This window comes from Morus notabilis, unplaced genomic scaffold (genome assembly GCF_000414095.1).
Source record: "Morus notabilis unplaced genomic scaffold, ASM41409v2 Scaffold611, whole genome shotgun sequence".
NCBI classification, from domain to species: Eukaryota; Viridiplantae; Streptophyta; class Magnoliopsida; order Rosales; family Moraceae; genus Morus; species Morus notabilis.
In genome coordinates this window covers 29-71,548 of record NW_010359585.1, presented here as the reverse complement: position 1 = coordinate 71,548, position 71,520 = coordinate 29, and the positions used below count along the sequence as shown (strand labels likewise).

The following is a 71,520-nucleotide window of genomic DNA, read 5'->3' as shown; positions in this document are numbered from 1 at the left end:
TTGCCCCTCATGTGTTGCAACAGAATTTGACAAATCTTGAGAAGAAAACATAACAAAAAAAATCATTAAAATCAAGTTTAGAACAACAAAATAAACAACAAGGAGATGAAATAAAATTAAAAAAAAATAAGTAAAACGTAAAAAGATTACATGATTCAATATCTTCATATTCATTAAATTTTTCCAAGTCAATAAGGTTGATGTGCTCACGACTACGCAGCCAATTTTGTGTACAAATCAATGCCTCCACCATCTTAGGGCTCAATGAACTCCTAAAGGGATCGAGGATGCGGCCTCCGGTATTCTTTCACCATTCTAAAACATCAAAATTAGACCGAGTTGGATCCTCCATAGGGTCTGTTAAGTATTTGTCCACATCATTTTTGTACTCATTCACATTCTTCTCCTTCATTTTCCTTACAAACTTGCTCCACAAACGCCCTTTTTCTTTTGGAGTCGTTTTTGCCTCTGTTGTACTTGTTGTTGCCGCCTCCCCACTACTTGCATTGGCCACAGATTCACCTTTGTCCCCACTATAAACCTCATGCAGCCGGTACATAGTATCCTTCACATTCTTTGCTAATGTTTCAGAAGTGGAAGAATCATACACTACAGAGAAACAATATGTCAAAGAATCCATTTTGTACCTAGGATCAAGTACAACAACCACAAAGAGAAGACAATTTATATTCTCAACACTCCCCCAATACTTGTTATACTTCTTTTTCATACTCATAGCCATGGATGAAAGCATTGAATCATCTTGTTTGCTTAATTCAGATAGCTGGTTTTGCATCTCACACAGCTCATGAAAGTAAGAATTTGAAGTGACATTCAAAGTGGCACTAAACTTCAAAGTTATACCATAAAAAGTCTTAAAAAATTTCACAAACACCTTAACATTCTGCCAATCATCATCAAGTGGCGGGCCAATCTTCTGTTTCCCCCCTGATCTTCCCAAAAATAAGACACAAACTTGTCATCTTCCTCTTCATATCTTTCAAAAGCTTTTTGAAACTTAATGGCTGCATCTAACATCATATAGGTGGAGTTCCATCTAGTAGGGACATCTAAGCATACGAGACCTTTGTATTCAATCTTCTCTCGCTCCACACATGACTTGAATTTCAGCAACCTAGCCAGAGAAGACCTCACATACCTCACAGCGTTACGAACGACAGCTATGGAATCATGTAGGTCTTTTAAACTTTCATTGACAATCAGGTTCACTATATGGGCACAACACCTAACATGAAGAAATTCCCCACCTAAAACAACCCCTTTCCACCCCTTAATCTTCCTTCTTAAGTAGGTAATCATGGAGTCATTTGAGGAGGCATTATCAACAGTCATAGTGAAGACTCTCTCAATACCCCAAGCATGCAAACATGACTCAATGACTTTACCAACACTCTCTCCCTTGTGACTTGAAATTTGACAAAAGTTTATAATCCTTTTTTGCAAAGTCCACTCACTATCAACGTAGTGTGCAGTTAGACACAAATAATTAATATTTTACACGGATGTCCAACAATCAGTTGTTAGGCAAATCCTTTGACTGCCCTTACTAAATTCAGCCCTTAGTTTCTTCCTCTCTTCCAAAAAAAGTTGGTAAATGTCCTTAGCAATCGTAACACGGGAGGGGATAGAGAACCTAGGCTGCATCACTTGACAAAAATTCTTAAATCCTTCACCTTCAACAAACCTAAATGAAAGCTCATCTACAATCACCATTTTTACTAACGCTTTTCTGCAATGCTCCTTGTTAAAGCCTATAGCAACAAGACTACTCCCAGTTTCAGTGTTTGTTTGGAAACTCAGAGTTTTTTGCCTTTTATCTTGGTTCCTATATGGGTATTTCTTGCATTGCTTTTCTATGTGAACCTTCATACTACTAGTACCGTGTCTCCTACTATCACACGCATATGTTGCCCCATAATAAATACACTTACACCTAGGCTCATTTGGATCCCCACTCTCTATGATTTTGAACTGATCCCAAACAGGAGACTTTTTTTGTGACTTCTTCCTCTTTTTACTGTCTCCCTCTTCTTTTTCATTTTCAATTTTAGTGCCCAAATTAGGTATAGGGGTAGGGCTGGGTGTGGGAGTGGGCAATGTAATGGGCTCGTTAGGCATAGAGACACTTTCTGTTTCAGCAGAGGACTTGCAAGTGTTTTCAGAAATTTTTGTCGGGTGGATGATATAAATTTTTCCATCTAGCACGCAAATTAACCTAAAAAACAAATAACATATGATTGAGACTAAGCGTAGAGATTACTAACATAGTAGTATGTATGTCTTATAGTAGTATGATTTAGTAGATGCCTTATTATGACAGTAGTATGATTTAGTAGATGCCTTATTATGATATATCATCATAATAAGGCATCACAAACCTTAAGGCTCTAGGTAAATACTAAATAAGTACAACATGAATAAGTTAAATCAATCATATGTTAAATCAACATGAATAAGTTATAACTTTTGAAAGAGTAAACTCTAAGATTTATTGGATTTCAAGCATTTGATTCTGAATAAGTTAAAGAGGAATAAGTATTTGCCACTCATAAATTACTTATTATTTCATTAGTAATAATGTGCCTATAAATATCATAAACGAAGTGCATTTTCCTCCACCTACTACGCCTAAAACGAAATGGATCCAAATTGACAAACTAGAATTTATCCAAAGAAAAAAGCACGATAAAGAATAAATTCCTCCTTTTAACGGAAAATATTTTGTACTTGCATAAATTTATGCCCTGCTAAAAAATTCTCAATCCTAGTCTCCTAGATTCCTATCACACTTGCAACTCAGCTATACATGGAAAATATCACTTTCTTTCTAAGATAAATTTGTTACTTGTAGTCTTATTCAATTATGTGTATTTGCTTGATGTGATGATGGGATGCGTTATCACTTTACAGAACAAACTTAAGCATAAAGAATTATTTGAAATATATTTTTCCTCAAACAAATTCCCCTTTTTTTCTTTTTAATTATAACCCTACAAAACGTGGAGTTGACTTAAATGACTACAATTTTCCTACCAAACACCAATTCAACATCTGCATTGAAACATCAAGGCTAGAACTTACCAAGAGGCAGCAGCTCCTCCTCAAATGAACTTTCAAAAGAAAATGAGAGAGTAAGATTGCTAAATTGAACAAGAGGCAGCAGCTCCTCAGTCCTGCCCTGCGTCAAAATTCAACATGCTTTTATTTCTTTCTCTGTTTCTCATGCTAAAAACGACAACAAAATGGCAGAAACATCGCAACAAAACAACATTCACTGAGTTATTTCAGTTTGGACGCTGCTGATTAACCCAACATTTTAATATAATTAGTTTTTCCATTACATTGGGGGTTCTTAGTTTAAACCTCTTATTTAAGATGAATCTAAGATAAAGGCATCTGGGATTTACAATGTGAGATTTCTTACGGCCAAATAAGAGTTCTATCACGGCAGGGGACTGGGATAAGTTGATAATCCGGTGATAATCCGGTGATGAGTTGATAGCACACATCAATCAAGAAAAAAAACACTTGTGGTGAAAAAAAGTGGAAGATTGAGGCGACTCAGGCTTCGGAGGCGAGCGAGGGAAGCTTGAAGTGAAACCGGAGTGGACTCACAGCAGGGGACTGGGAGTCAGCGGTGCGTGCGAAGGCTGGGACTAGCGGCGGCCGGCGAGTGGCGACTGGGTGGGTGGGAGGAAGGAAAAATGAAAACTGAAAGTGAATGAACTTTCTCTGTCTCACTCACACATTACACGGGTTTGGGGGATTAGGGTTACTGAAAGTGAATGAACGGCCGGGTCGGGGTAACTTGGGTGAAAAGTTGCCCCACCCGCGGCCCAACCCGCAAATTGCGGGTTAGGCTTATTATAATCCGAAAATTAAAAAAAAAAAAATTTAACCCAACATTTTCGGGTAGGTTCGGGTAAGGTCGGGCGGGTTTGTCAGGTTCGGGTTTAATTCTTACACCCCTACCTTTAAGGCACTTTATTTATTATTCTTTTTTAATGTAGAGGTGTCATTTTAATATTATAAAAAATAATAGTTAAATTTATTAGAGGTTCTCAAACTTTTTTCTTTTTTTTATAATTGGTCTCTGTACTATTTCAACTTAAACTCTTTGCATTAATCTGTTAAATTTTGGATGAAAATTGTTAGACATATTGGTAGTTAAGTTATAAACAATTGAGTAAATACTATTTCCCTACTATTTCCCTCCATTTCTTGCAAAAAGAAACATTGAAACTCCAATCCATCTGATAAAAACTTCATACAATGAAATTAATCAATAAAAGTCCATAATCACAAAAAGAGTATACACAACAAACTTATTACTATTTTGAGTTCAGTGTAAACAAAAAAGAAAAAAAAAGTCCCTAGTACACAGAGCATAAACAATAGCCAACAGCAAATTTATTCTTATTTTGATATAAGTGTAAAAAGAAAAAGAAAAACACGCTAGTAATAAATCACTAGGAACACCATTGATTTATGAAGAGACGATTGAGAAAATTTACCGACATTATTGCAACACCAGCAAAGTATACTCAAATCTATCCACTACGAAATCAGATGTGTGACCCCATGAATTAGTGCAACACTATGAAGATTAAAATCATCCAAAACTAACCCAAAAACTGACTTTACCAAAATCAGCGGGTTTCATCAACAAAGCAAGAAATTTATCTTTGAAAATCGGCCAATGTGAATTTTCTTTCCCCATAGTTGATTAGTTTCATCAGAGGTGTTTTGTTAGTTTACCAAGCCATCCCAAAAGCTTAAGCTATTAGGAGGTGGGCCAACAATAGTTTTATACTTTAACACTCCTCCTCACGTGTGGGCTAGACAATGGGCAGTCGTGTTGGTAAATTAATTAGAAAGCTCAACACGTGAATATTTAAGTCAGCTTTTGGGATGGATTAGTAAACTACCATAGTATCAGAGCGGGAGGTCCTGAGTTCAAACCCCCGTAATTGCACTCTTTATCCCCATTTAAAATTATCATGTGTTGGGTCTTTAATATATCTCGGGCTTAAATATTCACGTGTTGGGCTTTCCAATTAATTTACCCACACGATTGCCCATTGTCTAGCTCACACATGAGGGGGAGTGTTAAAGTATAAAATTATTGTTGGCCCACCTCCTAACAGCTTAAGCTTTTGAGATGGATTGGTAAACTAACAGTTTTGTCTCTGCCTTTCTTTTCTTTTTCACAATAAAAGGGGCTTCAGGCTTTGAACACGACTCAATTAGTTTTATGTTTTGTTTAATTTATTTTAAAATTATAAGACTACCCATCTTTTGATGCGAAATTACAAAATTATCTAACATTTTCCATCCAAAATTTAATAGTTAGGGACCAAATTTGAGACAGTAAAAGAGTTTAAAGTTTAAATTGTAACATCTTTTAGTTCATGGACTATTATAAAAGAAAAGAGTTCAAGGACTTCTGATAAATTTAACTCAAAAAACAAAGTATCGAGAACATGTTTCAATATAACATTCGGTATTAAAATGATTTTATCCCTTTTTCTAAAACGAAATAATAGTAAATTTTTCTGAACAATATTTACAAATAATGAAATTCCTTATTGAATTAAAAAAACGCTCTATGCTTAAAGTTTCAAAAAAATAAAAAAATAAAAAAATAAAAGATAATACAAGTAATAATAAATTAATTTATATGGAGTACGTAGTCAAAAGGATTATGTGGAGAGTAAAGAGGTGGATGTGGAGAGAAAAGAGGAGGGTGTATTAATTTTATGAAAATAGTTGGGGATAATTTTGGAATAATAGGAGTAGAAAGAAAATTTAGGGGATGTTTATTTCACAACTCAAATTAAGAATTTGAGTTGTGTAAGTGAGAGAAAAATACTGTAGTAAAAAAGTTAAATTAAAATTTTTGTGAGAGAAAACACTACAGTAATAAAACTTGAGTTGTAAAAAGAACAAGGCTTAGTCAATTGAAAATTATGTCAAGTAGGTAGTTAAAAGAAGAGCGTAGAAAGTAAAAAGGAGATGTGAATAAAACCACCTAAAAAGTAAAATAAAAAATGGACAACAACACAAAAGAAGAACACATATATGGCCAAATAATTAGATATTCTTTCAAAAGAAAAAAGATATGGTTTTGTTTTTTTGTTTTTTTTTCTCTTAGATTTGATTTGGAAATCACTTTTGGCACATGGATGTCACGACCTTAAGGATAGGGCCGTGATTATTATGATATAATTAAAGAAAATTAACTTAATTAAACTGGATTAATTAAGAAAAATTCATGAAAATAAAATAAAATATATAAATACCAAAATAAATATTAAAACATATTGCTCCGGAGTCTTTCTTTTACAAACAATATTTAAAACAGTCCATAATATCCAAGGAAAATAGTACAACTCTAGGACAATGTCAACCAATACAATTTATATACAGAAATACAGTACATCTCAGAATTAAAAACTGTAAATTTGAAACAAACTATCCAGTTCGAATCTCGCGCCTTCAATCCATTAGCATCCACTTGTCATGCTATAAATCTAAACCGCAACAGAAAAAAATTGAGCGGAAGGCCCAGTAGGATATAATTCTATAAAAATTTAATAATTAAAGTACTCACGGTCTGAAGACATACACCCAGAACCGATCATCCTTTAAAGAAAGGAAATACTCACATAATAGTAGTAAAATATCTGGATAATCAAAATATACAAAGCCATAATATCACCATTGAGCAAGAAGTGGCCAGTATGGGTTTCGAGACCTGCCCCCAAGGATAGGATTCCCATATCCCGATCTGTGTGGCCATAATGTGTTTTATCATTTCTTAAAATATCTCTTTTTAACAAAGAAAACTCTTTAAAATCTTATTTCCAAATTATTGAAAACTCAATAGCATTATTCATGCTATTTCCTTAAAAGCATTTCTTTCTTTAAACATGTTTTGTTTTTAAAAACACTTTCATAGACCAAAATCATTTAAATCATGGCTATCAAGGATATGGATAAGAATATCCTACCCCTCGGATACCAAACCTGGGCTAGCCTTTCGTTATCCTAGCCTCCGCTTTCCTCAAAGCTTTTAATCTGATCCTTCAACTAACATTGTCATTAAACAAAGTTTTAGGACACACTCCTCATTCGCAAAACAAATCAAGTTCAATTATGTCTAATTGTTTCCTATTAGTGTGTCTTGGCTCAAATCTGAGTTTCACAAATGACTTTATAATTCAGTTTGGGGGTTCTTTAAAATTGAAATCCAATTCATTGGTTTAGTTTCCCATTAAATTTCAACTTAAAAAAATATTTTTAAAGAAATTTCGGCAGCATGCCGACATAAATAGGGAAAATGTCAAACCTACAATTCAAGTTCAATTTAAAAATAAATTCTCCATAAATCATCAAAACCAGTTTCTAATCAATTCAACAAGCCTAATAACTGAAAATCCCCAAATTTAATTCAATTCTAACAACAATTGTTCAAATCCAAACCCTAATTCAAAATTATTCAAATCCAACCAAAATTACAAATTCTCAAGTCCATACCTCAAATTCAAGTATGAGTTTTCAAGAAATCTTTACCTCGAAGTGATTAAAGCTCATTTCCCTCTATTTATCTTGTTTTTGTTTTGTTTTTTTTCTTTCCTATTTCGGTAGGGACTTCAAGAGAGATAAAGGTGGCCGGAGAGAGGGAGGGAGTGGTGGCCAGCGATGAAGGAAGAAAGAGAGAGAGGGAGTTGGCGTGGAGAACCAGAGAAGAGAGAGAATCAAATGAAAGAAAGAAAGAAAGAGAGAGAAAGGGAGTGGTCTGGGCAGCCACAGGAAGGAAGGGAAGGGAAAAAGAAAAAGAAAAGAAAGAAAAGAAAACGAAAAAGAAAAGAAAAAGAAAAGAAATAGGGAAAAATAAAAGAAAATACATTGAAATTAAGTATATTTTTAAAAACTTTTGGGGTGAAATCATAAATACTGAAAATAATTTAAAGTTTCTTAATTAATTAGAAAAATCAAATTAGGCATACTAATAACTCACAATTTAACATAATTAAACGTGTTTAATTCTGAAGGGCGTTACAGCTCTACCCCCTTTAAAGAATTTCATCCTCAAAATTTAAGCTTACCTTGGGATATGAACAAGTATGGATATCGCTTTTGCATCGTTGCTTCTAGTTCCCACTTTGCTTCATTAATACCATGGTGTTGCCACAACACTTTCACTAATATTATCTCACGACGGCGTAAACTATTCATCTTTCAATCGAGAATCTGAACTGGTGCTTCCTCCTAAGTCGTGTTATACTGGATCGGCACGTCGTACCATTGCACAATAGCTTTCGAATCGGGTTTACACTCACGAAGCATAGAAACATGGAACACATTGTGTATGTGAGATAACTCAGGAGATAAGGCGAGGAGATAAACAACGACACCGACTCATTGCACGATTTGGAATGGTCCAATGTATCTTGGCACAAGTTTCCCTTTCACACCAAAAGACAAAGTCGCATTCTATCAACATAGCTCTTCATTTAATCAAACATGGATTATCTAAAAGGATTCCTTCAACTTGGTCAGTCCTTTAATCTCATACTTGGACTGATTTAATGTCAGTTACAGAAACACGTACAAACCGTATTGCGTGTCACCAGAGGGTAGAAAACTGGTTTTTAATGAAAATAGACATCTAGGTCTTTCTAACGAGCTATCACATGCCCCATTTAAAAAAATTTAAGCCTTTCAAACACACCTTATAAGAAATTGAAATTATGAAACCTCAACTTTTCAAGGCATTTTGACAAGTTTCTAAGCAAAACTTCAACTACGCACATCTCGGCGTACAAAACTCCAAACAGAGTGATTCTAAGTACTACACATCACTAATGATGCACACTAAATGGTAGGCTAGGTGTTTTAAGTACAGTAATCTCAGTTCTAGAAGTTAGGGTTCAAATTCACACTTTTTGCGTTATGCCAAGAACGCAATTTTGACCTTTCCGACTACGATGATCATAAAACATTCCGCATAACTCTAAAGGATATAATTCTAGTTTCTAAATAAGGTAGACACCTAAAGATTTGAAATGAGATATCATATGCCCAGATCTGAGCTCTCTAAGTACTTCAAAAATAGTTCCTAAGAAATCAAAATTCTATTATTTCCTGGTGTTGACAGTTTTTGAGAAATTTTTGCATGAAACTTTCAATGCGCACAACTCGGGTTACAAAACTCTAAATGACGTTATTTCAACTCCCACACGTCACTAATAGCATATTCTAAATGGTAGTAATGATGGTTTAGGTGCAACAATGCCATTTCAAAAGGTAATGGTCTCAGTTCTTTATTTGATCAATTCTTAGAAAAAAATAGCTTTGACGGATGTTACGGGAATAATTATAAAATATTCTACACAATCTCAAAAGTTACAAAATTAGTGTCTAATCGAAGTAGACATCTGGAGCTTTCCAAAGAGCTATCATAAGCTTAGTTTTGGGTCTATTAATATCTCCAAAAACAAATTATATCAGATCAAAACGTGATTGTTTTTCTGAAAATTTCAAAAACTATGTTTAATTTCAAAAATGCATAACTTGAGCTACAGTTGTCCGTTTGAGGTGATTCTTGCAGCTATAGGAAGCTTAAGATATCTAGTTTCTAATTATATAACCCATTCATTCAAATTCATATCCAAGGATTCCCAGAATTCAACAGTATCGAACCTGTCCAGGTTTGGTTCCTTGACACTTTTTCCAACAAATTGAAAAATTCATAACTTAAGCTACAAAACTCCTTTTTGGGTGATTCAAATCTCCTATCAAAACTTAAAAAGTCTATTTTAAGGTTCTAACATAGCTAATATTAAAATTTATTAAGAATAATTAAGTCCTAAGCTTTTCCTTGGGCTGCTCTTAGAATCCCCCCCAAAATCATGTGGATCAAGTGGGGATAGTATGATTAAAGTCTAAAATAATAACATTCAAGAGAGAAATTCTAAAGAAACTCATACTTAATGTTAAACAACCACAAAGGTTCCAACTACCAATCATTCAGTCATAAATCAGTTTCTAACTCGAATCTATGTTCTTCATAAATCCTGTAAAATGACAGATTCGTCGACCTTGACGGGAATATACATAAATTATTATCTAAGTCTCTAAAAATTCCAAAATGAACTCCATAAGAAAGTAGACATGTAGATCTTTGATTTGGTATGTTACACACAAGGTTTGGAAACCGATAAGGCCCTCAAAAATAAGTTACAGAAAAATCAAAACGGTCTATCTAGGGAAATTCTTATAGTTGCATGAAATCCATCACGTGGACTAAATGAAAAGGTTGATTTTAATGCAACATCTACGGCTTGACACAGATTTATAAAACGTCCAAAGTGTTGTTCATACTTATCGTTGAAACTACCCGTTCTAATTTCACATGAAATTGACAAGACATCTCCCTAGGATGGTCGAACCCAACAACTTCAGCCCGAGGGAACTCAATCTCAACTGCTAAAGAAGTTCTTCCATTCAAGACATCACTTTGAAATATAAATCAAAGGTAAGAATGCCATTCACATGGTGAAAAAGAGGCAAATATGACAAGTCGCTAGGATAGTCGTCTTGGAACCTATGAACTAGGACTTTTTACGCCTTTTCTGTGGATTCCTACGTGTCAAATGATGGAAAGGAACATCCATCTTGCGACACTGCTGGCAGTATCATGACATTTGTTGTCACAATCAACCATTCTATCATGGAGAAAGAAACGAAATTCTAATTTCAATAAAATAGGACCACTCGCCTCATTCGAGTCTTTATCAGTTTCAGACTTATGAAATGAGACATGAGGATGTCTTCTCATTCACAAATCTCATATCCAAAATAACATCAATTCCAGCTAAAAGTCAATGAAGAACATAGACTTTCAACCACTGGAATAGTGACACCTAATTCTCGGGATGATCGAACACAAGAATATCAATCATCGACTTAGAATCTAGAAAATCGAAGAAATTCTCATAGTCAAATTTGACACTAAAAGAAGAACCAATAGGAATTTAATATTGAATAGATTTGAAATCAAATAACAGTTGAATCTCCAAGACCCGGTGACTGAATGGGGATTTTTGAAGTCAAAATTGGCTACAAATCCCACAGCAAATGAAAACCATTCACTAGAAAGGAAATAAGTGATATGATCAACTCTAAAAGTACATATGACTTAACATCGAATCCCAAAAGTGAAATGGCAGATAATGGTATAGGATTAATACCCATAGTCAATGTCTTACAATGACATGGTTCAAGTTAACGAGCAAATCACCGAGACTAACACTCGAGACAAGAAAGAATTTTGATTCCTAAATAACGTAGGATTGTGATGGAAAGATAGCACAATTCGATACACAAATGATAACGAAGAGACCAACTCCCGGTCACAACAGATTAAGAAAAGAATTCGAACTTGGAATCCTGGAACCTGTGGGTTATGACCTACCACGCTTCCAAACGAGGTCAAATACAATAAATATCAGAGATACACGTCAATATCTTGATAGGGTCGATAGCCACCATTGTCACCAATCAAAAAAAGAACGATGTCTCATCAACACAAGAACCCATGAAGTAAACACTCTTAAACAAAACACTCTCAAGAGATAAAAGAATGTATTAGTAAATTAAACTAAAAGTTAGGATACAAAGCTAGATTGCAAGACTAAGCTTGCGCATCGATCAAATCAAGAAAGGCAAAACATAGAGGGAGGAAACTTTAATGATAAAGGCTGCTCAATTTCAAGGCATCGCTCTCCATCGACTTGAATCTTTACGTTAAGCGGGTCGAGAGGTGGAAAAGACCAATATCGATATTCAAACTCAATGAAAGTCAAAACGAATATCGTTTCCTGAACCGAAATTCTCGTAAAAAAAATTTTCAAAGTCAACATTGACTTTGAATTTTTAAAACTAACAAGAGTCAAGAGCACTTATGAAAACAAATCAATAACAATCGGGTCGAAATCAATACTTCCCGAAAACTCCAAAGTCAACTTTAACCTCAATCTTCATATCGATAAACATCGATAATAGAAATATGGATTCCATCCATCAAAGTGCTCTAGCAAAATGAAACGGACTCTATCGTCAAATTCTCAAGTGCAACTGTATCATGTATTAACTAGTATTGTACGGCATGTCCTAACACAAAACTGTTAAAATAACAACAAAACTCAGTAAAAACTCACACAGGCTCGATTTCCCATGCAATTCGAAGCTGTGCTCTGATACTAAAAACTGTCACGACCCCAAGGATAAGACCGTGATTATTGGGATATAATAAAAGAAAATTAACTTAATTAAACTGGATTAATTAAGGAAAATTCATGAAAATAAAATAAAATATACAAATACCAAAATAGATATTAAAATATATTACTCCGGAGTCTTTCTTTTACAAACAATATTTAAAACAGTCCATAAAATCTAAGGAAAATAGTACAACTCTGAAACAATGTCAACCAATACAGTTTATATACAGAAATACAGTACATCACAGAATTAAAAACTGTAAATTCAAAACAAACTAACCACTTCAAATCTCACACCTTCAATCCATTAGCATCCACTCGCCATGCTGTAAATCTAAATCACTAACTCTGGAGGGGGTTTAAAACATTCAAAACAGAAAGAAAAAAAAAATGAGCGGAAGGCCCAGTAGGATATAATTCTATAAAAATTTAATAATTAGAGTACTCACGGTCCGCAAACATACACCCAGAACCGATCATCCTCTAAAGTAAGGAAATACTCATGTAATAGTAGCAAAATATCTGGATAATGAAAATATGCAAAGCCATAATATCACCACTGAGCAAGAAATGGCCCGTACGAGTTTTGCGACCTGCCCCCAAGGATACAATTCTCATATCCCGATCTTTGTGGCCATCATACGTTTTATCATTTCTTAAAATATCTCTTTTTAACAAAGAAAACTATTTAAAATCTTATTTCTAAATTATTGGAAACTCAATAACATTATTCATGCTATTTCCTTTAAAATCATTTCTTTCTTTAAACATGTTTTGTTTTTCAAAACATTTTCACAGGCCAAAATCATTTAAATCATGGCTATCAAGGATATGGACACGAATATCCTACCTCTCAGATATCAAACCTGGGCTAGCCTTTTGTTATCCTAGCCTCCGTTTTCCTCAAAGCTTTTAATCTGATCCTTCAACTAACATTGTCACAAAATAAAGTTTTAGGACACAATCCTCATTTCTAAAACAAATCAAGTTCTATTATATCTAATTGTTTCCTATTAGTGTGCATTGGCTTAAATCTGAGTTTCACAAATGACTTTATAATTCAGTTTGAGGATTCTTAAAAATTGAAATCCAATTCACTAGTTTGGTTTCCCATTGAATTTCGACTTAAAAAAATAAGTTTTTAAAGAAATTTTGGCAACATGCCGGCATAAATAGGAAAAATGCCAAATCTGCAATTTAATACAATTTCAAAATAAATTCTCTAGAAATCATCAAAGCTAGTTTCCAATCAATTCAACAAGTCCAATATCTGAAAATCCCCAAATTTAATTCAATTCTAACAACAATTGTTCAAATCCAAACCCTAATTCAAAATTATACAAATCCAATCAAAATTACAAATTCTCAAGCCAATAACTCAAATTCAAGTATGGGTTTCTAAGAAATCTTTACCTCGAAGTGATTGAAGCTCGTTTCTCTTTATTTCTCTCGTTTTTGTGTTTTTCTTCCCTGTTTCGGCAAGCACTTCAAGAGAGAGAGAGAGAGAGACACACACACTTTAAGAGAGAGAGGTGGCCGGAGAGAGGGAGGGAGTGGTGGCCGGCGGTGAAGGAAAAAAGAGAGAGAGAGGAAGTTGCCGTGGAGAACCAGAGGAGAGAGGGAGAGAGAATAAAATGAAAGAAAGAAAGAAAGAAAGAGAGAGGGGGAGTGGTCTGGGCAGCCACGGGAAGGAAGGGAATGGAAAAAGAAAAAGAAAAGAAAGAAAAGAAAAGGAAAGGAAAAAGAAAGAAAAAAGGACAAAGAAAAGAAAAAGAAAAGAAATAGGAAAAAATAAAAGAAAATACATTAAAATTTAGTGTATTTTCAAAAACTTTTGGGGTGAAATCATAAATACTGAAAATAATTTAAAGTTCCTTAATTAATTGAAAAAATCAAATTAGGCACTCAAATAACTCACAATTTAGCATAATTAAACATGTTTAATTCTGAATGACGTTACAATAGCAAAATCTGAAACTCTATATTTGTAGTACAAAAATTTAGTTACAAATGTTTAAGATCGGTTTTACTAAACATTTTTAGTACTTAAAATTTTATTTTAAATTTGTTTTGATCCACATTCCACCATATGTTTGAGCTTTTTTGTACAAAGTGATGAGGATTAATTACAAAAAATTCCCGCTAAACTATAATCACTGTAACATTTACTCTTCGAATTTTGTTCTTTTAACAACTTTACCTCTTCTGTTATAATGAGTGATGAAAAATGCCACTTGTCACTTTCTTAGTCGTTCTGAGTGAGAGTTGAGTGCAAAATTACACGTTTACCCTCCTAATAAGATAATCCCTCATTTTGTTCTTTTGTTCCCCATTTTTATTCCTCATTTTCGTTCTTGCTTCTCCTCATTTTGTTCATCCATGGTAAGTACTTGGAGCAGCGGAAATACAAGGACGCGATTTAACCATGGACATAGTACAAATAGTGGTAACTCAAAGGGAAATTTACAAGAAAACCCATCAAGATACCATAGTCAATCAAATTTAAGTAATGAACAAATGAATTTTGCATTTAATATTCAGAAAAACGCAACAACAACAACAAAAAATGAGCAAGCTCACTATCAATAGGATTGATATCACCACTATTTCCCTCTGTTACAGCCATTGAGAGTGATTCAATAGGTTTGTTAAAATGAAGCTCCAACACCCACCCCAACTTTTTCATTTTTTTAGCAGAGTTCTAACCCTAAAACCCAAATTCAACAAGTCTCTTACGTTATTTTGAGTTTTTTTTTTAACACTTTTTTCATAAACTAAGTTTTAGAGATCATTTTACCATAATACCCTCTTTACATGGTAATATGCTTTCAGGTGACATTTTGGGTCACTTATTAAAATAGAATAAGTAAATTTATTAACAGAATAAAGTTAAAAAAAAATGGATGATACTTTCTAAAATTCAAGATGCCAAAATATTATAAGGTCATAATTTGGAGAAAATTTTTGTAATTAATTCGAGTGATAATTCACCAAGTAAAACAGTAACATCCTTATTTTCGTCCGATTCGAATATTACAAATTACGAAAAGGTGGAGCAAACAGAGTCACTCGCAAGTAGCTAATATATTTGACTTTCGAGTCTTGAAGAAAGATTGTCTATCACGTCGTCTATGAAACGACCCAAAAAAGAGGAGGCCCCACCTTCCAGTAAGCCTTTCCTGCTCTTCTCACTCATCTCTTTTACCTTCTTCCTTATATCACTATCGTGCACCATCACACTCCTTATCCCTCTCTCTATCTCTTCAGCTTTCAGAATAACCACCCCAGGTTCATTCCCTGTGCTTTCGTTGAAATCCTTCCTGTAGTCCACCTTAATCTCCACCGCTAATCCCAACTCTCTCACCAACTGAAAAGCATTCAGTTGTTGCTCTGCATACAACGGCCACGTGGCAACGGGCACGCCGAACCACAAGCTCTCTAGTGTAGAGTTCCAACCGCAATGAGATACAAATCCTCCTACGGCTGGGTGGGCCAGGATAGTCGTCTGTGGGGCCCATCCTATGACCTTGCCAATCTCAGTCGTCCGATCTAGGAATCCCTCGGGAAGAACTTCGTTCGGATCTGTGTAGTCCGTTGGGACAGGGACCATGCTGCCTTTCTGTGGGGGTTGTCGTAGGGACCATAAGAACGGGACCCCACTTGTCTCCAACGCCAAGGCGATCTCTTTCACTTGATCCCCACCGAAGCATCCCATGCTCCCAAAGCAGAGGAACACTACCGAGGAAGTAGGCTGTCTATCAAGCCATGCTACTATTTCTGTAGTCTTCTTGTCAGCCACCCCGGGACTTAGATTTAATATGGGCCCCACAGGGTAAATTGGCGGGAATGATTCCCTGTTAGATAAGGACTGGATCACGTTGGATTCTAGCTCCATGAACGTATTTACCAAAATACCCTTCATTTTTCTCATCTTCCTGTGATGATTGAGGAACAAGGGAAGCGCTTCCTTGTCAAATAACACACCGGGTAAGACCTTAACCGGAACTGGGTTGATAAAACCGGGTACCAGAAGCTCCGAATCCGGTTTGTCCTTTAACTCAGTTATGTCCACGTTATGGTTGTCGTTTAGGACTTGGGTATGGAACATGAAGCTCAGTGACCCAGCTCCTGACGTGAAAAACAAGTACGACGGAACGCCAAACTCGTCGGCCACGTCCGTCATCGTAGTGCAGAACATGTCGATGACGAACCCGGCGAGTCGGGGACCCGACCCGGAATCGACGAGCTTCTTGACTGCGTCTCGGACCAAGGGTTTCTGATCCTCAAAGAATCGAAAGAGGAAGTTGATGGGTTTGAAGGCCTCACCGTCGATCTGGACCGCCGGTAGGTCGATGAACTTGATGCGATCCGATATGGAAGCGGAAGAAGAGAGAAATACTTCAGTGTGGGAGCTAACTTTGGAGTCGGTTAATGGGAACTTCATGATGAGGACTGATATGAAAAGACGAGAGTCGCGAGCGACGAGGAGCTTCGCAATCTCCACCGTCGATACGATGTGGCCCATGCCCGGTGCAGGGATGAACACCAGCTCCGCTTGCTCTCCAGTCATCTTTCTCGTTATTTTTAGATATTAGCTTCGATTTTACACGCGCAGTAACGCTATAGAGTAAAGAATATATGAATATATGTGGAAGTAGCTCTGCCTTGTGTATCCCATATAATAAGAGTGCATGATATATATAATTTATATTATTCATTTTGTACATATTTGTTTATTGATTCACAAATATTTCAAAAGCCATGCATTATTGTGTGCAAGTGATGTCATGGCTTTGCTGGCATCTATCTCCTCTGCTCACTTTCTTTGGCAAATTTTTGTGGGCAATCGTGAGCATGCAGACAAGCCAACAAAGGTCGAAATTCGAAAGACGATGATAATTGGTCTGCGAAAACTTCACATGCATTTATCAGAACCACAATATATATATATATATATATATATTCTTTTTCATTCTAGAACCTTTTTTTTTTCCTTATGAAAAAGATATATATATATATATGTATATATATATTCTTTGTTTTTTCTAGAACTTTTTTTGATGATATATAATGAGTGTTCGAGGCGTTACGACCAAATCTAAAGGGGTTTTTAACCAGAAGAAAAATCTAGGCTGAAGGATTGTGTGGGGGAACTGGTGGTCCAAATTAATTGCAATAAGGACAAAAAGAACAGCCAGGAATGGCATAAAGCAATTCATTGTTTCGAGTAAAAATATTATCAAATATATATACACTCATGATAAGCCTAGGTACTCATAGTATCGCGATTCGATCGTAATCTTATCTACATGTGTACATGGCACGGCAACTATATCTATATACGTTTTAAATCTCCTCTTATGAGGAAAAAAACTAAAATAACTTAATTTTGTTTGCGAAAGAGAAAATTGATGCATATGCCCTCTTTTCATGTTTCCATACCCCTAATAATAACGTATTACATCGTGATTTTTTAATTGACATGACTTTTTAATTAACATGTTATAATATTATTAGATGGACATAAAAAGAGACAGGAAACACATGAATTGATTCTCTTATTTATTTAATAAGTAAAATAGTTTCTTTCTTCTTTTTTTTCTTGCTTTTCTTATATGATCTCAAAGTATATCTTACAGAAATGAGCTCATAATATGGTTATAATACTTTTACGTTTACAATATGTTTTTTGCTAATTAATTTGAATGAATAAGCTATAATTGAGATCGGTAGTCATCAGTCAATGGCCTGAATATATATATATATATATATATATATAACGTTCCTTGTGATACAATTATGAGATTTCATATAATCACTTTCTCCAGTTTCCTGAAAAAAAAAGATTAATTTAAAGAAAATAAAAGGAAACAGAAAAAGAAACAAATTATCTACTGGGAAAAAGAGTTGTGAAAGAGGTTTCTTTCCAAATGAAAAGGAGAGAGTCTCGCAAATTGCTAATTATTTAATTTCCGACAATATAATTGGTATGCAACAAGGAAACAAAAGGTGAAGATAGAGTATCAAATCATAACAAAACAAAATATTACATATTGTGGCAAGAGATCTAAAAGATAACAAATTTCTTTGTATACATTACTCTTAATCAATTTTTTATGTCATGGGCGAAAACCCTCCTGCTAAAGTCTCACAAAACAAAGGGTTATTTACCTTTTTCTACCTTTTCTTTTAAATTTATTAAGATGATATAGTTTTGCCTCTTGATCTCATAATAAATATACCGTCAAATTATATAGAAAAATATATCTTTACGGTTACGACTCAATTTTAATTTCAATTACGCCCAAAATACCTTCAAAAACTGTAGGAATTCCATATACGTACACACACAACTAATAACTTAAGGAAAACTCACACCTCCTCACAGCTCACCTTAATTACTCCACACCATGGCTTCTTGGCAGGAAGGAGTGCCACTGCATGCTCTTTCTCACCCCGGACAAGTTTTGTTGCTCAATGAGCTTAATAATGAAGAGTTATGTTTATATAATGTTAGTAGACCAATTCATCTCAAGAGCTTAAGTTATTAGGAGGTGAGCCAACAATAATTTTATACTTCAACACTTTTCTCACGTGTGGGTTGGATAATAGGTAATCATTTGGGTAAATTAATTGGAGAAACCAATATGTGAATTCAACTTAAGACCTCCCACTTTAATACCGTGTTAGTTTTCTAATCCATCCACGCATCATAAACTATTAGAAAGTGAGCCAACAATAATTTTATACTTCAACATATGAAAGTAAATATATGCAAACTTTATTTCTTATAGCTTTTAGGGCTGCAAGAATTTCTCAAGCCAAGCGAGGCAAAATCTTCTCTCTCACACTTTTCGATCTCAAAAAATAAAAATAAAAATAAATAAATAAAATAAAATAGAGGCCAAATGTAGAGTTTGACAACACAAAGTCCAATGAAGGTTTCTTTTTTGATGCTAAATGTAGTAAGGCCGTAGCTATATAGTTGATGCTAAAAGTCTTAACATACAAAATTTTTTGTTTGTAATAAATTATAATACTATTTAAATGTATTTTTGTAACTAAATATCATAGGTCTACCTACAAATTTTTTTCACTAAAAACTAGGAATTTTGTCGCTATTTCAATGAATTTGTAGGTGAAAAATTATTTTAGCAACAAAATTAACATTTATGATAATTTAGAGGAGTGTGTTGGTTTGAGAAAACAGGTTTTTTTTTTTCTTTTGAATAAAAATACAAAGAACTCAACAAAAAAGTATTTGAAAAATTTTCTAAAACTATTAGGCTCCTTCTTACGTTACTATATAATAATTAGCAAAATATGTTCTTAGTCTCACCTATTTGCAATGACGGAAAAAGGGTTCTCCTTTTCTTTAATATAGTGATTTTAATTTTAATATAGTAGATATGTGTATAGATTAGACTTAACCCCTTTAAATTAATAGTTCTCTATATTTAATAAACAAAAACTCGCATATATACATGTTAAGTATAATCTTAAAAAAAATAAAAAATAAAAAATTTTAACCTTCCTACTAATAAATCTTGATTCCGTTACTATCTATTTGACAAAAACTTCTAGATGATCAAGCGTTCCAAAACTTTTGATCTTTCTTGCTATTCTTCTCTCCTTGCATCTAGTGTGTAGGCACCGATTGAAACTTTTTGAATTTCGCAATTCTCTTTTCATCCTCTCTTGGATATGACTTTTAAACTGTCAAAGTAAGAGCTATGAAAACCTAAATAGAGGCCAAAAATGTTCTTTCTGAAAGTAAATTACAAGAGACTTCATAGAAGATAATCTAGGCTATTATCTTTTTTTTTTTCCTTTTTTATATATGTACACAACATATATTACTATCAAGAGCGAATTTCTTAGATATTTCGATTCGTAGTGAATTTCTTAGATATTTCGATTCAAAAAAAGAGTAAGAGATTAAAAATTTGAAAAACAAAGATTGGGTTGCGCTATGCATATAAAAGAGTATATAATAATCATGTATTTGGCGAATCAAATACCATGGTCTAATAACAAACCATTTTGATGAGTTGATAAGTTGATATTACCTAGGGTTTGGACCAATTCCAGAAGTCTACCAATAGTGCCGTGTACACCCATCACCCATAGGGAGTGAGCATGCAGCTTATCTTCCCACAGTGAGAGGTATGTCATGTCACACTCCAATTAATTATCCAATTTTCTTTTAATAAAAATCCATTTATTAAATAAACAAGATCCAATATATTTGAGAATTCATATATATTTGTTTTAACACTGAAAAATTAAGATAAATAGTTTAGAATACGCTTTCTTAAAGGACATTTAGGTCTTTTTATTGTTACAATTTGAATTAATTTCATAAATTGCCCTGGTACTTGTTACGCTGTATTTTGGAAAGGGTTTATTGGCCTCTCAATTGAAAATGCCCCTACAATTATAAAACTTACAAAATGATGATGTGTCACTACTTATACTTTTTAATAACGCTAAACAATTGATTTTAAGCGAACCTACTTCCTGAATTAAAACTTTTATATTAATTTGATCTCAATATTTTAAAAGATCAGAAGATAAATTGACACAAAAATAATAGTTTAGGGGGCATTTATGAAGTAACATTAGTTCAGAGAGTGTTCAGAGCTTATTTTCATACGACAAGGGTGAAATGAGGTTTTTCAAAATTTAGGACATGTTAAAATGGGGTACACGGTTTATGGGTATTTATGAAATTAATCTTTAAAATTTATACTTGACTGAGTAAAAATTGGGATTTACTGGAATGCTTTTCAATAAAAAATAAAATAGGGATTTAGGAAAAATTTTGGAATCCAAATTCCAAAGGTATTAATGTGCAACAATCCAAAGGATAGGCTATAATTTTTTATTACCTAAAAGTTCATGGTATAAAAATGAAAAAAAAAAAAACATATTCTATCCCACTGAAAAAAAAGAAGAAGAAAAACCCTACACCCTGTCCACGCGAAACGACGTGCGTTTTAGATTTAGGGTTACGTATTTACTTGGGAAAACACAAACCTCAGAAGAATCAATTTTCCATCTTCCTTTTCCAATCCACGCGTCCTCTCACCTCTCTCTCACTCTCATTTCAGACGCCGCCTTCTCACTTCCCTTCTCGGCTCTCATTCGCCGCCCAGCTCAAGCGCCGACCAAATTCGTAAGTGTTTTTTTTTTTTTTGTGTGTGTTAATTTCACTTTGTTCGTACGATTGCTGGTTGGGGCTTTTGATGATTGTTCAAGGTTTATAAATTTTTTAATCCTAAGTTTGGATTTCTGTTTGTTGGAAAATTTAAATTGGTTTGACTAGAAATGACGGATGATTCCTTATATTTCCTTATATATTGTATTTATGCTATGTTTGTGAAATGGGTTCGGATTGTTTTCTGTTTAATTGTGGTTTTTAGGACAAAGTATAAGTTTTTGTGTTAAAATTCCGATATGTAGAAGATTGTATTGGGAAATTGGGGAAAGAGCTTTGTAATTTTTTTTCTAATTTCTTTAACTGATTACATCTCATCTGTATAATCAGAAGCCGGGTTTTTGGAAAGGAGATATAAACTATTAGAGACTTTGGTTGTATCAATTAAAAAGTGATTCACATAAATTCTCATTAACTTTCTATTGGTTTTTCTTTCTTTTGGCCTACTTTGACGCAGTTACTATTTGCTCAGACATCAGCCATGGCTGGGTACACGGGCAGGTCTTGGACCAATACTCCTGCCAGCGTGGCATGTTGCAAATGTGGTATTCAAATGGTGCCAAATCCCGCCAATATGTGCTTGAATTGTTTGCGTTCTGAGGTCGATATCACAGAAGGTTTACAGAAGCATGCTGTTATTATCCACTGCCCCGAGTGCGATAAGTACCTGCAGCCGCCGAGAACCTGGATTAAAGCTCAGCTAGAATCGAAGGAGCTGCTGACCTTTTGTGTCAAGAGGCTGAAGAACTTGAATAAATTGAGGCTGGTACATGCTGAATTTATTTGGACTGAACCTCACTCCAAGAGGATCAAAGTTAAGCTGAAAGTTCAGAAAGAGGTTCTTAATGGAGCAGTACTTGAGCAATCCTATGTTGTTGAATTTGTTCAGCAAGAACATATGTGTGAATCTTGTTCGAGGGTTCAGGCCAACCCTGACCAATGGGTAGCATCCGTGCAACTTCGGCAACATGTTTCTCACAGGCGGACATTTTTCTACTTGGAGCAGATGATTTTGAAGCATGGGGCTGCTGCTACTGCTATAAAGATTAAGCAGATGGATCAAGGAATTGACTTCTTTTTCTCTAACCGGAGTCATGGTGTGAAGTTTGTGGAGTTCCTGGGAAAAGTTGTGCTTATTAGGAGTCGACACGACAAACAGCTTGTGTCGCATGATCTCAAGAGTAATAACTACAATTATAAGTATACTTTTTCTGTTGAAATATCCCCTATATGCCGTGAGGATTTGATTTGTCTGCCCCCAAAGGTTGCAGTAAGTCTCGGGAATCTCGGTCCTTTGGTGATTTGTACTAAAGTAACCAACAGCATTGCTTTGCTTGACCCTTTTACCCTGAGGCACTGTTTTCTGGATTCTGATCAATATTGGAGGTCGTCCTTCAAGTCTCTACTTACTAGTAGGCAGCTAGTGGAGTACATTGTCCTAGACGTGGAGATTGTTTCGCCTGATGTTAATGTTGGTGGCTCAAGGTACGCTTTAGCAGATGCTCAAGTTGCTCGGTTGTCTGATTTCGGGAAGAACGACACTATTTTCAACATAAGAACACATCTTGGCCATATCTTAAACCCTGGTGATTATGCTCTCGGTTATGACTTATACGCGGCTAACAACAATGACATTGAGTTAGAGAAGTACAAGGGCCTGGTCCTTCCTGATGCAATTTTAATAAAGAAGAACTATGAAGAAAAACGCCAGAGGAAGCGTGGGAAGGCTCGTTCTTGGAAGCTCAAATCTCTTAACATGGAAATTGATGAAAAGGGTAAAGCTGAGCAAGAAAAGGTGAACTCCGAGTATGAACAGTTCATGAAGGATTTGGAGGAGAATCCTGATATGAGGTTCAACATATCTTTGTACCGGAGCAAGGAATACCAGCCATCAGAGATTGCATCTATGACCGATGGGGAAGATGCACCATCGATTCCATTGGAAGAATTGCTGGCTGATCTTGATCTCAGTGAGGATGAAAATGGAGACAGTAACATGGCTGGTTGACTGTGAAGTGCTTATTTTGCTTGTACCTGAAGGTCGTATTTTTGGGTGGTCGGTTTTTTTTTTTCCTGCTGGTATTTGTTATTTTTTCCGTTTTGTTATGTGCTCTGTACTTTTACAGTGCATTGGTTGTGTTTCTTTATTTAGAAGTAAGCGCAAGTATTATGTTTTACTCGCAATCTTCTCCAGTAAATTATTATTATCATTTTTTTTTTTTTTTTGCTCGCTAACTTCTAAAACTGTGTTTTCTGCCTCCTTATTGTCATGAAAGATTGCCAACTTTTATATATTTCAAGTCATGACGACCGTGACGAGTGAAGAAATAGAAAATAAAGAATTAAAGATGCTACATCCATAATTTTGTTTTCTACTTAACAGATTTGCAAGAAATAATTGGACAGAGAAACAGAGAAGGTACAAAATTTCCATGTGATGATGCCCTCTCAGAATTGGGTTTCCTCATGATTAACTTTATTTAAAACAATGGCAAGTGTTTTTTTTTTTTTTTTTTTGGCCTCTGCTACATAAGCAATAAGCAAGTTAAGAATAGAACGGTTAGTAAAAACTAAAAAGTTTCCCAGCTGACGAAGATGTGAAACTTCCAGCATGGTCGGGAAAGGTGTGCTGCTGGTACTGAAAGGAAAATTGACAACTGCCGTGCCGGTTGCCTCCACTGCACTTGCTGTTGCCCGGTACTGCTGCAACTGTTGCAGAAACTGAATATATTGTCGCGAACGTTTTGTAGGATCCACTGCCCTCATTTTGCCAAGTGCATGGAGCTGCCGTTGCTTGGTACACAAAGTCAAGCACCAATCCTTGCTGCCTCCAGAGTGTATTTCCAAGCTTCTGAGAGTCCACTGAACAACTCCCCTGATCTCCATTTCCAAATCACCATCTTTAAACGTGGAATAAGACAACACGAATTTGAGCCAAAGGTCAAGAAGCCATGTTTCTTTTTAAGCCTCCATTCCACAAATAAAATCAACCATACTATAAAATGAAGGCAATCATGATAGGGGTGGCCATGGTCTCCCCAGTCCCATTTCGATGTCTCTCCCCAGCACTGGATTTGCCTGACCGAGCCAATCTGCATTTTATAGTATGGTTGTGATCCACATTGTAAATGATAGTTGAACCAACACACCTTCATATTTCAATACGAAAATTATTTGCTTCAAACGTATAATCATCAAATGCTTTTCAAACCTTAACAGAGATGCCAGTTACTGCACCCATGTATCTGTCCAAAGAACTGACCAAGTAAGCAAAGTAGCGTGTACGCACAGCCTAGACACAACAAGAAACAGGAGGTACAAATAAGACCATAACTCTGTCATAAATTGACACACTTGTCAAGTTCATGTTCTGTTTGGTGTGCGAATCCATGAATTCATAAAAAAATAAATGAAATGAAAGGTTCTTTGAAATTTATTCAAACAGTTTCAAGTCCCTTATACAAACCTTTTCTCAAATGCTTTTTGGTACAAGTCTGCAATTCTTCAACGAGACATTGTACCTTATTTATGTATGGATGTTACCATCATTTTGGTCATCAACCAAAAAATATAATTACTAAAATAAAGAGTAACTACCGTGAATCTGTATCACCATAGGCCATATTAACATATATGGTTCCATCTTTTTCACTCTGCTTCACAAACTGACCTGCTCCAAAAAACTGACTCAGCAAACCTGAAGAGGAAAAATAGCACGGCAAGTAAATAACAAAAATTTCGAAAGCTACCTATTTCCGTCCTGATAAATAATGAAGTGAAGGCAGCACGTACCTAGGGTTCCAAGAAACATCTACAAGTTATTTTCCACTTTATTAATCTGAATCAGTGACTTCATGTAAACTGGAACTGACAAAAGGTCTATAACCCGCAGCCTTTATTTCCATTGCGAATTGTCCCAGCACGTTATATATCTCATTGCTTTGGTGATGTTTCTGGTCCTTAGAAACAAAACGGTTTATACAACCAGAAATCTCAATCCAACTACATCCAATCTCCTTCCTCAAACCCTTCTCCCTCATCTGTTTCCTCAATTTACTAGCGGTATCCCACTTTCCCTCCTCTGCATACATATTTGAGAGCAAAACACGGTAGCCCATCGTGTCATTTCCTGTCTCCAATTCAAGCAACTTTTCTGCAACAACTTTTCCCAGTTCAAATTGTTCATGAATTCTGCATGCCCCAAGAAGTGATCCCCATATTTCCAGCACATTACCCTCTTCACCTAATCTTTTGACAAACTCATAGGCTTCGACTACCCTTCCAACCCTCCCTAACATGTCCGCCACACAGCAGTAGTGTGCAGTTGATGGTTGAATATTATATTCTTTTTTCATCGACTCAAATATTTCAAGACCTTCATCAACCAACCCAGCATAACTGCAAGCAGACAAGACCGCAACAAAGGTAATGGCATCACATTTAATGCCAGAATCCTGCATAGAATGAAACAAATAGAGAGCTCTTTCACCCATTCCATGCTGACCATAAGCCAGAATCATAGTTGTGTAAGTGACGGAATTCTTTTGATCAGTTTCGCGAAACATATTTTCAGCATAAGTGATTGCACCTGATTTGGAATACATGTCAACTAGTGCAGTTCCCACAAAGACATTTTGGTCCAGCAAGTGGCGAACAGAAAATCCATGTAATTGCTTTCCCAAATCTATGTTCCCCATTGGACTACAAGCAGGTAAAATTGACGCTAAGGTTACAGAATTTGGTAGTAGCTTTTTCTCAAGCATTAGTCTGAAAACCACAAAAGCTTCTTCAATCAGCCCATTCTGAGTGTACCCTGCAATCACAGAATTCCAAGTGGCAACATCTCTATCATGGGTAGAACTTTTCTCTGAGATTATTTGCAATGCCCCAACCAGGCCTGATTTAGCATACATGTCTATAAGATAACTATCCATCCCCTCGAATTCTATCCCGTGCCTAATAAGATACGCATAGGTCTGCTTTCCAATATTTGGGTCTCTAAGATTTGATGCTGCAGAAAGGAGGGCGGTCACAGTTACAGAATCAATGGCAAAACCTTGTTTTTGCATTTCACGCACGAGTAATAAAGCTTCATCATCCAACCCATTCTGTACTAGTGCAGAAACCATTGTATTCCACGAAACAACATCTCTTTCCAGCATCCCGTGAAAAATTTTGAATGATTTATCGATAGAACTACACCTAGAATACATGGCAATAATTGCATTTTGGATAAAGATAGGTATTGCTCTCAAATTTTTAATCACATAAGCATGGAGCTGTTGAGCCAACTCCAATCGTTGCAACTGCGAAACTGCAGTTAAAGCAGAAAGGAAAGTGACTTCATCAAGAATGGCCTCTTCTAATTGTATTGCTTGAAGGAAAAGGTCCATTGCTTCAACTGGAAGGTTATTTTGAACATAGCCACCAATCATGGTGTTCCAAATCTCTGTGTTTTTCTCCACGGAAAGATAAAAAATCTTCCTAGCAAAATCCACGCAACCAAGCTCAGAAAACATAAATATTCCAGAGCTCACCACAAACAAGTCGTTCACGTATTCAGCACCCATTCTAATAAGCAATCCATAAAGAACACTAGCATTGTTATAATCCCTCAACCCCGACAAAGCGGGAAAAACGTTAACAAAACTGACGGCGCTCGGTCTTATCCTCATCCTCATCATCCTCACAAACTGAAAAACTGCCTCTTCGTATCTCTCCGTCTTCACATACCAAGAAACCAGAGTATTCCACGCGACTACATTTCTCTTAGGCATTGAGTCAAATACCTTGCGGACCAAGTCACCCTTCGAATAATCACAACCACAAAGACAAGTAGAGTACATGTTCAACAAAGAATTATACAGAATCCTACTGGGGTTCGACAGGCACCTCAAAACATGACAATGCACGGCCCTACCGACCCGAGCGTTGCAAGTATCGGCGCAGGCCTTGAGGGTGGAGGAGTAGGTGTAGGAATCGCATTTGGTGTCGGGAGCGGATTTCTTCATCTGCGCATAGAAGAGAAGGGCGTCGTCGGGGAAGTTGTTGCAGATGAAGCCGATGATGATGGTGTTCCAGAGAACGGTGGTGGGCCGGGGAAGAGTGTCGAAAAGTTGGCGTGCGAGGTGGGGTTTGCCCTCTTGGCAGAGCTTGCTGAGGCGAGAGCGGATTGTGGGGGTTTTGGGCTTCGGAAGAGAGATGGTCGGAGATGGCGGTTGAGTAGTGGTGGTGGTGGGAGTTTGTGTCGCCGGAGAGGATGGGGATAGAGGGAGAGGAATAGAAGTGGAGGCCATGGCGTTGGCGTATCTACTCTCTACTGTGCTGGCCTTTCGTCCTCTCTTTTATGTGTTTGTGATATTATCTGGTTGGTCGTTATTGCTTTCTGCTTTCGGTCATTAACGGATTTTTTTTCCCCTTAAATTTGCCGTTCTTCCTTCTTTTTTATTATTTTTAAATTAATTAAAAAAATTCCTTGTCATCTATAGCTCTTATGACAATCATACAATAAACCTAATGATATTAAAAACGTAACATTTATTTCTCTTGATTTACAAAATATTAATGATAAGTTCTTTTTTTAAGTACTTTTAATAGAGATTGATATGTAAGTCGGAAGTTAGATAAGATAAAGGTATTTTAGTAACTTATCGTGTCTAAAGTTAATTTGATTTCAAAAGTTGATATAAGTTAAAAATCTAATTGTTAGAGAAAATAAACTAAAAAACCTTTAAAAAAATTAAGGAATAATAATATCTCTTCTCACTTCTATGTGAATGTATGTATGAGTGGGGCTAATAGAGTTATTACCCACTAATTATTCAGACCCTCATTCTTTAAGTGGCATGTGCAATCACTTATTTTGTCTAGAGTTAATCTCATCAGTATCTTTTGAAATTTGGGATCTTCTCTTTTTGACCCTTAAATTTTAAAAACTTCAATTTTACCCCTTAAATTTGAATCAGAGTCATACTAATTTTTTGTTAAAATTTCTGTTAAAAATGAGATCGAGAAAGGGAGAGTTTAGCTTGGCCATCTGGTCTATTTCCATTACACAAAATAATGTGACCACAATACCTCCTTTTTTTTTTGCATGTTTATAACAAAAGTTCTACACAGGGGGTTATGTGAAACTAATTCATACTTCCATAGAAGTTTAGGTGACAAACCTACAATAATCTCAAAATTCAAGGGAACTAATGAGAATAATCATTTTAATTGTCTATTTTTTTGCACTTATGCAATTTTTTTTTTTGAACTTCAATTACAAATAATCATGATAACTTGAACCAATGAGCATAATCATTTTGTCTATTCTTTTGCACTTATGCAATTTTTTTTTTTTTTTGAACTTCAATTACAAATAATCATGATAACTTGAACCAATGAGAATAATCATTTTGTCTATTCTTTTGCACTTATGTAATTTTTTTTTAAAACTTCAATTACAAATAATCATGATAACTTTGAAGTGAATAAGTAGACTTTTAAAATGGTACACAGCCTAATTTATGCTTTAAAAGACCAAAAATTTCATAAGTAATTACAATTGAGGATTGTTATTTGTTCTGATTCATATTTTCTCACGAGTCACGATTCACATATAAAGGATTTAAATATATAAGTAATCAATTGTTCCAACGCATGTAAAGTTTTTTAATTTTTTAACAAAAAAGTATCTTGTGGGTTCACTTCTTTTTACTTTCCTCCTTATTTGTTTTTGCTACAGAGCGATTTCATGAAAGCACAACGACAACCAGATCGATAAGTTCTTTCTACTTAAATCTTTCTTTCTTGTTTTTTCTCAAAAGAGAAATAGAAATTCATTAGAACAAAACACCAACACAGAATAGAAACGCTAATATATCTTGTCCATCCACAACGAAATCATCTTACTTTTCTGGTTTTTTTCACCACATAAATGAGAGCCAAGATTCATAGGGATGCCGATAGAGCTTCTTGAGCTTTTGGACAAATATTGATTCTGTGTTGAGGTTCTTGACAGTCTCTGAAAGGATATTTCTCAAAATAAAATCAAAAATAGAAATTCTTTTTCTTGTTTTATTTTTTAGTCATAAGAATCAAACTAAATAAGTGTTGACAGTGAAATTTCTGAACAACCAAGAAACCAAAATTTAAGTTCAAATTAGATTAAAACATATTAAAGTAGAGAGAAAGACATAAAACGTAAATTGCAAACCAAAAAATAGAGAACACTGAGTTTAAAATTATTGATGAACTTTAGTACATGCTCAAATCCTCACTAAGGGGACGTTTGGTTCATAGATTCAGAACCATTCTCGTTTTACGTGTATTTTTTGTGAGAGAAAATATTGTAGCGAGCCACGAATCATGATTCGAATCATGACACGAATCTCCCTTCTAAACGTCTCCTAAGTCTCCCTATTTCTAAATTGGCAGAATAAGGGAGTACTTCTAAGTATCGGGGAGATGTGAGATAGTTGATGCAATGTACTCATCCTAAACTAACGTGGAATTAGGCCGGAAACTTGGACCTGAAGGGAAGAAGGAAAACATGAGTGCGGAAAGCTCCTACTTGTACGTGGGGGTTTAGGTTGGACTATGAGCTTGTTATGCCACGAGCTCATTAGGTCGTAACCTTGTACCTTTGAGAGCTCAATTGTTTGTGAGCTCAGCTCATATATTTACGACCCTAGCTCAGCTCTAACAATCTTCGAGCTCAAGCTCAGCTATTCACAATCTCTCATTCTCCTTTAAGCTCTAAAGCGGAGCTAGGGGCTGATAGATTCGGCTAGAGGATTGAATGTTAGATATTTGAGCTGAAAGTGATCTAATTCGAGTTTTTAATTTGAATTGTGATGTGATTTTATGTGAGAGTTTTTTATTGTAATAAAAAAGTTAGATGTGACTGTTTCTAAAAGTTTTTTACTATCCGTTTAGTTCGTTGATTCGAGTTTTTAATTCGAGTTGAGATTTGACTTTATATGCTAATTTTTTACTCTAAAAAAGTTACATGTGACTGTTATTGAGAGCTTTTTACTGTAACAAAACTCAAATTTTAAACTCGAATCGGTGAAATGAACGATACTTATCACAAAATTTAAATCGGTAAAATGAACGAGAACTATAATAAAACCCAAATTGATAAAATAAACGGGCATTAATACTCCTTAGCTAACCTGAGTTAGAGCTAACTTGAACTGCGAGCTTCAACATTGTTTACGTGGACTCATGAAATATGGCATCCGCACAAACAGGCTTGAGTTCGAAAGCAAAAGAAATCATAATCTGAAAATGAAGCGTCATGGCAACTTCTCTTGAATTTTGTTTGATTGCTTCTTGACTGAAACTCTTAAATCCTTTTATTCACTGTCGATTTCTTTTTACAATAGATTTCGTTTTTCTTTTCTGTTCTCTTATGGTAGATCCAAAGATGGCGCTGAAAAATAGCAGAAGGAAAGGCCAAACTCCGACGATTTCTCAAAGGCCAGTTTCCAGCGATTTCTTGAAATCCGGCTTCCGGGAATTTCTTAAAGAACAAGTCTTCTCGCTCTTTTCCCTATTTTTTTAAAATTAGTACCTCAATTAAATTATTTATTAATTATTTAATTAATAAATTTATAATTTAAATTATAATTTATAATTTATTAAAATATTTTTTTTATAAAAAATAAATATAAATTAAAAATAATTTTAAATCATGATTTTAATCCATACTTTATGCCTTGATTTGTGTGGATGCCGCAAAGGATCGTGAGCAAAAACGACTCAAATATAGAGAATTTTTTATTTATAACTATCTAACAAAATGTCAGAATCATTTTGTCCGAGTTCATTTAGTGGGGCCCATTCTTAAATGGGGAGAAATTCACTTTTAACTATTAAAAAAAAAAATAAACTGTTAGAATTTTATTTAAGTTTATATTTTTTTTTTAAATTTGAGAAAATGTCAGAATCATTTTGTCCGAGTTCATTTAGTGGGGCCCATTCTTAAATGGGGAGAAATTCACTTTTAACTATTAAAAAAAAAATAAACTGTTAGAATTTTATTTAAGTTTATATTTTTTTTAAAAATTTGAGTTTAGAGTTAGTTTAAGGAGATGTTTAGTTGGAGGATTTAAATTATGATTTAAATCATAGTTCATAATTTACTACAGTATTTTTTTTCATAAAAAATATACGTAAATTAAAAATAGTTCTAATCACATGATTCTAATCTATGAACCAAACGTCTCTTAAGTTTTCTTATTTAACTTAAATTTTTAAACTCAAGCTCAAATTAATAAATAATATTTTTTATTTTTAAAAACGTCATAACTTTTTCATTTTAATTTTGATTAAGATGATTTTTTTATATACATTTGCAATGAAAATATGAATAAAACTCCACTTATATACTTTATTAAAATTTATCATCACAATTGAGTTTTTATTAAAATACTATATAAATATAAATTTAAGTTTTGACTCACCTAAATATAAACTCAAATAGATTCTCAATTCAAACCATAACTTAAAATGTGCACATAAACACAAACTCAAATTAGGGCATGTTTAGTTCGCTAATTCGAGTTAATATGTGATTTTATTTGAGAGTTTTTTACTGTAATAAAAAAATTAAATGTGACTATTTTTTAAAATTTATTATTATAATAAAATTTAAATTTTAAACTCAAATTAATAAAAAAAACGAATTATTTAAAATTTCAACTTAAATTATACTCAAATATATTTTAATTTAAATTAAAATCTAAACTCAAATAACTCTCGAAAAGCTCAAAGCTCGAATTCGTCAAGTAAAATCAGGTGGGCCTTGACGAAACGTACCTCTAGAAGACCTTTCTTTTGTCTGACCCATCGTGGCAGTGAGCAGACAACTGAAAAGCAGATTCCTCATCACCACTCATTTGACACATCAATATCAGCATGAATGAACATTCTGTCATGGACACATTAATTCCCTTACCCACCCTGCACCCACTTCATACAATCATATATTAATATGGGATATATAATTATTTTGATACGTTGCATTATAGCGATGCTCTGAACATTTTATATTTTTAATAATATTAAAATAATATTTTTACATTTTAGAGAACTTCTTTTAGTATTTTAATCAGTCAAAAAAGAAAATATCAATAAAGATAAATTTGTTATTTTATATTTTAAAAAAGGACCCAGAGACCATAGTATCAAAAAAAGATTTTTTAAAATATTTAGTATTATAAAAATACAGAATATTAAGAATATATTTTGTTGTAATATAAGATATTATTAAAATGATTTCTCCCTATTAATGTACAATAATGGAAGGTACATGACGCAGAAGCAATACGCAGAGCATTGAAAGTGCTCTACAACTGGTTGGCACAAATTAAGCTTGAAAGTGCTCTAGAACTGATGGGCACAAATTAAGCCCTCGTTTAGCTTGTTAGTTTAAATTTTTTTGATTTGAATTTTTTTGTCTGAACAAAAAAATTTGAGATGTATGATTTAAATTATAGTTTGAATTAATATTTAGATGTACAGTTAAAATTTTAATCTGAACAGAGAATAAAATTTGAATTAGTGTTTAGTAGGTGTGAAAAGCGGAGATAGTGGACACCTTTTTACTGTTAAAAAATAATTTAAACGGTTAAACTTAAACGGAGAGCTAAACTCTAAGTTGAATAATTTAACTCAGTTCAAACGGAATTACAATTCAGACTACGTGCTTACTAAGCTAAACTGAGCTGAACTGAACTAAACCAGTAAAGCAAACACGGGTTAATTTTATGAAAGCATGGTGAGTTTTAATAGCATTAACTTTAACAAAAGGTGTTAATTGCTATATTTTTTTTCAAAAAAAGAGAAGCTATGTGTGTATTTAGAATCGTTTTTAAAACAGTTTTTACGTATTTTGAGAAGTAAAAAATAAAAATAAAAATAAAACGATGTTTGTTTATCAAATGTTTTGAAAATGAAAACAATGAGAATAATTTTTGTGAAAGAATTAAAAAACGGTTAGAAGTTGTTTTTCTTTTTTTGTTTTCATTTTTTAATACTTATCAACAAAATTATAATATATTAATTAATAATTATAACTAAATACGATTTCACTATTTATTATACTTAAAATAATCTCTTAAGAAATTAATCAAATGTAAGTTGAGAATCGGTCTCAAAATAATTCTCAAAATAATCTCATTTTTATTTTTTATTAAAAATAAAATTATTTTAAAACTAATTCTAAACGCACGGTATATTTTCCACTTTACATCCATGTATGAAGAAGACGAGATGAATTTCCTGAAAAATCAGTAAGGAATCTGAGGTATTCCAGTTATAAAAAAAAAAAAAAAACAAATTGCTCCATTACAAGTATACAAAGAAAGTAGTGTAATATCAATCATCGTAGTAATTAAATTTAATTAAATTTGAGGAGTTTCTCAAATAGAGCATTTCTATCTAGAGCTAATTTTTATTATTAAATTTAATTAAAATTTCATTAGACTAAAAATATAAACAAAATAAATAATTTTTAATATAAATTTAATGATTGAAAACAAGAACTTAACCTAAATGAAAAACTCCCTAATTTTCTCTTAAATTTAAGGTTTTTAAGTGGAAAAATAAAATATATCAACGGAATTACGAATTTTTTAGCAAAAATAAAAGAAACGTTAAACGGTTAAAGAGCCTAGAACCCAAATGCAATTTGGAGAGGTGAAAATCACATAATTTATAATAACGACAAACCCCTAAAAAGCCATAATAATTCCATCCAAAAAAAGAAAAAAGTTATCCAGAAACCATATAGTATCTCTCTTCACCGAAGAAAGAAAAACTCAAACAAGAAGCAAAAGAAGAGAGTATAGCCATGAAGAAAACAGAGCTGGTTTTCGTTCCCGCACCAGCAAGAGGCCACCTGTTATCTGCTCTCGAGTTCGCAAACCAGTTACTGAGCCGAGACAATCGTTTCTCAGTCACAATCTTACTCATGAAATCACCATTCCATCTTTCTCTCCCATTACTCACTTCTCACGCCAATAACTTGCGATACGTCGACGTTCCGACGCCGGAACAGCTTCCACCACCGGAGCTCGTGTCGGAGTCCTTGGAGAAATATATCTCTGACTGCATAGAGAGTCACAAGTCCAACGTCAAAGAAATCGTGGCCAACCTTTTACCCAAACCGACTTTGTTTTCCGGGTTGGTCGTCGATATGTTCTGCACCGCCATGATTAGCGTCGCCGAGGAGCTTGGAGTTCCTTCCTACGTGTTCTTTACCTCCAGCGCGGGCTTCCTAGGCTTCATCCTCTACGTGGGCGACCGAGAAGGCGGTGTTTTTGAGGAGTCCGATCCCGAGTCGGACATTCCGAGTTTCGCCAACCCGGTCCCGACTCGGGTTCTGCCATCGTTCGCGTTCAATAGGCGTGGTGGGCTCGCGTCGTTTGTGGATCACGCCAGGGAATTTAAGAAGACGAAGGGTATTATTGTCAACACAGTTCTAGAGTTGGAATCTCATGCTGTAGATTCTTTCTCTTACCGTGGAACTCCTCCGATTTACACTGTCGGACCGCTTCTTGACCTCAGTGGTAAGCACGACGTGCGGTCTGAGAGAAGCCAAGACGATAAGAAGATCTTCAAGTGGCTTGATCGCCAACCGCCAAAGTCCGTCGTGTTCCTCTGCTTCGGAAGCCAGGGAGCCTTTGATGCGCCGCAGCTAAGAGAGATCGCCATTGGCTTAGAGCAGAGCGGTCAACGGTTCCTCTGGTCTGTACGCAAGACTCCACCGCAGGGGAAAATTATGCCAGAAGACTACCAAGATCCCGGGGAGTTTCTTCCACATGGATTCTCTGAGAGAACAAAGGAGGTGGGCCTTCTATGCGGGTGGGTCCCGCAAGTAGAGGTTCTGGCCCACAAGGCGATCGGAGGGTTCGTGTCACATTGCGGTTGGAACTCGACAATGGAGAGCTTGTGGTTCGGTGTGCCGATTGCCACGTGGCCGATGTACGCGGAACAACAGATTAACGCATTTCAGATGGTGAGGGATTTGGGGTTGGCAGTGGAGCTGAGCTTGGATTATAAAAACGACGGTGGTGATGTCGTGACGGCGGATCAGATAGCCAGAGCCGTTGGATGCTTAATGGATGGTGATGGTGAAGTGAGGAGGAGGGTGCAGGAAATGAGTGAGAAGTGCAGGAGGGCTGTTGTGGATGGTGGGTCCTCTTTTGTGTCGTTTGGGCGGTTGATTGAAGATGTGTTAGCAAATGTATCATGAAGTAACTTGGACAAGGTTTGTGCTTTATGATTGGCAATTGCCTTTGTTGTTATTGTTGACATTGGTGTTATGGTTATATATGTATGGCTATCCGTGTACAACTCCGTTAATGAGTTAAAAGCTTTTTTCTTAGGGGTTCAAGTACTTTTTAACTAAATCGAAGTCTATACCAATCGGTAGACTTTTGTGAGCCATAATCGGATGTATATCAGGTTTTGTCAATTTTATATATTTTTTTATGTTGAGAAGACACCACGTGTGAAACTGACTCAACACACATTAAAAGCTCAACTTAACTTAAAAGGTGAAACTAACTCAACACACTTTAAAAACCTAACTTAACCTAAAACGTTACCCTATTGGGTTTTGAGTCTTTATATATATATATATATATCACTTTACATTCTCATCCACTTTGTATGTAGAACAACACAGACGTGCACTTTTCTCAACAATCTCCCTCTCATGTGTGTGTTCACCAAACTCCCTCTTGAATCAAAGTTTCTAGTAGACGGTACATCAAATGCTCGTCCAAACCGGAGCCAACTCGAGCATGAAAAAGAGAGTCGAAACCATGCGAGTCCTCCACCATCTGCACCTGCAACAGCAACCGAGTATGATTACTTGACTCATACGAACTATCAGCTCTGATACCACTTGTTGGAGAGACTCAACATGTGAAATTGGCCCAACACAGTCTCCCTAACACTACTCTACTAACTCTAATCTCAACTATGTTATATTAACTTACGTAGTAACATAAAGTTGTCATCTTTTCACTTATAATTATAATCACTTATTATTAATTGATATAACAATCTTTTAGGGTGTTATGATTCGAATCATAATTTGTGATTCGTTATATTATTTTTTTTTATAAAAAATACACGTAAAACAAAAATAATTTTAAATCATAATTTTAAATGTGATCCGTCCTCTTAAATAACTACTAATAAACAACTCATATGGTACGTCAGAATGACAGAGAGTCCGGTCCATATTTTGTAAATTTTACATATGATAACACAAGCAACATCAAACAGTTCATAAATAATAGTGCTTTTCACAGAGATGAAAATGGAAACAAATGAAATAGAAATGTTGTGGGGCTTCGTAAAGCCTCAACTTCGAAAGACAGAGATGGCCCCACCCGGAGCCCGCTCAATGAATTTTTTGCTGAATAGCCCCCGCTCAATGAATTTTTTGCTGAATAACCCGCTCAATGAATTAATACAGATTATCTGAATCTATCAAATATTTTCTTTCTTAAAAATAATATATATAAATCTACCAAATATTTTCCTCTCTCAAGTAGACGTTGGAGAGTCTCCTATTGACCGTGGAATCTTTCTTCTTTTTCTTGAAGTGTTTGGATGCAGCTTTAAGCACCTTATTCCAAACCTGAAGAAATAACTTTAATCAAACAACACAAAGACGAGTAACATAAAGTTATCTGATGGGACGGGTAACAAAAACTTACATGAAATTCATGTTTTTTTTTTTTTTTTTTTTATCTCTTCTAATCATTCCTTATCATTTTTCAAATGGGTATAACTTAGATTCAGTGTTCCAAATTTCTTCACTTCGCTCAATGAGATTTACTCCAACTAAAACAAAATAAATAAATAAAACGGAAACAAATCAATAGCTCAAATAGAACAGAGGCTCATGTACCTTTTTGGTAACAGGGTTACAAGCACCCTTGAACGACGGACTTGGAGAGAAATCCGAAACAATCTTCTTCTTCTTCTTCTTTTTAGTTTTCAAAGCACTCAGATTCACCGCAAAAGCAGTGGTTCTGATCCTCTTCTTAATGTTGGAAGTGACTTTGTTGAGGCTACGATTTTCATTGCCCACCTCAAAATCGAGCTTCCTCAGCGTAGCGAAATCCAAATCGGACTCAAAATCCATGGATTTGTAAGCTTGAGGGACCAAAGGAGACCATATTGAGCTCTGAGAATAGTCGAAATCGAAAGCCGAGTTGTCCGGGAACTTGCAGAGAAGTTCCTTGGACATCACTGGCTCCAAATACTCCACTACTTTTGCACTGCCAAAGTCCATACCCACAACCTTAATTCTTCTCTTGTTTTTGTTCGAAAGCTAAGATGTTTTTTTTTTTTCCTTTTCTCGTCACGGTTTGGTCTAGTTTTTGGTCTCATGTTTTTAAGCGCAGCAAAGGGAAAGAACAAGACACGAAAAGTTACCGTTGGAACTGGGTTGATGTTTTTTTTCATAAAAAAAAAAAGTTGCGATCTTGACTAGTTTGTTATTATCTGGCATATAAATGTGAAACGACGGATTTGTCCGTCGTTTTTTGACTTGTCTATTCTGTTTTATTCCAGTTTTACCCTTCCTTTGCTTATTGTTGACTCTCGTAACCATCTGCCCTTTATTTTTTTTTTTTTTTAGTTTTCTACATTTTGCACATTTATCCTCTAAACTTGTAGAATTTTAGCAACTTACCCCTAGAGTTCCAATTTTATTAAAGCTGTTTTAATGTGCCCTATTCTACTAAGTTCTTATTTAAGTCTCAACTCAAGTTCTATTATTATAATATTTTTTCTCACAGAAATTCAAATTTATTTTATTAAAGCTGTTTTAATGTGCCCTATTCTACTAAGTTCTTATTTATTTCATAACTTAAGTCTCAACTCAAGTTCTATTATTATAATATTTTTTCTCACAGAAATTCAAATTCAACTTTTTTACTACAATGTTTTTATTCTCACGTACATAACTCAAGTTAGAAACTTGAGTTGTGAAACAAACACACTCTAATTTTGTTATGATATATTATCAGATTGTAGGGTAGAGAGTCCATAAATTGAGGGATTTTTGTAACAGGTTTGAATTAAAATGTTAGAACTTTTTGTTAAACATGTGTTTTTCTCACCAATTTAACACAATCATCATAAAAATAGAGCACATCACAACATTTTTGCTAATTGGGGTTCAAATTATAAAAAATTAAAAATTAAATTTAAAGAGTAAGTTGTCAAAGTTCTACAAGTCCAAAAGTGAATATGTAAAATGCCCGCAGTGCGTGTTTATAACTGTTAAATTTGTTCAAAATAAAATCAAAAAAATACAAAACTAACAAAATCTAGTAAATATTTAACTAGGAGTGAACAGGCGTACAATTTGATAATTTTCGGGTGCAACGTTGTGATGCAATACAGTTTTACAAAAAAGGCGGTTTGCGAAAAACCCAAACCAAGACCGACCATTCTAAATGTTAGGCGGAGCAGTTTGAGGCCGACAGTGAGCAGGCGGATGGTGTGCAGTCTGGGCCTAATTAAGTTTTTGTTGAAAAATGTCAAAAAAAAACTTTAAACTAATTTTGTTATATGTTTTTACTATATTATTATGACAATTAATATCGATTTATTAACTTTAACTAAAAAAGAATATCAAACAATAAAAAAGAATATCAAACAATCGTCATTATAGTCGATATTGCATAACGTATGCTTAATAGCACGTAATATAATTCGCAGGGCGGCTTGAAACTACAGTTTAGTAAGGTAGTGCAATTTTGATAAATTGCAGTTTGTGAAAAACCCAAACCATAATCGCCCATTATGCATGGTGGGGCGGGCGGTTTGAAAACGCAATTTGGCGATTTGATGATGGAGTACATGAACGATGTTGCAATGTGAACGAGGTGGGGAGGTTTGGCAGGTATTTTGTGCATCCTTAGATCTGACACTGTTTTTTCATACCTTATTTTAGAATTCTATTTTATTGTTAGAACTCTTACGGTTGGAACTGTATTTTTATCCCACCGATAGGTATTGCTATTTTAACTATTGGATCAACCTTTTAACGAACTGATCTGTGAGTGTCTATATTAAAAAGTTGAAGCACACAATACAAAACTATTTCTAATTATAGAATAGATCATTAAAAAGTTAATTCAACGATGAAAATAACAGTACTTATTAGTAGGGTTAAATTTCAATTCCTATCCTAAGTTTTGTCATGTTTTTAATGAAAATGCTATTTAGATTGAATCATATTTTACATAGAATTTTTCAAGTAGCAATTGAAAAAATGAATTATCGAAAAATTTCTATATATTTTTTTAATTTAATATAATTTTGACCATATATAATAATTAAAATTGACTCTATCAATAGAATTACTCTTTAAAAAAAAACTCCTTATTTAATAATATTTGGTTGTGCAATGAAAAGGCTTTTTTCCCTCGACAGATTGTGATGAGATCCGATCCATTAGATATATATTTAACATACGAGTACATGACAGTGTACGATTAGTTAAAAATCTAAGAATAAATAGGAATTTATAGAGTCGGATTTGAAATGGGTAATGCAGGTTGGTTTGGTAATGAAGTACCGAGTTCACGTAGTTTATGAACTTCACAAGCAGTTGCAGTGCAATTTATATCGAGGCATGTATTTACATCGACAAAAACAGAAAGAAAATGTTTATCGTTCGGGGGAAAAAAAAACTAGGAGAAGAAATAAAAAGACAGAGGAAATACTTCAAATTTGTCTGCTGTTTTTGTTTTGAAAAATTGGCTGATTAATAATTGATTTCCTCATTAAAATCATTTTGCACTACCTATGTACGTGTAAACATGCACACGTATTTTTCAAGGGATATTTTTTTTAAAGGCAAAACTCTTTCACATTAAACATGAGTATTTTTTTTGTTTCTTTTTGAGAAAAGACAAAAGACAAGAAAATCAAGACGAAATTAATCAGGACGAAAAGGTTACCGTTAGAGATGTGTAACTTTTAGTACTGGGCATAGTAGCCCGAGTTGATAATTTAGACAGCGACACAACTATACGATTTAAAATTTATATAAAATTAATGAGTTTAAGTTTATTATAAATAAGTTTAGGTTATAATCGGGTTGACACAATTAACATAATTAATAAGTGAGTTAGGTTAGGGTTGACTTCCTAACACGAAGTGACACGAATTGACACGATTAACTACATGTGTTATCTGCACTCTAATGATATGTGATATAACATGAAAGTTTATATGACATATTAAATACAAATAATGTGAATTTTAATATTTGTAGGCAAAATTCATTTATTTTTCTGAAAGGAAAAGATAAATTGACCAATAAACATGTTAAACCTATCTTGACCGTGTTAAATAAGTCATTATTGTATTAGTTATTTATTCAATATATTAATTTAAATGAGTTATACGAATTGACACGATTAATACGATTAATATATGGGTCGTGTTTGGGTTGATATTTTTGACACGTTTAATAAACATAACGTGCTTGAGTTGATGTTTTCTGACACGATCAATAAACGAGTTGACACGAACGCGACCCACTAACATGAATTGCCACCCTTAATAGCCACCACATAATCGTAAATAATTGTAAATTAATAAAATACACAACCCATATAAGATAAGACTATGTATTTATTATATATTAAAAGAAAAAATTTATGATGGAGTATGCTATTTTGTTCTATTGGTGAAAATTTTATTTTATCGTTAAAATAATTTTTTAACAATCATATATGCAGTAAAAACAGTTTTATATCGCGTTTTATAAATTTTTAACACAGACGTGTAAATATTTAATCATTAAAAAACTAATTCAACTAAAATTATTTGTTTCCAACGGTAAAGCAAAATAGCATGCTTTGCCGGTAAGATCTCCAATAGAAATATCTATTTGTTTTTAAATCTGCACCATCAGTTTGAGAAGCATGTGTACTTCGTAGCATAATTAAACATTCGTCTTACCAATGGGGTTTTAAGTTCACCCACAAGGTTAAAAAAAAAAAAAAAAAAAAACATATTTTGATGACATAAAATTTAGGTGCTTAATTATTTATGTAACACCTATATGCGTATATAATACGAATACTTATGCAAAATTGCTAGCTATTACTGTTGTATGGTGACACAGAATTGTCTGGCTTACTCAATGTTATTATGACTTGATTGCATAGACATAGTAAGTGGTTTTTGGATATCTGGCCACTGTAAAAATTGTTAATTCTAATGTCTTTCCCCTAGATTTTTCTATGAAGAATAATATGCACGTAATAATACATATATTTAGAAAACAAAATAGTGACCCATTTTATAATATTATACTTTTCCATACAAGTACATTATAAATAAATAAAACTATACACGCTCTCTGCGTTTTTTCCATACAAATACATTATAAATAAATGAAACTCACGTGTTCTCTGCATTTTTTCCATACAAGTATATTATAAATAAATGAAACTCACGCACTCTCTGTGTATCAAAAAAGATAAACTAACATGACTATATGCATTGTATGGAAGGGTGTGAAATTACATAATAACGAAATTTTGAATTGAAATTACCTTATAAGTGAATCTTAAGATTTTGCATTGTCGATTACCATCTAAAGCAATTTAAAATCAACAAGAGAGGGGGAAATCTAAAGAAAATTACTTTGAAGTCTCAAAAATGGCTTCTTCACCAGAGTAACTCATCTCTAACAAAGCTCATGGAAACCCATTAGTTAACATAGATGTTATAGCAACCAATATTTGTGTATAAATCTTGGCCAGGGAATAAAATAAATGGTGGAGGAAACTCTTCGTCAAATGGGGAAGGACAAAGCAGGGGAATTAGAGAAGTGAACATTAGCCAAATGGCCCAAAACAAGAAGATAATGTTAGGAAAAAATAAAGACAATACAAAGAAGAACAACAACATATGGAAGAACAAAATATAGAAATAGTTACAACACGAATTCAATCTTTCTACCAAATTTGAGAACAAATTGCAAAAATGTGGAGGCACGTGAACCACGCTTTCTCTGAAACAGATTTGTCTCATCCGGCAAGTGCTTGAGATAACGTTGAACGTTCGTCTCTCAGGATATAATGACAACGACGGTAGTACGACGCATTATTGAAACCGTCTCAGCGAACTAGAATTGTACCTTTCTTTTTATCACAAAAAACACACAACAAAAGAAAACTGCACAAAGAACTCGAAACTAGGAAGAAGCTCTGGAGAGAGGGGAAGAGAATACACGAAAATTGTTGTATTTGTTCATGTGGAGTATGGCCTTTATATAAGTTCTAAAATCCGGGTGGTACACCATGACATTATGGTGTATAAATCCGGATTACAACCCCTGATGAACCTACTCCAAGGTATGTCTTCAGGCAATAATGCTGCAGTTTTTTGAAATCCTACACTAATGCAGAGTTAATCATCCACTAAAGCAGCATTTTCGGATTTCAGGTGGAAAAAATAAAAAGAAAATTGCAAAACAAAGCTCATATGTAACAGGTTTGCCGGTCCAACACTTGTATGCTCAAATTGCGGGCGCACACATTGGGCCCTTAACCCGTTGGGACAATGATTTGCACCCACCCCCTCTATGCGTGAACGAGCATTTTTAGTATATATGCTTACTTAGGCAACAAAGTGCAATCACTTATAAACACCACCAAGGCTTCATTTCTAGCCAATGTGGGATTTTCGCAATTTTCAACTACATTAATCACTCCAAGTGACATACTTAGAACATTAATTTCACATTAACCCAATATCTATTTTGAGTGTATGAATAATCGATTTCGATCTCCTTGCGATGGAGAACGCAAATCCATCAAGACTTGTCCTAAAATCCAATTGCACCCCTTTCTAAAATGGGCCTCAAAATGGGCCTTTAATATGGCTTAACAAGCCATTTTCCAACAGATAACACTCGTTCCTTCTGATAATTTGTCAAGTATCTGATGTATGCAAGTAAGTAGATAAAAGAAATTTCAATCTACTACCAACAAGAAGAAATGAATTCAAGGCCGATAGTAAATTTAGGCAAAACATCATTCAATCACTAACTTAAGGACTTTGGTCCCAAACAAGGTGAACTACAAATGCATAACTGGTCATGAATCAAACAAAATTGTCAAAGCATTACAAAATTTTCCCCTCCCCACTCTTCTGCAAAGAAACATGCCTACTGTCTTATTCAATAACGAAATGAAACGCTCACTCAAATATCGAGAGGCACCCAGCGGCCAATCACATCCTCGATCAGCAAGTCCGATATTTCAGCAGTAGCTTTGTTGAACCAATAAACAGGTTCCTCTTCACCAATGGCTAAGATAGCCATCTTGTTTGTAGGCTCATTCCTGTGGATACTCACCCAGCGCACTTCACATCTCGGAAACTCATCTTGTAATGCACACGTTCACAAAGAAGTTGCTTCATTGTAGGAGATGCGGTATAATCAGGCCGTGCAGCATTTGAAACACGACGAACAATCTCCATCAATTTCAAGATACTCGACTCCTTGCTTAACGGCAATCTGAAGGCCATGTCTCAAAGCCATCAGCTCTGCTACAAATAGGTTCTCAGCATGTTCCACCGGTAGTGCACACGCAGATTTCAATATAGCATTTTCATCACGAAGAATGAAAGTAGCACCTCCAGTTCCTGTCTGGTGATCAGCAACAAACCCTGCAAAATTCAGTTTCCATGAAAAGGCAGTGGATGGAATCCATGCTACATGATAGGCGAGGATGCTACGGGTGGTGGATTTAAATGCTTTGGAAGAGCACGAGGGCAGATTCATGGCTATAAAGTAGACTGTTTAGTCGCAAACTGTACTGCCCCGATGGCCAATTTGAACGCCAAAAGCTAATTTATAGCCCGAGTAAGCTAAAATTTCTTCATCTCCTATTAGCAAGACTCCATTTGTAAACGACAGGAGGAAGATGACTCCTTTTGAGGCTATAGATGACAGGAACATCGCCAACTGTAACAAAATTTATTGTATGAACAACTGTAGAGTTTTTATTTTCTATTTTGATAGACGTATAAATTCCAGTCCAATTTTGCTAGATTACATTTATAATGATCTTACCAAAATCTAATTGTCAAGTATGAAAATCTATATATTGAGATTATCGATGGCAACGAGCCGTTGCCGGCACAACAAATCGAGCAATAACGCATTTACCATATAAAGCCTTAGCAGTCAAAGTAGCAACATACTGATTCTCTACTATTCAATTGGGCGTGGAAATGAAGTCTGGTTTATGTTTCCGGCAAATGATTTGGGTTAACCAAAAGGAGTGCTTGCCACTTACATAATATGCTATGATTTATGAGGCTTTAGAATCTGTTATTTGTTTTAAAGGTTTACGTTCTATGGGAAAATGTTCTAAAATGTTGACAACTTTTCAAGGCAAAATTAAGTGGAAAAAAGTGAATCTAAGGAAACAAAGTCGAGAAACTGGTTTGTTGGAACTCAACATGTTTTTGTATGGTATACATATCAAACCAGGAAGCAGAGTGACCTCTTCTAAAGCTTCAAAAATTCGAGTTGTAGGAAAGAAACCCTTTGTTAACCAACCTTAAAACTAAAGGCATGTACACTTAGCAAGCAATAATGCAACAATGTAAATGGGAAATAAGTTGACTATAACATATGACAATCTACATTGTCAAAGAAAATATTGAAGATACCATGTATCAATCGAAATTACTCTTGTTTAGATTAGAACGCAAAGGGAAGCAATAATGATAAAGAAGCAGAGAACACATGGAATATGTCATTACAAAATTCCAAAACCAAAACTCAACCCATAAAATTCTAGGTACACCATTATCATAGCATACGAATTAGAAATTCTTATCATAAGATCCAAATTTTTCTTCCCAAAAATAGGACTACATGATGCATATATGTCTTAAGTATTTGTTTTCTAGAAAGAACACTACACATTTTGGTATGAACATTCAGAGATTAAACAGAAAGATAAACATTGCCAATTGCGCAATATAAAAGGCTGGCAAATAACAATATTTTAGGAGGCCAAGTGCTAAATCACCTAACAATTTTGCATATATGTTATTCATTTTGTCTTGTAAAGCAATCCGTTTATTGGATAGAGTCTAACATGGTAATTTCTTCACTGTTCTAAGGAAGTGTTATCAGTAAGGTTTTGGAAAATTCAGTTACAAATCAAAGATAGAGAAGCTGCAATGGGAGAAAGTGGGAAGAGGAGTGTCTCTTTGAGTAGATATCAAGCAAAACAAAAGTGAAGAAAACAAAGAATTTCCTTATTTCTCTTCTAACAAGCAAGAATATATTCCCCACAGGCAACAAATAAAAATAAAAATAAATCACTTACCCACCTCTCTCTCTCTCAAGTCTTTATCCTCTCCATATTAAATAAACCCCACATATTTTTTACAATGTTTGAAGTGCAATAATAATATAATTGAAAAAGGAATCTCCTTTAGTTTCAGTAGTTGATGCCCCTCTTCTTCTTTAGTGTTAATTCCTAATTGTGAAAATCCACATCTACTCTCAAGCACCCAATACAGAATGGAGTCAAGAAGACAACAATATTATTGCACAACATTTTGGTTTTTCTACATTACAATCTCATCAACCATTCTGTTCCTTCAATGTGGTAAGTAAGATTTTTAAATTTTTTTTTTTTTTTTTCAGTTCTTCATCATAATTGCTAAGCTACACACTTGAAAAACTCTTCCAAACTTTTTGTTATTGTTTATTTTATTTTATTTTATCTTTCTTGTGGTGCAGATGCAAGAAAACATGCAGAGATATTCAATACCCAACAACACCATAAAAAGCTAGTTAGAAGTTACAATATAGGAATAGAAAAGGAAAATCACCTCTCCATTGAGCAGCCATTAGAGTTAAGCTCTCCTTTCTCACTGCCACCTTTTGATTCTCTCTCTCCTCAAAACTCTCCTCCATTTTTTGTCTACCCACCTTCAACTCCTCCAACTTCAAGCCATGCAAAACCAGAACCACCACCATCCGCATACTCTCCTCTCACTCCTTGGCCCAGCCCACCAAACCATTCTCCAAGCCCACCACCACCTGGTGGGCCACCACCAGAGCATAAAAGCCCACCACAACTCTACCCCCCACCGCCGCCGCCACGTGGAGCTGGTGGGTCACCACCTGAGCACAAAAGGCCACAGTTTGCAGTTTGGTGTGTTGCGAAGCCCACAGTGCCGGACTCCATCATGCAAGAGGCCGTGGACTATGCTTGTGCGACAGGAGCAGACTGCAAGCCGATTCAGCCCAATGGGCCCTGCTACCAGCCCAATACATTGCTGGCCCATGCTTCCTACGCATTCAACAGCTACTTCCAGAATAAAAAGCGCGCGGGAGGGACTTGTGATTTTGCAGGGACTGCCATGCTTGTCACGGACGATCCAAGTAAGTTTGGCCATGCACAAATTATGCATTATGCATAATTCCAATTACATTTTGTACCTCGTTTTTTGAAATTTTAGATTCCCAAAACGAAAATGATAGTAATATTTAGAACAGGTTGGAATTGTGTAGAAAATGGCATATTATTGTATGGTGAAAATTTTGTTTGTAGCTTCTGTAATACTAAATTGTTATGGGCCGTTTATGTTATGTAGACGTGGTAGAGAAACTTGTTCATGATATCCAAGCAAATGGACACATTTACCCACTTCTGGAAGTTATCGACAAGTTGTACACTTGTACTGTCTCTAGCTGATTCTGGACAAAATTTTCTTTTCTATTTTATACACCACTACAAGTGTAGAAAATAATTTAGGATTGATTTTTCCTTACTTTGATTTCGGAAAGTTTTCTCACGTTATGCATTTGATTTGATGTATTTAGTTTCCTGTTTTAATTATTTAATTAGCCTATAAATTGACTGACAATTTAGACTCTATTTTTTCCCCCCCTTTTTTTTTTTTTCTTTTTGAATTTGAGGATCGGGAGATTAATCTCTTCACTTATAACTTATAGTGTCAGGTATAAAATTACCATTAAATTATACTTATAACCATAATTCAAACTCTATTAATAAGTATAATTGAATAAGAGTTTTATATTATTTCTCCCTCATGGTTTCTTCTCTCTCTTTCTTTCTAAATCTCTTCTCACTTCTACTTTGTCTCTCTAATTTTACATCTCAACATTTCGTACATTTCAGAATTCAAAGCATTAAAAAACACATTTATAGGAGCTGAGAAAATCTTAATTAACAACATACACAAACTTTACTAATATTTTACCCAAATATATAGGTGGGGTTCAGTCAGTCCTAGCCTTCTAGATTAAATTTACCCAAAAATAAATAAATCTAGTTTAAGTTGGCTGTATACCAAATATATAGGTCCCCCAGCAAAAGAAGTAAATATTAGGAAAATTCATACACGTAGTATCCTTTAGGGGACAATGAAGTACAAATTTTTATACGCTTGGTCCTACATTCAACAAAAAATAAAATGAGGATATATATATATATATATATATCCAATCTCCACATTTCCTTCGCTATTAATTTTTTCTTTGGAAGTGGGGGTTTTCTTTTATTATTTTATCCTTCGCCACTTGATCACTCATTGAAACTTTTTCTCTTTCAAGTCCAATATTCTAACGATTTCACAATATCATACATTCTATGGCAGGTTTTGATGGATGCCTTTTCATCTACAACTAAAGAAGGCCAAAGACAATTCCCGATTTAGAGCGGAAAAAAGAAAAGGAAACGAGAGAAAAGATTTTCTCATTATACAAACTGACATTAGTTTTCTATATTATTGTCATTTTTGGGCTTGAAGTTGGAGTGGCAAATACTAAAGCAATATACGGTCTCTCTGTCTCTCTCAAACACGAGTACTTTACAATCATTGTATTACAATACACTGCTTAAAAGGCAACAACTAATATAATTGCGGTTTTGGCTATAGAATTAATTATTGCAGTGACTAACTTCTCTTCTTATTTCTTTCCCTTTATTAACAAGGAATATGCCTCTTGCGCGCATATGTACCAAACCTTTTTAGGTACTCTCTAGATATTTTCTTTCAAGAAAAAAATATGACCTTGATATTTTTGTGTTTTGTCTAAATTATAAGGGAGCTCTTTTGATATGAAAAAAAAAATGAATTATTAATAATTTTTTCTTTTCAATCGTCAGATTTATATAAAAAATTATCTATTATATATATTTTTTTAATTTAATATAATTTTAACATGATTTAATGATTAAAAATTAATACTATTAATAGAGTAGAGCAGGTCTACTAAAAAAACTCCCAAATTATAAAAAACATCTTTTTGATCAAAATATTTTATCTCAATAAATCCAACGAGTTGTTGAAATAAATTGTAAATATTTTAGGACATTATTCACTTCGCTGATTCTTTATCTCAATAAATCCAACGAGTTGTTGAAATAAATTGTAAATATTTTAAGACATTATTCACTTCGCTGATTTGAGTTTAGAATTCGAGTTTTTCTACATTAAAAAGTTCTTACATTTTTTCTTTGTTTTTATTCGTTAAAGTATTTTAAGGTCACATCATCCTGGGAAAAATCCACTTGGTCATTGGATTGAGTGGCTTTTGTCAATTTGGTTGTCTCCACATAACGGAATTATGATGTGTTTCTTTTTATTTGTCAAAAATAAATAATGATTCCGTTTGAGCTAACAAGGGATAAATAGCGCTGAACAGCCCAAGCCGGATGAACTACAAGGAACTTTGTCCGGTACATTAGTATAATATACTAATAGTTTAAATTTTGAATCTGTCGAATCTGTATAAAATTACATAAAAATTAAAAAATACACAGATTTAACGGTAAAAAAAATATAACATATCGAACGTACTAAAAAAATCTCTCATATTAATAATATCATTACAGTTTCTTTCTTTATTCTGGGGCTTTTTATAATGTATTTTTTAAAAGGTTACATCTAATTAAAATCATATAAAAAGTAGGGAAAAAAAACCTGCAAACTAAATAGAATCCCGATTACAGCTTAAAACAAAATCCATACTAATAATGTGTTTTTCATGTCGTAATATTTCTAGTTCACATGAAAATTTGTCTGTAAATTTGTAACACCCCGAAGAGTTAAATGAGATTAATTAAAGTAATTAAGATTTATTAGCGTGCTTAATCTAGTTTAATTAATTGGTTATTGATTAATAAATATTTTTGATGTGTAAAGTTGAATAATTCTAAGGTATTTAAATATTCTTAGTATTTACATTTTTACCTAGAAGTGTGTATGGACACATTTCTGGACTGTCATTTTAAATATTAGACACTTGTCGTTTCTTTTCTTTTTCTTTTTTCTTTTTCTTTCCTTTTCCTTTTCTTTCCTTTCTTTCCTTCCCGTGCATACTCTCTCTCTCACTCTCACTCTCTCGTTCTCTCACTCTCACTCTCTCGTTCTCTCACTCTCACTCTCTCGTTCTCTAACTCTCACTCCCTCTCTTCCATTTTTGTCTCAAATCAACCGGATCTTGAACCACGGAAGGATTTAAATAAGTTTTCAACGTCAAGAGAAGGATTTGAGGTAAGATTTCTGAAAAAACCCTCTATTGAATCTCAGATTTTGTATATTAGAAAACCTATTTTGGTTCAAAACGGATTTTGAGCAAAACCATGGTAGGAATTGGAGATCTTGGGTTCTTTGGACTTGATTCAGTACCTAGAACCCGAATATAGTGGTTTCCCTTTGAGATATCTCTATTTGGACTCAGATTTGCAGGTTTTTGGGTTGATTCCGCGGGTTTTGTCCGCCCTGCCGTTCTTCACAGGTCGACCTATGCGGTCGACCGGACTGCATTAAGTCCACCGGTCGACCTATGCGGTTGACCGAATTGCACACCACCGGTCGACCGGTGGTGTTGCACTGCGCTGTCACCGGTCGACCGGTGTACACGGGTTTTACCCTGTTTTGTCGAAAAACCCTGTTTTGACCTCAGTTTTCAAGGAGGACCCAAATTAGCTTCATTTGGGGACCTAGAGTGAATGAATCAGCTTCTTAAATCCATGTTTTGAGATTAAAAATTCTTGGAATGATAATTTGAAACATGAAATGGGTTGTGAAACCAGTAATTGAATTATGACACACTAATAGGAAATCAAATTATATAATTAAGATTGAATTACTTTATGAATGAGAATTGGATCCTAAAGTGTTGTTTTGTATCAGTGCTAGCTGAGGACTCAGATTGAGAGGCTTTGAGGAAGCGAAAGCCGGAATAGTGTAACGTTAGCCAGGTTTGGTTCTTGTGAGGTAGGATTTCTTATCCCTTTCTTTGTGAGCCTGTTTTCAAAGAGTTTTGGCATTGCAAATGTTTTAAAGAAAGGGAATGTTTGCGAAAGCATGTTTAAAAACAATAGCTTGATTTTAGCTGTTGGAAGTATAATGAACTGTTTTATAAATTAGTTTAATGAATGATTTCTTAAGACAAGAGATCTTGTGAATCGGTAAACCGGCTGATGGCCTAAATATGATGATGTGGAGAGTGTATCCTTGGGGGCAGAACCCAAAACCCGGCCCGGGGGTGATTAGACTTGTGCACGTGGTTGTGTAAGTAATTTATTATAGTATAAATTACTTGCTGATGCCTGTAATATGGAGATTTTCAGTTATATTTCCTTTGAGAAAAGGACGTGAGGTTCCGGCTGTTGTGTTGGAACTGAATGTCTTATTTATTCATTATTTATTTATTTACTTGCTTACCCATTTATTTATTTAATTATGAAGTTATTATAAAATATATCCTACTGGGCCTTTCGCTCACGTTTTATTGTTTTATAAATGTTAAACTCCTCCTAAGCGACTCTAGGAGCAGTGCAGAGTAGCTGAGTTGCTACCACCCGATTAAGAGAGGATTGTGTTCATCCTCCTGGTGTACGAATGTATGAATTTATAAATTCTGTAAACTCTGATATTTGGATATCTAGACTGTGGTTGATGTTTGTAATGTTATTTACACGTGTCATGTATGTACAATACTGAAAGATCATGTGGATAGATCCTGTGGGTGTAGCCCTGAACAGTGTTAGAGGCGGGAGTTTTAGCCTCTTGAGATGTTCTTGTAATTTAATTTCAATAAAATGTGGGGCTCGTTTGGAAATTTTTTTAATATTTTATTCTTAATCATGTTTAACTTCTAATCGAGCCTCCACGTCACTGACCCCTGTCCCGGGGCGTGACAAAATTTGGCAAGTGGAGTCAACTGCAGACAAAGATTACCTTTTTACAAAACGTGCTCTACTTATTATTTTCTCTTTTTTTTTTTTTTTTTTTTTAACTTAACCAAACCCTTAAAAGAATTTGAGAAAATTAAAAGAATAACCATTGCTTTTTATCATCATATAGTATTTATGCTATTAAAGAGTATTCAAGTAAAATATAAAAATATTTTGCCAGGAAAAAATTTTGATCGAATAATATAAAAAATATTCTATCAGAATATTAATAATACATAAATTTAAAATTAATGAAAAAATATTTTGCCAGGAAAAAATTTTGATCGAATAATATAAAAAAAATATTCTATCAGAATATTAATAATACATAAATTTAAAATTAATGACGAAAATAAAGTAGTGTTATATTTTTATAGCATTATTAGAAAATCTCCCAAAAAAAAAAAAATTTCATTCATGTTTTCAAAAATTAGTACAGTAATAAAATAAAGCTAAAACGGGTCTCTTTTGCAAAACACACCCAAGAGTTACCACGCGGTAAATGTATTGTAGTTTTGTAGTCAAGAAAAGAATCAATCATAATTGATGAATCTAGCGGACAAGGGAAACCGGGCAAGCAATAGAGTATGAATTGTTTCCCGTTAACTAACTATTTTAAAATTTATGATGGTAGTATTACCTCCTCCTTAGAGCTCTTATATGGAGGACCAGTTTGTAGATTCTGTTTATTCTATTTCGATGTTTTATCCAAAAACTACTAATATAAAACTGGAGAGATGAAGAGTAGATCAATTGACGTACAAAGTTGGAGGGCTGTAATCAAACAAGAAATTTAACATCTTTCCTTCTCTTTTCCCTCTAACCAAACAAGCTCTTAAATAGAAAAATTATCGTGACTACAAGTAAATTGACTATATACCATACGTACCGCGAACCATTAGAATTTGCCTTGCCTGTATAGCGGCCAATAGTATCTTTAATTTATTTAACTAGATCTTTTAGTTTACTGTAATTATTTAAAGAATCCCACACTACTAAATTTTAAGGCACGGAAGTACGTAGGGAGAGCTTTTACTTTATCTAGCTAGGGAACTTATACTAAGAATATTATTGAACAGCTTTGTTATGTGGATTATTTCCAAATGTGTAAACACCTGAAAATAATAAAGGCCGAAGGAATTTTGTGACTTCAAATGGATCTTTAAATCAAAAACAAAATGTGTGGGGACAGCCGACATACTCTATCTTTCTTAAATTGAAACAAAGATGTCCAGTTCGAGTTGCGTGATGGTCACATGCAATATCCAAATTACCACCTCTGGTTTACCTGGTCGGACAAAGATTTATTATTAGTGTATTGTATTATAGCGATTTGGGTGGAAAATTTTATCAGAAATGTGTGGTGAGGATTGAAGGGAATTTGATAAGTTACTTTCAAATTAATCTTTTCTATACAGAAACAAATTGTGTAGGGACGTCTCAGCTTTACTCTGAGGATGTACAAATTCCAAAACCATATAATATGTCACTTCACCAGCTGTGGTCTTTTTTTTTTTTTTTTTTTTTTTTTTTTTGTGTGTGTGTGAAGATGTTCTAAGAATGCTAAAATTACAGCATAATGTCATTTTTGACGTGCTTATAACGACAGATATATATGTTTTCTACGATAACATATGGCTAATCAATCTTCTTTTTAAAATGGGGGGCCCGATGTATTTACACTTGTTTGATGAATACAGTTTCTAAAATTGGGATTGGCACACGTATATTGGCCGCATGCGGAAATTGCATATAAAATTAACCACCGGTTTCTCAGATACATCATGTGTGTGTGTGTGTGGCAGATTTATGCATGTATACACGATGTAGATAGATGTGCATATACACGGGCAAAAACACATATATATGAGAACGTACACATGTATGGCATATATTCATGTATATCCGACGACCACGGCGAACAGACGAAGGCTGTCTGTATATTTTTTTTGGAACTAAGTGATCAAATTTCAGCAGGAAGACAACAAAGTTAAGGAGTTGAAAGGCTGCATATAATCATTAAATATTTAAGAAGACTTAGAGCTAGATTAAACTCAAAAAGAATAAAAAAAAACTTAGGCCTCGTTCGCTTCGCAGATTCGAGTTTGCAATTTGAGTTGAGATGTGACATTTTTTAAGAGTTTTTAATTGTAGCATAAAAAGTTAAATGTGACATTTTCTGAGAGCTTTTAACTATAAAAACTTAGAACTGAAAACTCGAATCAATGAAATGAACGATGCCTTAGAAATTAATACAGTTTCCTAGATAGAGAAATCTACAAATTCTGACCTTTCGGTACGTTTGAAAGTACTCAATTAGTAGTAGGATTCAGAACTGAATTATTAAATTTTCATATTCTAATGTAATTATAATGTAACAAGTTTTAATTTCTATTCTATTAGCAAGTATTACTTTAGTATTTCCAAAAAAATAAAAGATATTTAAGTACTATATATTGGCATGTGCAGCAGTTAACTATTAGCTCCTTAGTTGCTGTACTATATGTATATATGAAATTCTATATATGCAGATATAAGGAAAGTTCCTACATGTTTTTTTGTGCGTGTATTTATTATGTGTTTATATATATATATATATATATATATATATATGCTTAACATATATCATCTTCATGAGTTTCGGCTTGAAAAGAAGGAGAAACACGACAAAAAGGATATATATACTCATTAAAAAAAAAAAAATCTTTGCAAAAATGACCTTCTTTCCTTTGCCACAGGAAGCTGCACCGCATTGCATACTCAAATTGTAAGTGACCTTAATTAAATATTGTATTAAGATTGCAGTGATGATCTTGTGAGGTTCGTGGGTGGTCCATCTGAAATATACATATTCGCCATAGAGGATAAGTGTTTGATCGTTAGTTTTCCTAGCTTGAATATGAATACATATGTATTAATATGCGTCTGCCCCCACATAAGGAACCACTTCAGTACGTGGAGCTAGCTTATGCATGAGAGCGCATGTGGCAAAACATAAGTAGAACAAGCAATATGCTCGGTAATATCTGATTAAAAATTTAAAAAAATTTGTGTGACCGACACTCTAGTTACACTAGAGAGAAGAAAATGATTGACTAGTCATTTTTCACGGATTTTTCTCTTTATCTTTACAAGATAATTGAAAGGAGAAAAAAAAAAGAATCTTTAGGGGATCAATCTTTGTCACCTTGTAGAGTGATCTATATACATATATATATATAAAGATTATTTATTTCCTTAAAAAATTAAAAAAAGATTTTATATTATGCTAGTGAAAGCTTCACATGTAAGGGTTTTAGACCTCTTTACCCCTATCACGGGCTCAACAGCCGCTACATGTTAAAAATCTTATCAATCGAAAACCGCGTTTCTTCGATTGTCTTGTCCAAGATGGAGAAAATACTTGCTAAAGCCTAAAAATAATTTATTTTGTAGTGCCCATATTACTCGCAAGTTGTGTAATTGTCCACCCCAATTTTAAGAGAAATTGACTCTTATGTTAAGAGAACGTGAGAGAGAGAGGAGTAGACGCGGTGTCCCTTAAGTCAATTATTAACGACAATCTTTAATAAAAGAAAGATTTTAATACTACCAACAAAGACAAACCGCCATTATTGAATTGAGCAGTACTGCCACGGGAGTATGGACAATGGTTTGTACACACTATGGATTGTTACACCGAGATTTCGTTTTTTTATTTTTTTTATTTATTTTTATTTTTTCAAAACACAAAGATCATCAATTAATTTAAATTTATTGTACAAATATAACACTTAAATGCATGAATCTTGATTGCCACTTAGACTCATGCATTTCTGTATCTATAAAAAGGTCATCCCAAGACATGAGGTCTCAACAACATACTCACTAGCTCAACTCTTCTCTCCATCGAAGGGTGGTGTGGATTAATTCTTGAGCCACACAATGGGGAAGTACGCACTAGTGACAACATTTGTCCTCCTCTTGAACTTAGGTGCATTGCTCACTTCTCTAGCTAACTCCTACTGTCCTCCTCCTCAATACCCTCCCAAATTCCCACCCAAACATCCCCCCAAAGTGAAGCCCCCATTCCACCCTCAGCCCCCCAAACACCCTCCCCATGTCAAACCCCCCAAGCCCCCCGCCGTCAAGCCCTCTCCGCCTTACGTCCCCAAACCGCCCATCGTCCACCCTCCTTACATACCTAAACCCCCTGTCGTACACCCTCCACAACATCCCAAACCACCTCCCTACACCCCAAAACCGCCAGTCGTAACACCACCACCGTACATTCCAAAACCACCGGTCGTGACACCACCACCGTACGTCCCAAAACCGCCAGTCGTGACGCCACCACCGTACACTCCCAAACCACCGGTCGTGACACCTCCTCCGTACGTGCCGACTCCACCGGTGGTTAAGCCTCCGCCAAGTACGCCAGCGCCGGTGGTACCTAAACCTAGTCCACCAAGCGAGACACCGTGCCCACCGCCGCCGCCGTCGCCGTCGCCGCCGCCGCCGCCGCGGACGTGTCCCATCGACACGCTGAAACTCGGCGCATGCGTGGATGTTCTCGGCGGCCTCATCCACATCGGGATCGGCAGCAGCGCCAAGGACACCTGCTGTCCGGTGCTGCAGGGACTGGTGGGCTTGGACGCCGCGCTCTGCCTCTGCACCACCATTAAAGCTAAGCTTCTCAACATCAATATTATCCTTCCCATTGCTCTTCAGCTTATCGTTGACTGTGGTAAGACTGCTCCGCCAGGGTTCCAGTGTCCCGCATAGGAATGAGTAACGTACTTACACAACTTGGTTGGATATTAAACAAAAAAAAAGTTTATCAATTAGTGGCTTTTATCAATTAGGACGTGTTAATAACTTGTGTGTCATGATCGAAGAAGAATAATACAAGCTTGTGGTAGAAAGGACTAAATAAGCTGCATAATTTCTTGGATCGTTTTGTTTATGTTTTTCTGAGGTTTATGAATATTAATGTCACAACAATATCTCACTGAATATCGATCGGATCGGTATGCTTTGGGAAATCAGTGCCTCTGTAATTGAAATATTGTACGTCAACATGTTTTCCTTGTTTGCAACTGTATTTTTCACCTTAACGTATAGCTCACTTTTCGAGACTAAATTATTACGTAAGTGATTTTGGCTAACGCTGGGTAGATCGTTCTCTTTCTTCTCTGTATGGCACGTGAATATCTGTCTGAATTATTTTGACTGCATTCCTTTGTCGATTCTCTAATTAGGAATAAAGTTAGCTACCTGTATCAACGCCATCATATCGACCACTATTACACGTACATAATATTAACCTATAATCATTTTTCTTTGAAAAAAAAAAAAAAAGAAATTGTAGAAATATATGTGTAGGTATATATACTTCGATGTAGATATATATTGGGAGAATCAACTTTTATATCTTTTTATTCGTGTTCTTTTCCACGTCTTTTTAATAATGTAATATCATTTCAATTAAAATTTCATATCAAGTTAATTAAAAAGTCATTATAATTAATTAAGATGTCAAGATCTTAAAATTGACACGAAAAGATCACAAAAAAAAAGACATATATGAGCTCAATTCTACACATGGTAGTGATAGGAATTTAATAGCAACACACTTTGAAAAAATTATCAAAAGCACACCAAAAATTAATGGGTAAACGCTTGCAAAATTTGGAGTGACAAAATCATTAAAATCTGCAATTGTGTGTGGGGGTCAAAAGAGGCCAGCACCTCTGTAAGTGAATATCAACAGCATATATGATCATTTATTAGTGAAAGTATATATCACATAATGGAATATTAGGAGTTGACGAGTGCCAGAATAATAATAATAATAATAATAACCCAAATGGATAATAATTTATGCTAAATAAGCTATAAAGCAATTATTCACGCTTTTGGCTCTTTTTTCTCTTTTATTAACGATTGTCTGGTATATCATATGAGGATATTTTTTCACACGCACACACATATATATATGAAGTTTAAAGTCATGTGATAACCCACGTGCCTCAAGAAATCCCTAATAAAATACTGTATCTAGAAGGGCGATGTAAATACTCACAAGAAGGGGATTATGATGATGGGTCTTGAGAGGAGACCCTTGATATTTTAGTAGGTAAATTAACGCTTCAAATGGTAAAAGAATCATCCAATGCTTTAAAAGATAAATTATTATCAGTCATACTTATTATTTGACTACCCACCACGAATGAAACTTGACTAAAACTACCTAGGTTGAGTTATTAATGTAAGATGGATAAAAGAAAAAGGGCGGGTTCTAGGATTTTTTATTTTTATTTTTGCTCAAAAAGGGCGAGTTGTAGTTATATAATCTAAAAACAATTTGTGTATATATTTCACAAGAAGGTAAAACAAAAGTACTGGACGAGAAAGTAACAAGAAGACATGGAAAAGAAGGGTATAGTTTAAAAAATTTACCAAGATAGCATATGAATTATTTGCAAGATGGAAATGAATGTGGGACAGATATTTGAATTCGAGTATTTGGAAAAAAAAAAGCAGCCAAATATTTGATGGAAGAACGGGAATCGTTTTAAGCAATCTGTTGTAGTATAAAAGCTTTATATTTTGAAATTAATTTATTAAGTTGATAATAAAATATATTGACGTTGGAGGCTTCCAGCGAACACTATCCACTTGTTACGCAACCGTCCTTGAAGGAAACCTAGAAAGAAAATGAGTAACGAATAACTAGTTGCTCGAGTATTTTCATCTGTCCAAATGATAATCACTCATTTTCCATTTATTATTTTGTGGAATGTCGTACTATTACTATGATCGATGAATTTGTTTTAAGAGTAGAACTCAGAATCCAAACAGGTTGAAATTAAACTACACATGACGTGGAAAAGTAATTAAGATGTGCTCGTCAAGTTGGACTTGCAGTATGCGGTTTATAATATACAAGAAATGCCACAGTCAGTATTAAACACTATCACTAATAGAAGATAATTAATGAGCCTTATCTGTGAGTGAATTCCACAATGTAAAATCCACTTATTATTAATAGATGATAACATCACCGGTGCCCTATAACATTACTCCAGTACCCAATTATAGCGTGGATTTGTCTTCATAATATAGCAACGAAACAATTGTAACTAATTAAATTGAAATTAAAGTTACGCAAATCTACTGGGCCATGAACGACTACGGTAGCGCGTTAACCATTGGGTGAGAATATTGCATAAAAGTATTACTCACACTAAGATTGGAAATCCAATAAATATATATATATATATATATATATATATATTAGTCTCCGTCATCTAACAAAAAATCATTTAAAATTCAGCCAATTAAATCCATCGAATTACGATAATTTAAGGCCCGTTTAATTCACTGATTCGAGTTTTTAATTTAAATTAAGATGTGACTTTATCTGAGAGCTTTTTACTGTAGCAAAAAAGTTAGATATAACTATTTCTGAGAGCCTTTTACTATATCAAAACTTGAATCGGTGAAATAAACATGACCTATCCAATCCAATCCTATTGGATTAAGGAAAACGTATTAAATTTCACCAAACTTGCTCAAAATGACAAATTTACACATTTTCAGAACACAAACGTAATTTTCCATCATTCATTGTTTCATAAACATAAAACCAAAATCATCCAACAAAATTAATAAAAGATGTTACGGACTCAAGATGGACGATGTGGGCAGGCTCGACGAGGGGCGGTGGCTTGTGAGGATTCAGTAGCATGTGACCGAGGCACGAAATAGGAGATGTGCATCAAACAATCTAAACCAATAAAACAGGTTAGACCAAATCAAACTCAGTTTGATTTGGTTTGCATTTTTAAAAAACCAATTAAGTTGGTTTAGTTTATGATTTAACTTTAAAAAAAAACCTTTTTTGCTACAGTAAAAAGCTCTCACATACAATCACATCTCAACTCAAATTCTAAACTCGAATCATCGAAACGAACGAGGCCTTAACCAATAAAACAGGTTAGACCAAATCAAACTCAGTTTGATTTGGTTTGCATTTATAAAAAACCAATTAAGTTGGTTTCGTTTATGATTTAACTTTTAAAAAAAACCAAATCAAACGAAATCAACTTTTATTTGTATATATTTTGAGAAATTGTATATATTCTACATTTGTCAAGATATAATTGACTGTTTTTAGTGTATGTTACAATGTTTTATTATTTTATTTTTAGACCAATTTGTAGGTATGTTTTATCTGACAGATTTAAATATTTTATTTTTGCAATAATGATTAATTTCTAACATTAGACATTTTATTTCTGATATGAGTTGAGTATTGATTTCGATATTCTCACTCTCTTCCCCCTCTTTTTATCTTTTTTTTTTGCTAATCCCCCTCATTTATCTTTGTTCTTTCTTCCTCCCTATTATTTCGTATCCTCCCTCTTTCTGCTTCAACACTCACTACAGATAGGAAATGACGGTCACTCGTCAGTGACTCTCCTGCGCTGCAATGAAGACAATCTCATATGGCAAGGGCGGTGGTTCCCCAATCTCCCTCCCCAGATCTAATGCCAGAGGTGACCACAGCTCTCCACTCATTGCGTTGCTTTCTCCATGAGGAGCTCAGCTTCTCTGGTAAATCTTCACCACAACAAGAAGGAACTTGACTTCTTCAAGCGAATCTTCGTCGTAGCCGTGTGGAGCTTGGATTCCCCTACGGGTCTTAACTTACAGCAATTTGTCTCTTGAGGACCTTGAGGTGCTGCAAACGCAGAGCCGCACCACCTTGTCGAAAGGAGGCACCATCACTGCACAGAGCTCGATTGTGCAGCTCTCACGGTGCCACAAGAGAGAGATTTGTACTTCTAGTGATGATTAATGGAGTTTCTGAAGGCGTTACTTCACCTATTGGAAAACATGTCGTGATGCCACTTGTTCTAAAGGTAGCCCCAGCACGTCGTCCTGACCCCGACGATAGTCCCAACCACCTCGACACTGGACCCGACGCCAACATCAATTCTTGCCTGTCGGCCAGACCCCAATGGCCGATGGCGGCCCTGGCATTGTTTTAGGCCCCATTTTTTGTTTTTAATTTACCAAAACGAAAAATGGGACCTAACTAAATGAAGACGGGGAGCATCTCTCACTTTCCCATTCATAACTAAAAATAGCTCTCACATTTATATTAAGTAAACTAATTCAAGCCTATAGTGTCTAGACATGAAACTAGTACGACAAATCAACGCCTACATGACAATTAAAATATATATATATATATATATATATTTTGACTGGTTAAAGGATAATAAATGTAAGTCATAGAATCCATATAACACAATCCATTGCGGTTCCAGTTTCTAGACTTGAATTCCTGGCAAGACTCGAAATGGGCCATCTCATACCTCATGAATTGCCATTGAGAACGTCGTTTTTTTTTTTTTTTGGATAGGCAAACTGTAGAATACTTAACACTCCCCACAATGAATTTATTCATGGATCCAAGGGAGAATACGTTCAATGGAATAATTTCTTAACATATTGCTGCATCCCCAAGGATTAGGCCCACTTTTTACTAAACTGGTTCAAAAAGGAAGCTATCCCTTCGCAGACCCATGCAATAAATATTATGAGCCAGAACTGTCATGAACCATATAAAGGTTACCCTAAAAGAAATAGGAAAAAAAAAAAAAAAAGAGGTTCAAGCAAGTGAAGTTGAGTTTTGAGACCATATTGCTGACTGTCAATATGATTCGTATGGTATAAAATCCCTGTTTGAGCTGTGTTTGCGATGGATATGCATGTGCTCGTGAAAGTTAAATGGGGAAACATGATTTTCATCGGAGGACCGTTCTTAAGAATCTGACCTCGATACTAGGCATATGGCATGGGAGGCACCAATTGCAACAGATAGTACATTGTGGGGTCCCAACCCATCATCCTCCATTAGGAAGTTGACGATAACTGGACTTGGTTGTACCTCCGGTAGCCCAGGAACTCCCAATTGTGAATCCTTGGCATTCCCCCACATAAACAACTTTCCTTCATCTGACAAAAGAAACAGAAGCTTCAATAATTCAACACTAGCAGAAGTTCAAGGAACCAATATAATATCTCACTTTTTTTTTTAATGCAAGGTTGAAAGAAAGAAGTGCCTAAAACTAGTATGTATCAACTTGAATTGCAAATTTTCATTCAAACACTTCAGCCCCCCTTTAACAAATTAGTTGCAGTTAATAAATACTTAAAAAAAGAAAGTACTAAGGCCTAGTTCAGTTTGCCGATTCGAGTTGAGATATGACTTTATGTGAGAGCTTTTAACTGTAGCAAAAAAAGTTAGATATGACTTTTTGTGAGAACTTTTAACTGTAACAAAACTAAAATTGAAAATTTGAATCAGTGAAATGAACAAGACCTAAATAAACACGGCTGCGCATTATCTCACCTGTTACAGCTGCCGAAGAGGAACCTCCACAAGCTATATAAACAACATGCTGATCAGCTAATGCCTCAATCACTGTACGTATTTTCTTACTTTCTAAAGAAGAGTGACCCAATTGACCATGTCCGCCATGACCCCACGAGAGTACCCTTCCTTCATCTAAGTATACACCATCAAGAATGAAGCACTAAGAAATTAGAATCATGTATAACTTCAAAAATATGTCAACACATCTACATTAATAATTTCTATGGTGATAATAAATTTGTCGTCACTGTACCAGTTAAAGCCAGGGAATGGAATCCACCACTTGCTATCTGTACGATACGAGCATCTTCAAGACTGCTAATTGGTTTTGGCTTCCAACCACCAAACTTATCGCCTCTTCCGAGTTCAAAGTTGGAATTTGCTGGGTAAGAAAGTCAATAAAATGATTTTAATATCTTTTCACCTTAAAAAAGTGAGTGGAGAAATTAATTGTTCTCCGAGTCTCACAGATGGCAAAGTATGTCAATAGGTAACCAATTAAACCCTCTACTTGTTAGTCTCAAGGTTTTAAAAGGCGGAATCGGGCCTCGAGGCGTTTTGCCTTTTACAAGGCGAGGCTTAAGCCTCAAGGCGCTTTGAGGCCTCAAAAAATGCCAAAAAAAGAAACGTTTAGAAAAAAATAATAGTAATGAAAAACTAAAGCCCTACTCAATAATCAATAAAAACAAGAAATTTAACCACTCAATTAATGAAAAGACAAGTCTATTTCACTACTAGACGCATAAAAAAGAGTAAATAGTCACCAAATCCTAATATTATAAGGTCCATAATGCACTTCTAAGAGCCTAGATTTCTCCCAACTCATCAAGCATCATCAGATTCATCACTACTAGTACTAAGAGAAGCATCAGCCAATTTTTTTCTCTTAGTATCCACAAATTCTTCACTGTCAGAATCAGAGTCTATCTACTCCTCTTCTTCATCCACTTGAATGGTCTCCTTACCTCTAACACCTAATAATCAAAATTATACTGGAGTTACTATCTTTAATATGATAATTATAAATAATGTTATATAAGAAAACTATTAATTCATAAATCAGCAAAAATAAAAAATAAAAAAAAAACCACCACATTAAGCTAAAATATTAAATCAGCAAACCATAATTTTTGTTTTGGTGGATAACTGATATCCACCAAGAGAAGAAAAAAAAAAAGAACCAAGTTAAGAAAGGTACCTGCAATCTTGTTGCTCTTTAAGAGTCGAAGCTTGAAAGAGAGATAGCTGACGCGAAGGAGAGATAGTCAGCTAGTCGGCTGTTCTGAACTTCTGATTTCTGATAGTCGGTTGTTCTAATTTCTTAGGGTTTTTTATGTTTTCTGGGCCTATTTAATTCGGGCTGGCTTTAAAATTTTGGCCCCAAGCATATTGGGTTTTGATAACCCCAAAAAAACACAGTAGCAAAGAGGCGCACGCCTCTACCAACGCGAGGCACAGCTTGGAGGCGTGTGCCTCATTCCCCACCCCTCAAAGCGTAAGCTTTGAGGCGGTGAAGAAACACCTCACCACGAGGCGCGCCTCGAGGGGGGCGTGATAAACTCCAAAACCAGTTGTCAAAGAAATTGGCTAATCGAAAGAGAATTAGTATTATTGGAAACTGAATTCAACAATGGCGGACAAAGTTGAGTTAAGAACGGTATGGGGCTTTTCGAGAGATCCCGTGCTCTCCTAACAAACTTCCTGTGAAAGAATAACAAACTGGAGTAATCCTCTTCTAACCTACATCTTTCTTATTTATACACCTACCTATATTCCCTATACAAACCCCAGCCTAACTAACTTCCCGCCCTTTAACTATTGTGCTGCTCTACTACTTGATGACGTGCTGACTCAGCCATCCAATATGGCATTTCACCCACAAGCTGACTTGCTAACTCAGCTTTCCCCCATGGCCCTTCACCAAATACCCCCTTGCGCCTCCTTCGAGCATATGTGAAACGCACAAGAGGCTTATCATTACCCCCGCCCCAAAGACGCACCTTGTCCTCAAGGTGAAAATCAGGGAACTGGGCATTCACAACTTCATACGATTCCCAAGAGGCTTCATGCTTTGGCAAATTGCCCCAGTGAAGGAGCACCTCCAAGTCTATACGTCCACCATTGAGCCGCTGGCGCACCCCCATCAGAGCGGCTGGTACCACCTGAAGTTCCAATTCACCAGTCAACTGAGGGGGTAACTGGGACACTGTCTGGTCCTGTTCGACTGCCCGACGAAGTTGGAAAACATGGAACACCGGGTGGATGGCGGTGCCCGCGGGCAAGGCAAGGCGATAAGCCACGGGACCAACTCGTCATGTAACCTCATAAGGACCATAAAAACGGGGACTTAATTTTTCATTGCGTTGGCGGGCTAGGGAAGCTTGGTGATACGGCCGAAGCTTAAGGTACACCAAATCACCAACGGCAAATTGGAGATCGCGGCGTCTACTTTCCGCCACAGCCTTCATTTTCTGCTGAGCTCCTGGAGGTGAAACTTAAGGAGATCCAACATAGCATCCCGGTCCATCAACTGCCGTTCCACGAACTCCACGGGCGATGCACCAACCCCATAACGCAGCAGCGGAGGGGGAGCTCGACCATAAACAACTTGAAATGGGATCGTCCGTGTGGAAGTGTGAAAGGAAGTGTTATACCAATACTCTGCCCAAGCCAACCATTTGTGCCATTAACCCGGCTTGTCTGAAGTGAAACATCGTAAGTACGTCTCCACACACCAGTTAACGACCTCGGTCTGCCCATCGGACTGTGGGTGATATGCCGTGCTGCGCGAGAAGGTGGTGCCCATTTGCCGATGAAGCTCTGTCCAAAAATGACTGAGGAAAATTCAATCCCGGTCGGACACAATCGTGCGAGGCACGCCATGAAGTCGAACCACTTCTTGGATGAACCGTTGCACCACTTTCTCAACCGAAAAGGGGTGTCGTAGGGCAACAAAATGGGCATATTTGTTGAGCCGATCAACGACAACCAGAATAGTGTCAAACCCTTCTGAACGAGGCAGTCCCTCAATGAAATCCATAGATACATCCTCTCATACCAGGGCTGGCACCGGTAATGGCTGTAGGAGCCCGCTAGGAGCCAGCGTAGAAGCCTTACAACGTTGACACACCTCACGCTGCCACATAGTTGACCACATCTTTTTTCATGCCTAACCAATACCAATCGGCGGCTAACCGGCAATAAGTCTTCAGTTCCCCAGAATGCCCTCCTAATACGCCACTGTGATAAGAACGCAAAAGCTGTTGTACCACCGGGGCATTCGAAGCAACCACCATTCGACCCCGAAGAACAAACGCCCTTGCCGGATTGAGAACCCCGGATGTGCTGTGGCATCCTGTTGTAAATCCGACCAAACCTTGGCCAACCGGTTATCCTGTAAAACCTGCTGATGAATGGCCTCCGAGCTGATCACAGAAGTAGCCGCCAACACACTTAGAGTGGGGTCGGACTGGCATCGAGATAGAGCATCTGCAGCACGCTTTTCTACTCCCAGACGATATTGAATCTCGAAATCATATCCCAGCAGTTTAAGTAACCATTTCTGGTGCTCCGCGTTCACCATACGCTGCTCCAGCAGATATTTAAGGCTGTGTTGGTCGATCCGAATGACAAAATGGCGCCCCAGTAGGTAAGGCCGCCACTTTTGGACGGCTAATACGATGGCCATTAACTCTCGCTCGTATACCGATTTACTACGAGCTTGAGCGGATAAAACCTAGCTGAAAAACGCTATTGGCCTCTGTTCTTGCATCATCACAGCCCCTACTCCAAACCCAGAAGCATCCGACTCGAGCACAAAAGGCTTGTTAAAGTCTGGCAAAGCTAACACCGGCACCTGCGTCATAGCCTGTTTGAGCTGGTCAAAAGCTTGCGCTGCCACGGCATCCCATCGGAATTCATCCTTCCGAACCAAGGTAGTTAGAGGCCCTGCAATCTGGCTGTACCCAGCCACAAATTTCCTGTAGTAACCGGTCAATCCCAAGAAGCCCCATAAATCTCGCAGATTGGCAAGTGGTGGCCATTGCAACATAGTCGAAATTTTAGCCGGATCCGCTGAAACCCCTTGGTCGGACATAATGTGTCCTAAATATTCTATGGAACGTTGACCAAAACTACATTTCTTTGCATTGGCATATAGTTGGTGCCGCCGTAACTCCTCCAATACTTGTGCGAGATGGCACTCGTGTTCTTTCTCCGAACGACTGTAAATGAGTATATCATCGAAGAATACCAACACAAATTTGCGAAGGAAAACCCGTAAGACCTCATTCATGAGTGATTGAAAAGTCGCCGGAGCCTTCGTTAAGCCGAAAGGCATTACGAGAAACTCGTAATGGCCCTCATGAGTGCGGAATGTTGTCTTCGGAACATCTTCCAGACGCACTCGTATCTGGTGGTACCCCGGTTTGAGGTCAATTTTGGAAAAAATTATCACCCCATGAAGTTCGTCAAGAAGTTCCTCTATTATAGGAATCGGGAAACGATCGGGTACCGTTTCCTTATTCAAAGCGCGGTAGTCCACACAAAACCGTCAACTACCATCCTTTTTCTTGACTAATAGCACAGGGCTGGAATATGAACTTACACTAGTTTGTATAATGTCCGCCGCCATCATTTCCCCCACCAGCCGCTCAATCTCGGTTTTCTGGATGTGCGGATAGCGGTACGGCCGTACATTGATCGGTGATGTTCCTTCCTTGAGGATGATGGCGTGATCCTTTGCCCTTGCAGGAGGCAATCCCGCGGGACACTCAAACACCGATGCATACTTATTCAACACCGACTTCATCCCGGCCTGTAGATCCTCCCCCCTGCCACTCGAATCCACCAATAAATTGCCCAGCTCAACCCAAATTCCTTGACCCTCATGCCTAAGAGCTCGCGTCAAAGCTTTGAGGGTGACCGGTGATTTGTTCAAACCAGGATCCCCCCGTAACGTCACATGTCGATCTCCCACGTTGATCTTCATGAGTAACGTTTTCCAGTTTACCGAAACCACCCCTAGAGTTTCCAACCACTGGATTCCCAGTATCAAATCCGAACTACCCAATTCTAAGGGTAATCTTCCACCACCTCCACATCTTGCAAGGTCACCATCACCCTTCTGCAAATACCCTCTCCTTTCACCGAAACTCCAGTCCCCATCACTACCCCATACCCACTCATTTTATCCACGGTTAACCCCAATTTCTTAACTAGTTCGTATGAAATAAAGTTGTGGGTAGCCCCACTATCGATTAGAACGATTACCTCACACCCCCGAACGAGTCCTCTGAGCTTCATAGTCCTCGGAGCAGTGAGTCCCACCACCGAGTTGAGTGACAGCTCCACCATCTCCTCTTCCCCCAACTTCTCGTTCCTCTCCTCTGCTCTAATCTCCTGGTCTTCCTCCTCTTCTTCCCTGACGATCAGGACTTGTAATTCCCGGTTAGGGCAATGGTGCCCAAAGGTATACTTTCCATCACACCGGTAGCATAAACCCTTTTCTCTCTTCGCCTGCAGCTCTGCATCTGTCAATCGACGAAAAATCGCCACACCGCCACCAGTTCCGGTCTTCTTCTCTGTCGAGGCGAGGTTCCTCCCCATTGACTCCCCCGTATTTCCTGCTCCCACTCCAGAGTTGCTTGGGCCACCCCTCTGTCCAGTAAATGCCGAATAAACATTCCCACCCCTGTTCCAGGTCACTCCTTGTGGGCTTTGTGGGCCTGAGGCTCTTGGCCCGCGAACCGTCTGATTACGATCCTCCACCTGCTGGGCTACCTCCATGATTCGGCCCAATCCTTCGGGCTTCATCAATCTGATTTCCGCCCTGATCTCTGGTTTCAACCCCTTAACGAAAGTGCTTTCCAAAACTTGCTCCGAGAGCTCTGTCAATGGCGCCGCCAGCACCTCGAACTGTCGTCGATACTCCCTTACCGTCGTTTCCTGGCGGAGCGACAAGAACTTCTCGCACAGACTTCCCTCCTGCGTAGGGCGGAATCGCTCCAAAATCATTAGCTTTAACACCATCTAATTCCGAATCGGCCTGCGACCGTCCTCCCATTGAAACCACGCCAAGGCTTCTCCTTCAAGACTAACCACTGCTACATCCCTTCATCCAACCTCTCGAGCAACAACTCCATTCCTTGCTCCGGTCTACGTATCTTCTTCAAAGCCTCTCGAATTCCTTCCATTTCTTTTTGGAATTCGTCTCGAGATCCTTCCGTCTTCTCCTTCTCACGATCGTCGGTGCGTCTCGTCATTCCCAGACGTCACTACTCCGATACCAAATGATAAACTCCAAAACTGGTTTTCAAAGAAATTGGCTAATCGAAAGAGAATTAGTATTATTGGAAACCGAATTCAACAATGGCGGACAAAGTTGAGTTAAGAACGGTATGGGGCTTTTCGAGAGATCCCGTGCTCTCCTAACAAACTTCCTGTGAAAGAATAACAAACTGGAGTAATCCTCTTCTAACCTACCTCTGTCTTATTTATACACCTACCTATATTCCCTATACAAACCCCAGCCTAACTAACTTCCCGCCCTTTAACTACTTTGCTAGTCTACTACTTGATGAGGTGCTGACTCAGCCATCCCATCTGGCGTTTTACCCACAAGCTGACTTGCCGACTCAGCTTTCCCCCTTGGCCCTTCACCGAATACCCCCTTGTGCCTCCTTCGAGCATATGTGAAATGCACACGAGGCTTATCAGGGCGCCTCGAGCGCTTTTAAAAACCATGGTTAGTCCAATAGTGATTACGCAAGAGGGCGGTGAATTGGGTATTAAAAACTTTCGTGAACTTTTTACAATTAAATTTAGGCCAATAAACCTTGTCACTAGTTTGTACAAGATTATCTCTAAGGTGTTGGTTTTAAAAAATCGTATGCCTCATACGCCTCGAGCGCGCCTCAAACTGAGGCGGACACTTGGCGATCCGAGGCTAAGTTTTTTACTCTCTGAACAAGGCTTATTATGGCCTTTTTGGATGACGCATACGCCTTCATGTGTTTTCGCCTCAAGGCGTTAGAGGCGTGCGCCTCACTTTGGCCATAAAGGCCAGATAAAACTTTGGGCTTTTTTCTTGGGTGATTTATACATATAGCAAAATTTTGATCTGAAAGTTTAAATTTAACAAAAATTTTGAAATGTTTCAAGAATAGCAAAATTTTATGTCATTAAAATAATGATCAATTTTATTTCTACCCCCTGAACTTTAACCACTTAGTCACTTTGCTCCCTGAACTTTAAAAACCGGTCTGCTCACCCCTCAAACCTTAAAATGTTAACAAAAATACCCCTTCTATTTCATTCCATCAAATTAACACTGATGTGGCACAAGTTTAGAGGATAAAAACTAATTTTAAAGTAAAACTTCCATCATTAATGAAACTTTCATAATACCCATAATACTTGTATAATTACAGTTTACCAAACACTCAGCTACTTTTTGTAATATCTGCTTTTTTCAGCACAGCTAACAGTAATTTTTCTAAAATCTACAACAATACGAAAATGGCCCAAAATCTCTTTGCCACAAAATCTCTGAATTAAAGCCTACATCTAGTATTTCAGAATCCAAGATAAGAAGGATAATTATCCATGGACTGCAACCGGAGTTTAGAAGTTTTGTTGCTGCAATACAAGGTTGGCAGTGGATTTTGAAAATCTACTAGCAAACCAAGAAGCAATGACAAAACAAATATGTAAAGGCCCATCAAAAGGTGAGGGTGAGGCGCTGTTCCGCAACAAAAATAGAGTTCGATTGAAGCCAAATACTCCGAAAGGATCAAAAAGAGATGATGACTAATCAAATGGTCATCAAGGAGGCTCTCAGTCAGGGGGCGCTCAGAAGAACGGTGGCAAGAATGGTCAGTCCAAGCAAAATAGGCGAAACAACTTCCGATGCTAGGAAGAAAGGCCACATTGCGAGGAATCGCTGGTCCAAGAAAAAATCAGCTGAAAGCAATGCGGCAACTTCCAACATAGAGAAACATAGTGAAGACGAGTGGGGCGCTGAAGCCTCCGTTGCCATTGAAGAAGAACAATTAGCTCTCACGACGACTGTGCCTCGGCGAATTGACTATGACAATGATTGGATCATTGACTCAAGATGCTCGAATCATATTACAGGAGACGAGGAGAAGTTGCGAAACATGACGAAGTATGTTAGCCCTCCACTGAAGTTTGTCTATTCCAGGAAGCGCAAGGGTATGGGGAGTGAGAATAGAGTAAGTGATAGGGGGAAAATGTAATTTCTAGAAACTAAGGGCTGACGTGGAGAAATCTGTTAGAAGAATTGTTAGGAGTCAGGGGATTTAAGGGTGTAAAGGGACCTTGGGAAGGGTATTAGGTTATTTTGGAGTGCCTTGGCATTAGGAGGGTGGGACCTCAAAATTCCTAAGCCTGCCTCTGCCATTTTCGTTTCTTTCTTTCCAGTATTAGCTTGTGCCTAGCTATGACCACCGGCTATGGTGGTTAGATAATAAATAAAAGGAACAGACGCCCCTTTTGCGCTGTTATTTGCCATCATTCTCTACTTTTCTATGGTTTTTCTCTCTCTAACACGTAGGTTCCTAACAAATTGGTATCAGAGCCGGCGTTCATGGCAGCGCCGCCGGGAGATCGGCAAACGATTGAGCGAGTTGCGAGTGTGGAACGGAGGCTGAACCATATGAATGAGACAGTTCAGCTCTTGGGCGCGATGGTCGAGCTAGTACCTCGTATGCAAGAGGACATTACGGCGTTGGGAGAACGGATAAACGTGGTTCATGGGTCCATCCAGCGGATGGAAGCCTTACTGGCTCGACAGTTTGGCGCTCCCAACCACAGGGTCCCCGCTGAGGGCGGCGGGCGGAACTTCGAGCAGGGTCAACGTCAACGTCGCGACTCCCCAGAGCGGCCACGAGCTCGCGATCACCGCGGTAAGAAGCTGGAACTTCCCATTTTTTCCGGCGAAGACCCGTACGGGTGGCTGTTCCGAGCTGAACGGTACTTCGCCGTTAACGAGGTTGAAGAGGAGGAGAGGGTTCTTGCGGCGTCCATCTGCATGGAAGGGAGGGCGTTGAGCTGGTTCCAGTGGGTGGAGGCCCAGGAGCCATTTATGGGGTGGAGGGACCCCCGGACGACCATCCTCCATCGCTTCAGTCGATACCGAGAGTCTGATGGCACTCTGGCAGAGCGGTACGGTGGCCGAGTTTCGTGACTCCTTCGAAACGCTGGCGGCGCCAATGAGGGGCATCCCGGAATCGGTGTTCA

At 36.2% G+C, this 71,520-nt stretch overlaps 8 protein-coding genes across 9 annotated transcripts; 4 read left to right on the top strand and 4 right to left on the bottom strand.

The window, feature by feature from the left end:
* Positions 1-307: 307 nt before the first annotated feature.
* Positions 308-1,353, bottom strand: LOC112090941 (zinc finger BED domain-containing protein RICESLEEPER 2-like). The gene is made up of 2 exons (XM_024163420.1): positions 977-1,353; positions 308-845 (listed from the first exon to the last, which is right to left on the bottom strand). The coding sequence occupies exons 1-2, from the start codon at positions 1,351-1,353 to the stop codon at positions 308-310; spliced, it is 915 nt and encodes a 304-aa protein (XP_024019188.1).
* A 13,908-nt stretch (positions 1,354-15,261) lies between these two features.
* Positions 15,262-16,973, bottom strand: LOC21392651 (UDP-glycosyltransferase 71A15). Its single transcript, XM_010094821.2, has one exon. It carries the CDS (start codon positions 16,879-16,881, stop codon positions 15,391-15,393), a length of 1,491 nt encoding a protein of 496 aa, XP_010093123.1. The 5' UTR covers positions 16,882-16,973; the 3' UTR covers positions 15,262-15,390.
* A 4,405-nt stretch (positions 16,974-21,378) lies between these two features.
* Positions 21,379-23,715, top strand: LOC21392650 (60S ribosomal export protein NMD3). The gene is made up of 2 exons (XM_010094820.2): positions 21,379-21,489; positions 21,989-23,715. Exon 2 carries the CDS (start codon positions 22,013-22,015, stop codon positions 23,537-23,539), a length of 1,527 nt encoding a protein of 508 aa, XP_010093122.1. The 5' UTR covers positions 21,379-21,489; positions 21,989-22,012; the 3' UTR covers positions 23,540-23,715.
* Positions 23,716-23,982: 267 nt separating this feature from the next.
* On the bottom strand, positions 23,983-27,900 carry LOC21392649 (pentatricopeptide repeat-containing protein At3g22150, chloroplastic). 2 transcript variants are annotated; one of them, XR_002901912.1, is made up of 4 exons: positions 25,324-27,900; positions 25,129-25,228; positions 24,743-24,823; positions 23,983-24,623 (listed from the first exon to the last, which is right to left on the bottom strand). XR_002901912.1 is itself a non-coding variant. In XM_010094819.2 (2 exons), exon 1 carries the CDS (start codon positions 27,825-27,827, stop codon positions 25,365-25,367), a length of 2,463 nt encoding a protein of 820 aa, XP_010093121.1. In that variant the 5' UTR covers positions 27,828-27,900; the 3' UTR covers positions 25,003-25,228; positions 25,324-25,364. The 2 variants fall into 2 exon arrangements, 1 of the variants encoding a protein (XP_010093121.1); XM_010094819.2 differs by lacking the exons at positions 23,983-24,623; positions 24,743-24,823 and having other exon boundaries at positions 25,003-25,228.
* A 6,386-nt stretch (positions 27,901-34,286) lies between these two features.
* LOC21392648 (anthocyanidin 3-O-glucosyltransferase 2) lies at positions 34,287-36,270 on the top strand. Its single transcript, XM_010094818.2, has 2 exons — positions 34,287-35,794; positions 36,205-36,270. Exon 1 carries the CDS (start codon positions 34,376-34,378, stop codon positions 35,777-35,779), a length of 1,404 nt encoding a protein of 467 aa, XP_010093120.1. The 5' UTR covers positions 34,287-34,375; the 3' UTR covers positions 35,780-35,794; positions 36,205-36,270.
* On the bottom strand, positions 36,223-37,909 carry LOC21392647. Its single transcript, XM_024163430.1, has 3 exons — positions 37,454-37,909; positions 37,071-37,180; positions 36,223-36,377 (listed from the first exon to the last, which is right to left on the bottom strand). The coding sequence occupies exons 1-3, from the start codon at positions 37,838-37,840 to the stop codon at positions 36,299-36,301; spliced, it is 576 nt and encodes a 191-aa protein (XP_024019198.1). The 5' UTR covers positions 37,841-37,909; the 3' UTR covers positions 36,223-36,298.
* Positions 37,910-46,041: 8,132 nt separating this feature from the next.
* On the top strand, positions 46,042-48,484 carry LOC21392645 (pollen-specific leucine-rich repeat extensin-like protein 2). The gene is made up of 3 exons (XM_024163422.1): positions 46,042-46,217; positions 46,352-46,999; positions 48,238-48,484. Exons 1-3 carry the CDS (start codon positions 46,130-46,132, stop codon positions 48,267-48,269), a joined length of 768 nt encoding a protein of 255 aa, XP_024019190.1. The 5' UTR covers positions 46,042-46,129; the 3' UTR covers positions 48,270-48,484.
* A 7,146-nt stretch (positions 48,485-55,630) lies between these two features.
* On the top strand, positions 55,631-56,918 carry LOC21392644 (36.4 kDa proline-rich protein). Its single transcript, XM_010094814.2, has one exon. The coding sequence runs from the start codon at positions 55,752-55,754 to the stop codon at positions 56,589-56,591; it is 840 nt and encodes a 279-aa protein (XP_010093116.1). The 5' UTR covers positions 55,631-55,751; the 3' UTR covers positions 56,592-56,918.
* Positions 56,919-71,520: the final 14,602 nt, after the last annotated feature.

Excerpts from the sequence above, each read along its gene's own strand:
- LOC112090941 (XM_024163420.1), bottom strand. The coding sequence starts at position 1,353 with ATGACTGTTGATAATGCCTCCTCAAATGACTCCATGATTACCTACTTA. Across the intron at positions 846-976 it reads TATGAAGAGGAAGATGACAA|TGCCACTTTGAATGTCACTT; the intron begins GTTTGTGTCTTA and ends TTTGAAGTTTAG.
- LOC21392651 (XM_010094821.2), bottom strand. The coding sequence starts at position 16,881 with ATGACTGGAGAGCAAGCGGAGCTGGTGTTCATCCCTGCACCGGGCATG.
- LOC21392650 (XM_010094820.2), top strand. The coding sequence starts at position 22,013 with ATGGCTGGGTACACGGGCAGGTCTTGGACCAATACTCCTGCCAGCGTG.
- LOC21392649 (XM_010094819.2), bottom strand. The coding sequence starts at position 27,827 with ATGGCCTCCACTTCTATTCCTCTCCCTCTATCCCCATCCTCTCCGGCG.
- LOC21392648 (XM_010094818.2), top strand. The coding sequence starts at position 34,376 with ATGAAGAAAACAGAGCTGGTTTTCGTTCCCGCACCAGCAAGAGGCCAC.
- LOC21392647 (XM_024163430.1), bottom strand. The coding sequence starts at position 37,840 with ATGGACTTTGGCAGTGCAAAAGTAGTGGAGTATTTGGAGCCAGTGATG. Across the intron at positions 37,181-37,453 it reads GTAACCCTGTTACCAAAAAG|GTTTGGAATAAGGTGCTTAA; the intron begins GTACATGAGCCT and ends TTATTTCTTCAG. Across the intron at positions 36,378-37,070 it reads TTGAGAGAGGAAAATATTTG|GTGCAGATGGTGGAGGACTC; the intron begins GTAGATTTATAT and ends TTGCTGTTGCAG.
- LOC21392645 (XM_024163422.1), top strand. The coding sequence starts at position 46,130 with ATGGAGTCAAGAAGACAACAATATTATTGCACAACATTTTGGTTTTTC. Across the intron at positions 46,218-46,351 it reads CATTCTGTTCCTTCAATGTG|ATGCAAGAAAACATGCAGAG; the intron begins GTAAGTAAGATT and ends CTTGTGGTGCAG. Across the intron at positions 47,000-48,237 it reads GCTTGTCACGGACGATCCAA|GTTTTGATGGATGCCTTTTC; the intron begins GTAAGTTTGGCC and ends ATTCTATGGCAG.
- LOC21392644 (XM_010094814.2), top strand. The coding sequence starts at position 55,752 with ATGGGGAAGTACGCACTAGTGACAACATTTGTCCTCCTCTTGAACTTA.